The sequence below is a fragment of the Argopecten irradians genome, chromosome 11, assembly GCF_041381155.1.
Source record: "Argopecten irradians isolate NY chromosome 11, Ai_NY, whole genome shotgun sequence".
NCBI classification, from domain to species: Eukaryota; Metazoa; Mollusca; class Bivalvia; order Pectinida; family Pectinidae; genus Argopecten; species Argopecten irradians.
The window spans coordinates 9,144,457-9,216,545 of record NC_091144.1 but is presented as its reverse complement, the minus strand read 5'-3'; positions in this window follow the sequence as shown (position 1 = coordinate 9,216,545).

Below are 72,089 nucleotides of genomic sequence, written 5' to 3'. Positions count from 1 at the left end.
CTGTTAATGGACGCGACACGCAGTATGGAGAAGAGGCCGTCCTTAGCTGTTAATGGACGCGACACGCAGTATGGAGAAGAGGCCGTCCTTAGCTGTTAATGGACGCGACACGCAGTATGGAGAAGAGGCCGTCCTTAGCTGTTAATGGACGCGACACGCAGTATGGAGAAGAGGCCGTCCTTAGCTGTTAATGGACGCGACACGCAGTATGGAGAAGAGGCCGTCCTTAGCTGTTAATGGACGCGACACGCAGTATGGAGAAGAGGCCGTCCTTAGCTGTTAATGGACGCGACACGCAGTATGGAGAAGAGGCCGTCCTTAGCTGTTAATGGACGCGACACGCAGTATGGAGAAGAGGCCGTCCTTAGCTGTTAATGGACGCGACACGCAGTATGGAGAAGAGGCCGTCCTTAGCTGTTAATGGACGCGACACGCAGTATGGAGAAGAGGCCGTCCTTAGCTGTCAATGGACGCGCCACGCAGTATGGAGAAGAGGCCGTCCTTAGCTGTTAATGGACGCGACACGCAGTATGGAGAAGAGGCCGTCCTTAGCTGTTAATGGACGCGACACGCAGTATGGAGAAGAGGCCGTCCTTAGCTGTTAATGGACGCGACACGCAGTATGGAGAAGAGGCCGTCCTTAGCTGTTAATGGACGCGACACGCAGTATGGAGAAGAGGCCGTCCTTAGCTGTTAATGGACGCGACACGCAGTATGGAGAAGAGGCCGTCCTTAGCTGTTAATGGACGCGACACGCAGTATGGAGAAGAGGCCGTCCTTAGCTGTTAATGGACGCGACACGCAGTATGGAGAAGAGGCCGTCCTTAGCTGTTAATGGACGCGACACGCAGTATGGAGAAGAGGCCGTCCTTAGCTGTTAATGGACGCGACACGCAGTATGGAGAAGAGGCCGTCCTTAGCTGTTAATGGACGCGACACGCAGTATGGAGAAGAGGCCGTCCTTAGCTGTTAATGGACGCGACACGCAGTATGGAGAAGAGGCCGTCCTTAGCTGTTAATGGACGCGACACGCAGTATGGAGAAGAGGCCGTCCTTAGCTGTGAATGGTACATTAAGCCAAACACACTAACCAACCAAATACGAATCACCGTACTCGTCCAACCTTACTTCAGCATCATTTGAATGTATTTGCTATGTATTAGCCAGAACACCTATAAACAAAAACAAAACTAAGCGCTGAAAGCGTTATTTATGCCAGCAAAGAAAGATCTTAAAGCAAAGTCAAAGTGATTTTCTCTTTTAAGCAGAAAACTACTTATTTTATATATATGTACACATATGTTTTTTCCCGTTTTGTTCCATTTTCACTAAATTCTCGTTTTGTTGCAGAAATCCTTATGTTATTTGTTTTGTAGTAATATTAGCAAGCCAATGTACGATGACAAATCAAAATGATTAAGCCGTTATAAAGAAATGTTCTGGTTGTTACGAACGTCGATGAATCATTATAATTTTCCACTTTAGATGATAATTGCTATACTGAAGTCAGTGAACACATCTCAATGACAAATCGATTTTTTTTCATACAAGAACTATTACGATAATGATGAATTGATGAAGACAATTATTCTTTTAAACGTTGCAGTCAGTATTATAACGAGTCTGTTGACTTTTTCGAGTATTTTGATCTCGAAGATGACAAAACACACATTGGTGATCTATCAACTGTTGTAAGTATAAACAGATTCGTAATGGAAACATTAATGATAATTGTTTTTGTGTCTTTTCCTTATTAATAATGCCAGAAAATAAAACGAGAAATCGGGAGGGGCCACGGCGTCTACTAGTTAACGATACTTTATTTCCACTTCTTTCACAGCATATGGAAGCCTAGGAGGAGAAACCAAAATTGTAGGAATACACTATACTGAATGACAAAAACTATGCACGTGTAAAATTTGTTCTTCTGAAAATTGTGTACAGATAAGCATGGGTAAAACATATTGGTGCTATTCGACGGGATAGCTAAATCGCAAATGAATCTCGCGTGTCACTGCGTTAACGACATAGTCAAACTAGAACTTTCTCGAGAGTGTTGTTGAATAATCTTTCACCAATGAAAACTTTGCTTATGCGACATCAAACCGAAAAAAGTAATATCTTTGAAAACAACCATTATTTTGCTTGCCACTGCTAACGGAAAGTCTGCATGTTGTTTATATATGTTTCATGGCTATTTGGGCTTTATAACACCACACAGTGACTCATTGTGGGCCAGATATACATTGTATTTACCATAGAATCAATCGCAATCTTGATGGCCTCGTGTGACGTCACCGAAACATCTGTTTCAACCTCACGTTTGACTGATCGATGTACCCCTGGAATTCGTCGAGTTTTCAGTGCAAGAACCATGCAAATTCGTTTGCGCGAATATGGTATAAATAGCATTCGGCCACGGTGACATTGCTACATTATTATACAACTGCTTGATTTACCCTTCATTAAAGCTCAACAGCAACGCGTTACGCTCCATCAAGACAACGCTTGACCGCACATTGCTTACTTACTTTCTGCAATAAAACAACGTCGATATACTTCCCGGGTCCTCTTACACCATTTGATAATAACCTACAGAACATGTTTGGGAAGAAATAGAACAATGACGTAACCTGTAACCTGAAATCGAGCTTCTTTTTATCCGTTTTCACCGCTTTGACCCATCACAGATCTAGACGTGTATGACTTTTGCCTTATAACCACAAAACTTACAAGAACTCAGGCATGAGTTTCAGAGAGTATGGAATAATAATCACTCCACAGGCATTTTTCACAAATCTGTTGTTGAGATTTATGCGATGCCGATGCCAAGCCTGGTGTATCATAGCTGTAAACGGTGGCCATACACGTTATTGATATTATAAAGTAACTTTTGATTTCTGTCCTTTCCGATTGGCTCCACTGTTGAAATCAATGATAACCTCACGATTTGTTTTAAATCCTGATTTTATTATATACACGAATAATATATACATATATCAGTTTTTCAAACATTTAGATCAAAATTAAAAACCTACAGATGGATAGGTTGAATAGGAAAGGTTTGTTATGCCACAGGTTTGGGTCTTTTTTGTTTTTGTTTGCAATGGTAACCTGGTGACTAAAACCAAGGGCCAAAAAGTCATTTATAACTTATGGATACATTTTGTTCAAACTTGGTCAATTGGTGTAATATATGTATGCATATTATATATGTTCTAAAACCCATTTCCGTGGAAACATAAATGTGGCTCCTGTTTGATCAAATATAGACATCCGATGTAGCTGGAAATTGCCATCAAGGCGGGGTTTAATTTGAAGGATTACCAGGCTGTATTGTTTTAATCATTAGATGTTTTCGTTACCACGGTTTCAAATGACGAAATGTTATAAAGGAACTTGTGTATGGATCCTTGGTGAGTGTGTTTTTATTGATGCTTGACAAATACAATGGTTCGATTTTCAAGATGATATCATCATAATTTTGTTACCATCTCGACTACGGAGTGTCGAACCTATAAGTAAGGCATTGGCTTACAAATCTAGATTCAATCCGTCTTAAAATCGATCAACTTTCAGTTGGAAATTTAGGAAGATCTTTTCAGATGTATGAATTCACGATTGCAAAAATGCGAAATACTCAAATAAGGATTAATAAAAGTATAAAAATAAAAAGTTAAATACAAGTATTAAAATGTAATGATGTCATGCTATTATATTCAAAGCCTTAGAAGCAATCCCTACATCAGTTCCCAAAGGTAGAACAAGCTTCAGGTACATTTTTTGTAAGTAAAGCACTGTTGAAAATGAAACTAATCTTCAATTTGAAGCAAAAAGTTGCTAGCTACGAGGAGGATGATTATGGCGGTAGACCTGTTAGACGTAATGGGACCAGGCAGACGTCGATGTGACAGCCGGCTGGGACCTTTAAGACGTCGATGGGACAGCCGGCCGGGACCTGTTAAACGTCGATGGGACAGCCGGCCGGGACCTCTTAGACGTCGATTAGACAGCCGGCTTGGAACTATTAGACGTCGATGGGACAGCCGGCCGGGACCTGTTAGACGTCGATGGGACAGCCGGCTGGGACTTTTTAGACGTCGATTGACAGCGCTGGACTTTAGACGTCGATGGACAGCCGGCTGGGACCTGTTAGACGTCGATGGACAGCCGGCTGGGACCTGTTGACGTCGTCGATGTGACAGCCGGCTGGGACCTGTTAGACGTCGATTAGACAGCCGGCTTGGAACTATTAGACGTCGATGTGACAGCCGACTGGGACCTGTTAAACGTCGATGGGACAGCCGGTGGGACGTACGACCTGTTAGTCGTCGATGGGACAACCGGCTGGGACCTGTTAGACGTCGATGTGACCGATGGGACTTTTTTTTTTTTTTTAGATAATTCTAGATCCCACGATTTCCCTCATTAACGACTGTAGTCGCAAATGTAAGCTAGTATTCGCTATATATGGTATCTGCTACTCTGTGTCTGGTTTTGTTTAGAAAGGTTGTTCCAGATTCGTGAGTTGATTAAGAGCAATATTTTCAAACCGATAGGAGGTAACAGTTTAGAGGATATATGTTGTTATTGGTTTTGTATATTTCCAAGAATTGGTTTGGAATTTGTCATCATTATTATTATCATCATTATTATCTTCCTACTAACATATACGGCCGAGTGCTGGTGTTGATGAAAATCAGTACAGCTGAACAAAAAAGTTACAAATATTGATCTTGATGAATATCAACAGGGTTGTAATGTTCCCAAACTAGATTAATTTGAATCTAATGGGATACTAGTAGGTCTTCTATCACTAACAGAAGTAGATTATGTACTAGAAATGATTCGAGGTGATTTCAATGTGATATTTATATAGTAGAGAACGATGACGTACATTATAGTGCTATTTGACCGAAGTACACTCCCGACACAACCAGCAGGACACCATACATCAGGTCATATCTTATTCTGGAGGGTGATGAACCAATCAAATCAATATCCCGTCTTTGTATATGACAGAGTTACCTCACTCGCGGGGAAGTATCCATGGTAATGTAATTGTTTTGTGAGTGACTCACGTCGATTTCACTGAATACTCTGACGTCACGCTCGCAAACACATGGCGTCACAATCAATACCTACCTACAAGGTCTGATAACTCTGTAATTTACAAATACAGAATTGTTTCTGGGTAGATTCTGGTGTCCTTTATCTCTGTTACCCAAGAGTAATGGTCCGCCTACTTGTGGATTATAGTTTGATTATGAAAGAGAAGAGCAATGGTACGAACTGTTCAAAGTTGATGGTAGCTCTGATTTCATCTACATCTTTTGCTCTTCTCCTGTGTATGTTGATTTTTTAATGAAATTTTTTAGACGTATGATTCCTGATCTTACATAATTGGACATCGATTTTCACTCCCTAAGTAACTGTTTTGATTAATAAGGAAGACTGATTTGTTAAGACCGTACACGATTTATTACAGGGAGGCACACTCGCTCACATAATAAACCTCAGGAACTGAAAATAAAAACATAGCGTATCATGGTGAAAACCAAAAGAAAGCACATTAGACAATAATGTGAGATAAGTATTCCAAATACGATTCTGGTACGAAACTTTTAATCTAAAAGAAATCTGTTCACCTCATTATTTTTACAACAGTGTTTATTTCCACGAGTGGATGACCGTTGATGCCATGTAGGCGAAACTTTGGACGAAAAAAACATCCACTCCACCGTCGTTCTTGGTTACGGGGATCAGCATTGACGAGCGACACGACAGAGGCATTACACGGAGGATGTGGCGACAAATGATCTCGCTCACAATAATCTCTGGAAATTGGGCTTTAAGCTCCTACCAACGGACGTCTACTGGTCACGCGCCAATCTAGATCAAAACAATCTCTGATGGTGGCTTCCAGCATCTCCAAAACGTGTTTATGTTTGGTGAGCGTAAAATCGTATCGGAATAGGTGTTGTAAACGATGGCATTTATTAGGGCGAATGACCAAATAAACAACCCTGTTTATTTTTTCACGGAATGTTTTAGTCAAACACAGTGGAAACTTCCACGAATAACTTTACATTAAGAGCGGTATCAATTTTAGTTCTTCCCACAAGATAGTGGAAACGCGATGGATTGTACCAAGGATTTATGTGGCTAAAGGCAAAAATAGTTACAATACAGTAATACATTCGTATTTGATAAGATAGAAAAATGGTTGAAAAACAATCTAGTAAACTCCTCTATGATGCTTGTATTGGAGCGTAATGTAGAGTATCGTAGTGGAATGAAATTACCGGTACAAGTCTTAATTTTAATTAGATTGGGATGTAAAAATACAGGTACATGTACTTCATTTGGGTAATAATTTAGGTAGATTGCGTTTCGAATTATGCGTATGAAAAATTATGGCGTTAATGTAAATGGTTATGTTTTGTAGATTATATATGGACATATGTGATACACGTCTGCGTCCATTAACTATTACGTTAAATAATTTAATTTTGCTTGTTACGAGAATTTTTATCGCCTAAAAAATTTACTTTATCAGTCCATAAAGGCAAAAATAGCGTCGCCGTTTGTAACGCCGCTTCTGCTTGGATGAGATGACGGCGTAGTGATTTCATAGACAAAAGAGTCGCAAAATAAATTTTGAATATTGAATAGATCATCTTCAGTAAATTGAATTATAGGGAATAATTTAAATAGATTTTTTTATGTTATGGAGACTCTCATCATAAACCGCTCAGCGGTTTATTTAGAGTACACGCATATTTTTGCGTTATATCTCCATAACATAAAAAATCTATTAAAGTTAATCCTTAATTAAATGTTAAAATTGTTACAAAGTATCCTTTGTAGATGGATGTTTGAACTTTTTTTTTCGATTTCCAAATTCAAACAATACATTTTGTACATCAGTTTTCCTCGCATACACCGTAGATTTCTCAAAGAGCCACTACCTTTCCGAAACGGCTTTCGATTTTCAAAATGGAAATGAAAAACGAGATTGATTATTTTGTAGAGTTGCAAAAGTTATTAACTTACCGTTAATAGTACATTTATGATCAATTCCTAAACAATTTGATGAAAGTAAATTAAAAGTTAATTTTCATAACGCGGGTCGTATTATGTTTCTCGCCGTCGTCCTAAATACCGCTCGTTAGCTGATTATCACTGCGCCAGACGGCAAAATAGCGAAATAAATCTTCACTGTAAATATCAATTATGCAGGAATATTTGCATTTGTATGGTGTTGTAAACTCGTACATGTATCTTAGGCCATCGATATAATTTTCTTTTGTTGATTTTGTTTTTAAGAAACGTTTATAATTTGTTTCGGAAAAGTAGTGGGCCTTTAACTTTTAAGTAAGTAACTAATATATTTTAAAAGTAATTTGCAGTATTAAATAATTTGTATTTAGTATGGGTTTGAAATTATTTTTAGAAAGAAGTGTATCTTAAATAACTAATACCTAGTTACGATTTTACTTTGATAGATTTGGTAAAAACCCAAAGCTTATTACTAAAACAATAGAAAACATCGTCGTAAACATTGTACATTTTACACTTGGATTCAACGTTGGACCTCAGACATCCTTGAAAATAAAGCCCAATCGAATAAAGTAATTTCAAACACAACTTTATAGACAAAACGACAATAGTTGTGACTTTGTTCAGTGCTCCTTGTTATGATGAATGTTCAGTTTGAGGATTAGGTGTGGAAATGGATACCTACACTGCTGTTCAGGTACATATATGTATAACAAGGAGTTTCTTCTGGTTGTCGTAATTGATTGAAATCACCATTGAAACTGTCAGCTACCATTAACCTTACTTACAAGTAAAAGTTTATAAAATATTGCCAATTTATTTTCTAGATATATGAAATAGCAGAGCTTTGTTTTTCTGATATCTATGGATAATTAAACAAATGACGTTGAACAATGTGTGATAAAATTGTGTTCTGTGATCAAACCAAGTGTTGGAGAAAAAGATCAGAATTGGTGCCTTTATGACAGAAATTGAACATCGATACAAAAACTAATTACGATACAAAAACTAAAACATATTTATTACATTGTTTACTTTATTGACATAAATGTTGTAAAAAATTTCCAAAAAAAATTAAAATAGTGAAATAAAACTATTTGAGATCTAAGAAAAAACATCAATATAAACATATATTTGTAATATAACTAAGATGGGGCTTAACGTATATAGTACATAATAATGTACAAATAAACATGTACACAATTAAAACCATGTACACAGTACATCATTATTAAAGCCATGTACACGAAGTCTGTTCACTCATACCTGTACAGCTGCTAATAAGGTTACCAGATTAACTCATTTACCCCTGATATTTCATAATGAACTGATCTAACTTTTACATCAGATGAACTCAAATGTGCCTTGAGGGGTGAACAAGTTCATTGGAGGCCAAATATTACATGGACACATCTATATCAATAATATCATGCTATATTATCTCTCACAATATCATTTGTTTTTGTCAAGTCAGATTTAAGGTTTAGCATTCCTATAGCCACTCTTCTTATAAACAGTGATACGAGATCTAGAGCTATAGGATAACCAACAGACAAGAACAGAGCCCCATGTAGGTCTAAGGGAGGTAACCAGCAAAGTGACTGTTGATAAGAGGGGAGGTCATGGTGGAAGCACCATTGACAAAACCAATATCAATAGGCCGGGTTTAATATATAATTACAGACATTTGTGACTTCAGTAAATGCTGGTATTAGCGTTATGTGAGTATGGACCATAACACAAGACTGACACACAAGCCTGAGGATCATACACAAAAGTATTCTAGGGAGCTGTCAAACTTCTTTTTGATTTTGATGACAAAATGTTTTCATTAAGCTTAATTTTCATGTCAGTAAAACAACATTAACTACTAAAAATGTTTATTGGACCCCCCCCCCCCCCCCCCCTTTCAAAAAAAAAAAACCCTGAATGTTCTTGCTGATAATATTTGAATCTGTATCAGTGAGTGTAAAGAGAGTTATTAAGATAAATTTACAGTTTTTTTGTAGAAAGAAATCGCAGAACTGTATGTTGTTGGTACATCGACAATGACAGGGGACATAACCATATATCTTATATCAAGAACAAATACATATCCAAAAGAATTATTCAAGTATAGCAAAATGATTTGGAGTTACTTATCAGTCTTATCAGTTTGAGTTAACAAGGTTCAGGTGTATCAATTATATATTTCTACCATTCCTTACTTATCTTATTTCACATCATGATTTTAAAATGTAGTTTATATCCTCTGTGCATACAGGCTATTTTTAATTGATTTACATATGAGCTCATGATCAGTTAACTTGAGACTATTGCAGTAATAAATGCATATAAAAAATTAATGAAAATGTCCATTGAAATATTGCATAGACATGAATTAAAACAGTATTGTTTTCTTCAAATAGTACAATTCATTAAACAAAATCTTTAACACTTTGAAGAAACTTTAAAAATAGACAGGAAATTCTGAATAACCTAAAAACTCATAGGACAAATATACCAAGGCAAAAATATCAGATTTATCCTGGTGTATGGAGACCTTCTTCTTCTTATCTTATTCTTTAAATGTTAATAGAGCTACCATATGGTACACAAATTGGTTTGTGAAAACTACTTCTATTGGTGGCCTAGATACAAAAGAATTTTATCTACTCTTCATCAGCAAATGTTTTCCTCTAGAATGTGGTTGAATGGTCAGCAAATGTCAGTGGAATATGTGTTGAAAATGGCCCTGAAACAAATTTATACATTGAACTGTTAAGAATCTTGATATGATGAAGCACTGATTGCTTGAATTGTTTGAATAATTGATTTAGTTTTCATGTAATTAACACTGTGCAACATAAATTACTTGCAATACACCCTAAAGAGAAAATTTACTTCATGAATGATCAAATTTTATTTATTCATTTTTTTTTCATTGAAGTGTATGAAATATTGTTTTATATGTTATTGTACACATATTATAGCACTGAACATTATCACATGATTTCCAAACAACAAAAAATTCAACGAAATAATTCCAGATCTATTGAAATGACACACTTTACAGTATTCCAAACTTACCCCCTGACCTGCCTCACAGCGTGTACACCGAGTCGATTTTTGTCTGTTGCTCTCACAAATACTATTGTTGTTAAGATTGTTATTTACATATGGCTGCTCTTCAGAACTTATCTGTAATTCAGAAAAATACAGAATAGATTTATATTATTGTTGGACTAATACAGATCTACAATGTAGAGTAAATACCAGTAATCTGTTTTTCAATTACTAAAACATAATCAATATAGAAGAGACTTGTTAATTTTTTTTATTATTTGGCAAATGAAAAGCTATACTCTATGTCCTAGGTCAGTAAGAACAAATTATAATTCAACCTAATTTATAACATTCATGAAGGAAATTGCAAACATAGGACGCTTTACTTGACTAACTCTAGTATCAAACTATTATGGCGAATGATAATTTCTATATAGCCTGTGGTTAGTAATGAAGTGGAGTGGAATCACTCTGATTGAATTGATCATAGTTCACTGTAATTCAATCGGCAACATTTACCCTGTAATGTAGAACACACAGGAATTTGCAAGGATCTTTTAGATCTTTACAAAAAATCTTTTTATAATATTGCAATCTTTATTATCAAGATATTTCAATTGGATGAAATCCATCCAAGGAAATTCCTGTCACAGAGATATAAAATATGATTGTCCGTCCCCAATGATGTTTTCACATCAAATATGGATGAAATCCATCCAAGGATGAAGGAGGAGTAGGATTTTAAAGCTAAAATTAAGAAAATTTGCCCATTTGGGGCCCCACCCCTCAGCCCCTAGGGGTTGGACCACACTCATTTACATCAAATATGATTATCCTTCCCCAATAATGTTTTACACTAAATATAGATGAAATCCATCCAAGGATGAAGGAGGAGTAGGATTTTAAAGCTAAAATTAAGAAAATTTGCCCTTTGGGGGCCCCACCCCTCAGCCCCTAGGGGTTGGACCACGCTCATTTATATAAAATATGATTGTCCATCCCAAAAAATGTTTCACACCAAATATGGATGAAATCCATCCAAGGATGAAGGAGAAGTAGGATTTTAAAGCTAAAATTAAGAAAATTTGCCTTTTTGGGGCCCTACCCCTCAGCCCCTAGGGGTCGGACCAGGCTCATTTATATAAAATAAGATTGTCCATACCAAATGATGTTTCAAACCAAATATGGATGAAATCCATCCAAGGATGAAGTAGGAGTAGGTTTTTAAAGCTAAAATTAAGAAAATTTGTCCTTTTGAGGCCCCACCATTCAGCCCCTAGGGGTCGGACCAAGCTCATTTATATAAAATATGATTGTCCTTCATCAATAATGTTTCACACCAAATATGGATGAAATCCATCCAAAGATGAAGGAGGAGTAGGATTTTAAAGCTTAAAATAAGAAAATTCGCCCTTTTGGGGCCCCACCCCTCAGCCCCTAGGGGTCACACCTATCTCAAATATATAAAATATGAATGTCCTTACCTAATGATGTTTCACACTAAATATGGATGAAATCCATCCAAGGATGAAGGAGGAGTAGGATTTTAAAGCTAAAATAAGAAAATTTGCCCTTTTGGGGCCCCATCCCTCAGCCCCTAGGGGTCGGACCAGGCTCATTTATATAAAATATGATTGTCCTTCCCCAATGATGTTTCAAACCAAATATGGATGAAATCCATCAAAGGATGAAGGAGGAGTAGGATTTTAAAGCTAAAATTTAGAAAATTTGCCCTTTTGTGGCCCCGCCCCTCTGACCCTAGGGGTCGGACCAGGCTCATTTATATAAAATATGATTGTCCTTCATCAATAATGTTTCACACCAAATATGGATGAAATCCATCCAAGGATGAAGGAGGAGTAGGATTTTAAAGCTAAAATTAAGAAAATTTGCCCTTTGGGGGCCCCACCCCTCAGCCCCTAGGGGTTGGACCACGCTCATTTATATAAAATATGATTGTCCGTCCCAAATAATGTTTCACACCAAATATGGATGAAATCCATCCTAGGATGAAGGAGGAGTAGGATTTATAAAGCTAAAATAAGAAAATTTGCCCTTTTGGGGCCCTACCCCTCAGCCCCTAGGGGTCGGACCAGGCTCATTTATATAAAAATATGATTGTCCTTCCCCAATGATGTTTCAAACCAAATATGGATGAAATCCATCCAAGGTTGAAGGAGGAGTAGGATTTTAAAGCTAAAAATTAAGAAAATTTGCCCTTTTGTGGCCCCGTCCCTCTGACCCTAGGGGTCGGACCAGGCTCATTTATATAAAATATGATTGTCCTTCCCTAATGAAGTTTCACACCAAATATGGATGAAATCCATCCAAGGATGAAGGAGGAGTAGGATTTTAAAGCTAAAATTAAGAAAAATTTGCCCTTTTGAGGCCCTGCCCCTCTGACCCTAGGGGTCGGACCAAGCTCATTTATATAAAATATGATTGTCCTTCCCCAATGAAGTTTCACACCAAATATGGATGAAATCCATCCAAGGATGAAGGAGGAGTAGGATTTTAAAGCTTAAAATAAGAAAATTTGCCCTTTTGGTGCCCCACCCCTCAGCCCCTAGGGGTCGGACCAGGCTCATTTATATAAAATATGATTGTCCTTCCCTAATGATGCTTCAAACCAAATATGGATGAAATCCATCAAAGGATGAAGGAGGAGTAGGCTTTTGTATAAATAGTCTTACGCACGACGCACGGCGGACGGCGGACGGCGGACGACGACGGACGAAACACGATGACAATAGGTCATCCTGACCTTCGGTCAGATGACCTAAAAAACCCAATCTCCAAAATTCAATCCTACACACTGACAGCTTCAGTTTGGCGGCCGCCATTTTTTTTCCCACTGTAAAAAATCCCATCAGTGTGAATGTGATGCTTTGAAGTCAGCTCATTATTTAATCAAGTGGTTCAAATGCTTTTATGATCCGACCAACGTAATCTTCATCCGGCAGAAGCTTAGTGCTATTGCTCTTTATTAGCAAGCGTTCAAGTGATAGACCACCTTCCAATATAATCAGCTGACCAAATAACGGAATATCTGTTATGGAAATAAGAATTCTTCTTTCTCTTATGTGGATTTCCTTCTCAAATGTAGGTTTTGGGACAATAGTAGAGTGTGAATAATGAATAAAAAATAAACAGAAAATTTGGCTGTATTATTTCCACAAATTTAAATTTCAATAATGCATAGTTAATTGTTACTGAAATTTGCGCTGTTTAAGGCCTTGCCTACAGTCATATTATTCTTAAGTATTTCCCGTTTAGTGCCAGTGCACTGCATCAATTATTGAGGAGAAGTTGATTAGAGGTACAGTAGATCATTCGGATTGAGAGTGTTTAAGAGTCCCAGAGATACAGATTTCAAAACCCTGGTCTAACTGTTCATAGTTATATTCATTGGCACCCAAATTAATCAACAACAGGATAGCAGACTGGAAGCAACCCTAATTATATTAGAACTTAAAGTGAACAGTCGGGCAAGGATGGCTAAAGTCGGTAAAAATGGTGTGAATGTATCCAGTATAATTTCTTATGAAATGGAAAAATAAAATCTCTCGTCAAAATCTGTCTGCGTACGAAGGAATTAATTTAAAGTATGGAAATTCTAAAATGTCCTCCCGGCTCACTATGTCCGTGGTTACATTTCCACGCAGCCTCGCTTTCAAATTTTCTTTACTTTAATGGTCAGAACTGGGAAACTAAGCAGAACTTGACCGTCGTATTAATATGTGAGAACTTTTGAAAGGCCAATGAACGCATTTAGACTGGTTTTCTTTGGCCGACTATTCACTTTAATTAATATCATTACTAATGTACATAAATATCTAATGTCAAAATATACCAACTACTTAAAGTTGACTCTACGAAACACTCCATTCTACAAATTTCTTAACTGACATAATCAACACTCAAAAGTGTGTATTGCATAAAAATAAGGTGTAAAATTAAATTTATAATGCATTTTACAATAGCTTAAATAGGGGGGCTTGTATAGGGCCAAACTTCATTATGAAAGAGCAAATTTGCTCTTGCATCAGAAAAGAATAAACTTCATTCCAGCAGCTTCCGCCATCAAAATTGATCTAAAAACGATAGTAATACCCAAAAGGGGTATTTGAATATTGAATGCATCACTATATCGTCATATTACAAGAAATCACAACTTATGTAAATGATCAACTCGAGTGTAGCTAACCATTACAAAACCACATGGCCAACATGATTGACCTTAGCACTGGCTGCAACTGATACGGCTTATATACAAACCTTTCGTGAAAAACTTGTGAAACTTCTTGAACTGCAAAGATCTTTGGCAGTCTTTAAACATTTGTGTGAAACTCTTGAAGTCGAAAGCATCTTGCTATATTGACTTTTTCGCAAACTCAAAAGAAACTACGCCGGTGCCCTTGCTTCTCCGCACGTGTGATGTCAGAATGGTCTAGAATTGCGCATGCTCCAATGTGTACTTCCTGTCTATTATCACTAAAGGTTCTCGCTCCTCGACTCAAATTATGTAACTCAGGTTACCTCCCTTCCTCTATTTGTACATGGCATTTATGTAACTCCAAATCAACTGACAAATGACTTTGTGACGGTCAAAGCGGTCTATAAAAGAACATGCATAGAACAAAGAGACTATATAGCCAAGTGGTCTTAATACTATTATACATTAAGTTAAATCAAGTTATGTTGAAATATTGACCATTTGGTATCTTAATTAATTTATGGCGAGCCAACATGATATTTATTCAAACTATTACTTATTATACATTATATAAACGTATCAATCATTTCTTGCAGAGATTTGGGCGACTCAGCGAGTAGAACTGTATCATCTGCATACATAATCAAAAACAAGTTAATCAAACCAATTTCTACTGATGGATAGTTCTCTCTCTAATAAAACACATTTCACAATCATTGACATATAAACTGTACAAAATCGGTGACAATATTTCGCTTTGATACAAGATTTCACATTTTGATAAAGTGATTGAATGATTTTTAGCATTTTATAATGTTTTATGGTAGCTTTTATAATCGGTCGTTTTGCTTGCCATGTTCAGGTCGACTGAATTACCATTTATGGAACAGACACAATTCCTGTGCGAGTTATTCCCCTTGTAGTCATGCACGTGATTTGTACGTAAATTTGTCAATGGAAAGTGTGATTTATGAATGGAATTCGTTTACTATGCATAGCAACGCGTAGTATTTTCAGGGGGCACTGTCTTTAATTTCCCCTGCGAGCCACAGTTTTGATGATATCATTTCTAAATGAGATCCATCGTGCGTATTAATAAATTATAAACATTTTCACCGCACGCCGATTTCGGGAAATGCAATAGTGATTTTAAATCAACATATATCTGTAATACAGCTAACAAAAACAATCACCAAGTGTTTAATTATTCAATTTTAACCGTGAATAAAGATCATTAATCTATTATACTTCACGTATTATTGTTCGACTACAACATGTACTTTAATATACATTACATCGAAATGCCCAAATATCTAGTAATACACATAATAGATAACAAAATCTCTTAAATCCTTTAAAATTTCTCTTTTTCTTTTCTTGCATTTTTTAAGTTCCACATCGCATATTTTACATCGCAAGAGAAAGTTATTCTCTTTCTAAAAAACCACATCCTACCATGTGACGTTCTGAATACATGAAGAATTGCAGTAATTTAAATCCTCGTGTGTTATATATTTTTTAAAATATGTCGTCAAAAGATAAATATATAGATCTAGAGCGCATCTTAGATCGATCTGTTCGACTACTATCGTCTTATGCACATGTCGTACACGACGTACGGATGTTCCCGGTTGTCGAGACCTCTTCATAAGCCTCTTCATCCATGAAGAGGGTATTTTAGAGAGTAATAAATTCTGCTCATTGGAACCTTTCTGCGTATAGTCTTATATTCACCTATATACATAGAACCCTGAAGTAGACCCTACACTACAACTACGTGTAACAGTCGACTTGATCCGTAAAGTGTCGTAGATAAATTTTCATCAAAATCTAATGAACAATTTTTTTTACGATTTAATATCTTGTAAGTATATAGGTTATTTATATGTAGAGATAATGATAACCAGAAGTGCATTTTCTTTTATTAATACAAATAAAATGTAGCTAAAATATTATTTTTTTTCTTTCCAAAATCGCACTGAAACCATCTGAAAATTACTGTAACTTTTGTAACGTATGATCAAAGTTTTTCTCCTGTATAATTTACCGATAACTTTCTCGTGCTATGTAAAATATGCTATGTGAAACTTTAAAAATGCAAGAAAAGAAAACTTGGAGAGAAATTTTAAAGGATATGAGATATTTTGTTATCTATTATGTGTATTTACTAGATATTTGGGCATTTCGATGTAATGTATATTAAAGTACATGTAGTAGTCGAACATTAATACGTGAAGTATAATAGATTAATGATCTTTATTCACGGTTAAAATTGAATAATTAAACACTTGGTGATTGTTTTGTTAGCTGTATTACAGATATACAGTAAAAACCCCGTTATATCGCCACCTTCTGTTTTCCTTGATTTTGGCGATATATCGAGTTTGGCGGTATATCGGATTTGTCGTTGAAATCTTGATTAGGCCTAAATATAGGTAGTCCCCCGGTGCCGTACTGAAACAGACTTTCTAGTCAGTCTGTGTACTGTACGGCCACTTCGTATTTTGTAATATGAATAGTTCCAAAATTAAAGTAATTTCGATAGTAGTCTTTCACTAAATATGTCAGCTTTATGTGTGTAAAATACGAAAACCGAACTCGTTTGTGCTACCACGTATCGTGCCGTAATTGCCTCCTAGCTGGTATTTTCTCGGTTACATGATATTTTTAACACGGGAAATCCCGCCCGGAAACAAAGAATAGAAGTTCTGAACAAGCGCAGTGCGGCCGTGACCTCATTTCCGCGCACATGTCTGCAAATTTTAAAACAGGTACTCCGGTAATAAACGTCACTCAGACGACGATTTGATCTTACTAATAAACGGCGGACTCTTCTGCACGTACGTAATATTTCTATCGCTCTTGAAATTGCTAGTTGCATTTTATGGTCCAATATAAACGAACGGCGATATCGAGAAACTAAATAACTAAGCTTAACGTTAAAACACATGTACAGAAGTGAGTTTTATTCACCACAACTTGCGACACCTACCTGTTTAACAATAACAAAGGTGTATACATAATATTAATTGATTTCACTGTGTAGACGCGGTCGTACACGCGGCCATAGTGTGTGTAGCTGATTACCTGTCAGTCGGCAGTTGATCATGAGCACCTTACGAAAACATGTGTCCCTATCAACAGAATTTGGCGATATTAACGAGGTCATTATAGTGTTGTTTTAATCATTTGTTCCGCAAATGTGATGGCGGATGGCGGTAGGCGGGTTTGGCGGTAAAAACGGGTGTATTTGTATGGAAGGAAAGCCGTTCTGAATAAATTCATGGCGATAAGCGAGTTTGGCGGTAAAAACGGGTGGCAATATAACGGGGTTTTACTGTATGTTGATTTAAAATCACTATTGCATTTCCCGAAATCGGCGTGCGGTGAAGATATTTATAATTTATTAATACGCACGATGGATCTCATTTAGAAATGATATCATCAAAACTGTGGCTCGCAGGGGAAATTAAAGACAGTGCCCCCTGAAAATACTACGCGTTGCTATGCATAGTAAACGAATTCCATTCATAAATCACACTTTCCATTGACAAATTTACGTACAAATCACGTGCATGACTACAAGGGGAATAACTCGCCCAGGAATTGTGTCTGTTCCATATTGTAGTATCAAGCGTATGAACTCGGCGGTCGGGGAAAACGGACCTATTTGTTTAAAACTGTGATTATTTTAATAAATTGGTTCTATACAACATTGACGGATATCCACGGCATGTTTAGTTAAAAAAATAACAACAACAAATCGAAGTGCAAGGGACTGTTTATACATTTCATATAATCTAAAACACTTCATGTTACTTACATACGCTCGCTAACTTTGTACACCAAATATACATGTAGTTAGTCTGTGGCTGTTTGTGCGCTGGCATATGTGTTGAAATTTAACTCACCACGTGCAATGCCGTTACACGAGTACCAACAGATCCCGGCGAGTTCCGCTTGAGATGTGGCTTCTGTTTCTTCTATTGCTACATGCCATCTCTGAATTTAATTCCCTATATATATCTTAGGGTGCTACCGAATCCATTATTATTATGCAACGGATTCGACGAAATCTATTGGTATCTGACAAAGCAATGAACTTTATCCAATATAGCTTTATTAATGTTAATATCGTGTCTTTCAGAGTCATGTAAAAATGTTTATGTTGTCAGTGGTATATCATTGTCAAGTTCTAAGATAGAGTTAAAAAGGAGCCGTCTATGGTTGACGTATAAAGGACAGTATAGAAAGTAGTGTTCACAATCTTCGTTTTGAAATCCACACAGGCAGGCTGGACTGTCACTGAGATGAGAATTAAAGAGATCCGTATTAAGGTTATTTGCAAAATTTCTCAACTGACATTATAAAATATTTGACATACGATCACCATTATATTTGAAAATATCGGAACATTGAGCTCTATTATCAAAGATATATGTATTTACTGTCAAACTTTTGATGGATCTAACAGATGACATTGTAGGAAATGGACAGGACGGTTCGTTCCACTCGGTCATAATAGATGAGAAGAAGTTGTTTTTATATAACTGGGTTCTAGCAGCAGGAACATTAAATAATCTGTTATGTCGGAAATTGTAATTATCACTAATATTTAAAGAGGGTTGTAATAATTCATAAATATGAGAAGGGCAATTTTTATTAAATATATTGAAAACAGTTATATTTCGATGTAGATGTCTTCGTTTAATAAGTGGTACTAGGCCAGATTCTTTATAAATTATAGCGTGACTTGTTCCCCTCCTTAAACCAGTTATAATGCGTGCTGCTTCAAGCTGAATTGACTCCAAAATATCACACTCAGATTGGTTGCAATTAGACCATACTATATTAGAATACTCGAGAATTGATCGAATAAAGGAAGTATAAATAGTTTGAAGTGATTTTCTATCAAGTTTGAATTTCAGTAATCTGAGTATGTTTATTCTTTTGCATGCTTTCTCATATTTTTAATTTATATGGGTAGACCAATTTGCCATTGAATTGAAACATACTCCTAAGTGCTTAAGATTGGTAACATTATTAATTTTTTGTATTGTTGAAAAATAAATCAGGAATTAATATTTGCGAGTCAACTCGCCTTGAGAAAAGAAGAAATACAGTTTTTCAGGATTAAAAAGTACGCCCCATTTTTCAGCCCACAAAGATATTTTTCTCATATCATTATTAAGAATTTCGGCAGATTCCTGTCTATTTCCTTCAATGAGACTTATGAAGGAAGTATCGTCAGCAAACAATTTAACAATAGAAGAAATATCATCACCAATATCATTAATATACAATAGAAAGAGATATGGTCCCAGGACAGATCCCTGTGGTACCTCCGCCTGTATGGATTTAAAAGTAGATTTGAATCCATCAAAGACCATCTCTCTGTCTCCTATTCTTCAAATAAGATGAAAACCATGTCAACATATTACCTTCGATTCCATATTTTTTAAGCTTATATATTGAACCATCATGCCAGACACGATCAAAAGCTTTGCTTATACATGTATCACAAAATATATATCATTCTCGCTTCTTTGCCATTATCCAAATGTTTTACAATTGTGTCATATATAGCTAATAGTTGATAGGCTGTTGAATCTTTAGGTAAAAATCCTGATTGGTGTTTGGAGATAATGTTATGTCAGGAAAGATAGTTAAAAAGATTTTTAAACACATTTTCCAAAATTTTGCTAAAAATAGGAGTCACAGAAATAGGTCTATAATTAGAAGGATCATTTCGTAAACCTTTACCTTTATATATGGGTGTAACATTGGCATTTTTCCACACATCAGGAAGCATACCAGATGATATAGAAATATTAAATATTACATGAAGAGGTTTTATAATTGACTGAGAGACACCCTTTATGAATTGAGGAGGAATAGTACCAGGGTCTGAAGGTTTTTGGTTTTGAGAAGATGAAGTTGATCAATTATGTCTTGTTCTGTAATGTCAAAAGTGGAAAACGTATGTTGTGGCGGAGTACTGTCAGGAGGTAAATCGTCAAAATTCTGATTAGAAACAGATATAGATGTAAAATATTCATTGAATGATTCAGCTTTGTCAATAGGATGTAGGTTTAGATCACCATTAATAATCAGAGGAGAGTCAGTTTCATTTTTTGTTATTAAGATTCATAAACTGACTTCGCTATTCGCCACCATTTAACAGGCGGTATAGATTTTATCAATTAAATAGGACTGAAGTTTAGATAGATATTTTTCTTTTGCATCACGGATTGGAGAAATAACCTGATTCCGAATGGTTCTAAATTTGTTCCATGAGGCAGGAGTGTTATATAAATTTGGCTTTAGAATGTTGACGATTTCTTCTACGTATCATTACTCGTATATCATTTGTAATCCAAATTTCATCATTGGGTCTGATAGATTCTGTTTTATGAGGTACAAATAGGTCAATAGCTGCTAGGATTTTGTCAGTTAAAATAGAATCCATATTATCAATACTTCCTTGAAGTTCGACAGCCCAATCAATAGAACGAAGATATTTATTTGCCCCGTCATAGTCTGCATTATTAAAGTATAAGAGATTCTTTTTGTATGCATGCTTTTTAAATGATTAAAAATTTTTTATCGGAACCTATAGGGATGGAGTGATCGCTGCAGGCATGGAGTTAGTATGTTACAGTTGGTATTAGTCGTTAACATTAGTATTTTCTAGTGATAATTTACTTGTCAAATGATTTTGGTAGAAGAGAAAGTAATCCTTAGTAGGTTCAGAAAACAGTATTTTTCTAATCCGGATATTAGTAAAAGGTCTGTGAAGATGTGAAATTAGCGTGTAAGATTTAAACATATTCCTGAATTATAACACAAAGTCTACATTGAATTAACGTCTTTTTGTTGTGTCTAATAATTTATTAATATTATCATCAAAGTTATGTCCCCAGTAATTAACTAAGGAATTAGGGTTGGTCGATATAGAACAGCCAAAGTAGAATATAGTTTTATTATTGCGTTGTGATTTCAAAACCATATCAGTTCAAGATTATGACATTCAAGATCTAACCTACGTCTAATGTTGATGTTAGTTTTAGCGTATATAAGTACACCACCACCGTTGTTATCTCTATCCCTCCTTAATACATGACCATAGTGCTCTAATGCAATATCAATATCGGATTATAGTAGTACCGAGGTGCGTCTCGGATGTGCATAATATGTCAAAATCAGAATATTCGACTTTAAGGATGTAGAGCTTGTTACGCAATGAAACATATATTTATGTGACATAACGATATATTTTCTAGCTGAAAGTTTTGGTTCGGGTCTGGATTTGGATGGAAATCACCACATAATAGAAGGATGCAAAATCTTAAAAGAATTACACTTTATATGCGCGAAAGATGTGTTCAGGAAGGGGTGTCAGAGATACCAATGTTTTGAGAATTGCCATCACCACCACCGCTCCCATACCAATTCATTTTAACCATTATCAAATATCAAAGCAGTGAGTGGGGGATAGGTCCTGGTACTGCAGCAGTGGTGAATGACAATCGTAGCGAAAGTATGACAAGGAGACATATATTTTAGAATTTATAAGTAAATCATTTGTATTACTGTAACACTCTGAACAAAAAAGTTGATCGAGGTGACTTGAATATTTCATTAACAAAACAGTGCGTATAAAAACACACAGAAATACAAAGAAAAAAAAAAAAACATTATTTACAACGCAAAAAGGATCCAACATGTAATATATATTTTTGGATTTTTTAGATAACGTCCAGCAGATAATAAAGACTATATAGGGGTTTAAAACTTTAAAACTGAATCTTTAAGTTTTGAAATTACACTAAGTCCTGTTCAAAAGGGCCGAACTGCTGCTGGTGAGTATTAGAAAACTTATAAAAATAAAAGAATCGGTAAATATCGGACACACATATATATGTACAAAGAGACTGATAGACAAAATGACGGACACACATATACATGTACAAACATACATATACCAATTTTCTTTAACACCAGGGGGTCCGTTATGGCATTCAATTCAATTGATAACAAGCATGCTGTAATCGCCTCTGTACCTGTATAACCTGATTTTGTAAAGTCTACTTGACCCCATGTGTGATTTTGTTTCAAATAATAATAATAATAATAAACTTATAGCCACTTTTTATCAAATTGCGTTTATTCTTTCAATTGAGAATAATTGATATAATACTCATTTTTTTCTCAAAATGAAGATAATGTACACATTTTTTTGTATCTTTTTTTTTGTATTTTATTCATCTTTTTGCCAGGAAAGGGAGAGGATTTATTGATAGTTAAGTATACTACATATATACATATATGTGTATTTCAAACATGCTTCGAGACAATAACCATTTGGCTCCCTTTATACCCAGCGCCACCCCAAACCTACCTACATGTACAGTATATATACATTGTACATACATGTATTCGTCTATATAGCTAGCTGGTTTCTGCCCTCTGGTCATGAATTGTTTTACCTTCAATTTAACTTGTATCCAGGCTCAGATATACATACTTGTCTAACAGATCTGGTATAGAGAGTATATGAATACCTTAATGAACGTACGTAAAACAAGATATTTAGATAATATACTATATAAATTTCTGGTAAAAAACCTATATTACTAATAAAGCTGTCCCGCTTTAAAAGATTTATATGATTTGTTTTTTGATATTAATATACAATTTAATTTCAAAACTGAAACATTGTTCAAGTTAACAATACAAAAAAGAGTTTGAAGATGTTAATTTAATAAGTAGTATATCAACCTTGTAAAGGCCTAATTCGCCGGTACAGTAGACTGTTTAGCAGCCTCAAAAACGTAAATTGTCAAGGAAACAAAACAAAACAAATTATATATTTGTAATATTATGGATATCCTTTATACATATGTGTATATCACATTTGGATTTACCGTGTCTTCAATACAGTAGCAATAAAACCTCATCATCGTTCCGCATGTTTACTCAATAAAAATTGAATTCCTATATTTATATCGACCACGATAATTATCGCCCAGACACCGTTCCTACCGCCCAGACCGCACATCGTGCATACATCGTGCGCACATCGTGCATACATCGTGCGCATAGCGCACATCGTGTAACGTTGTGCGGTCACACAACTGTAACTGATAAGGTGTCCTGTTTTAAATAAAAAATGAATGTTTTAGAATATCATATGCAAGATTTATTTTGCTTTGACAGTTAAAATCATAGAACTATTGATAATTGAACTGGTAAATAACCCATGTTAGTTTAATAAAAAAAACCAAAGAAAGTTTAAAGATGCTCCACCGCCGACAGAGCATAAATAATATTCATCATTTGAACAAAAATTGGTGTTTAATGGTGTATATATATGCATAAATTAACCCAAAAAATAACATAAAATAATTTATTTCGCCTTTGGTGCATGCGCAATCATTAAAAAGCTAGTTCAAGCGTAGTGTTACGTGGTTAATGGCTTCTATAGCACACACAATGCAGCAGCTAGACAACAACCATGCATATCGAACAGCCATGTTTTATTCAACAAGTTACTCAACACAAGCATATCAGTTATACAGTAAGTAGTGCTACTAGTACTTTACACAAGTAAGCGAACCTAACTGATAGATACGTTACATCCCCCTCCTTAAGCATATAGCATAAAATATACTAAATTATTATCTTCTAGATAATCTTTACCATACCAAAGAATATGATATCTAAGAACACAATAGTATATTTATAAATCATAACTGCAAGTTATTAGAAATATACTTCAGCATATAAGTTTAAATTACCAGATAAATGTCTTTGTATTTTACTGTCTCTAGAACACAATTACAGTTCGTAAATTGTAGAATCACTTAAGCTTAAATGTTCATTTGTTTTATCTGTAGCTGATTGAACACAAACTCAAAACTGAATAGTTAGAAATAAATTTGTTTCACTGCACTAGATTGTCCGTTGTCTTTCTAACTTAGCATGAAGATGTTTGACTAGAAAACACGAATTATAAGTCTTTTAAACGCGAACACAAAACTTGAATATTTACAAATATACACAGTCTGTCTATAAGAACATCACACATCTAGGCGGGTTGGTGCCTTCACAATCCTTCCAGATCTGGTCACTCTAGGTGCTGGAATAGGAGGTGGTACCACTGGTGATGGTGCTGATGTCACATCCGGTTCCTTGGTGGTCACCACATGTGGTTCCATAGTATGCTCTTTAAACAAACTAGTCTTAGGATTGTCTGAAGCAGAGCGAGACGTAGTTACAGACTTACGCAAGAATTGTTCTGGTTCTGTAGTATGGTGTACTACCATATCATCCTGTGATAGTTCATACCTAGCAGTAGGTGGTGGTTCTCTAGTTTTACGTAAGTGTTTCCTGTTTCGTCTGTACTCTCGACCATCCTCCGTACGCACATTATATGAGCGAATATCACACTGATTCTCAACAACTGCCTTCTCCCATTGCTTATGATGTCCATGTGGCTTAATGCGGACTGTGTCACCACATTTCAAAGATGGAAGTTCCTTTGAACCTCTGTCAAAGTAGTAAGCTTGTTTAGCCTTATTACGCACTAGCTGATCTCGTACGTTATGTGGAACTTGAGGCTCCAATAGCTGGGAGGCTGTTGGTAGCTGTGTTTTTTGTTCTCCTGCTGAACAATCGTTGAACTGGAGAGCTGTTTGTACCTTCTGAAGGTGTGTTTCTCCAGTTTAATAAAGCCAAATATGGATCTCCTTCATCCGCGATGGTTTTAGTCATTATACGTTTTGCCGTATGGACTGCCTTCTCCACTTTTCCATTTGACTGAGGATAAAGCGGGGAGCTGGTTAGGTGCTCAAAACCATATTTCTCTGCGAACATGCTGAATTCAGCTGATCCAAATGGTTGTCCATTATCAGTCATGACAGAATCTGGTATGCCATGTCTTGCCAGGTGAGGTTTTAACTTTCCAATGACTTCTCTCGCAGTTTTATCATGAAGACGATCAACCTCAAAATAGTTGGAAAAATAGTCAACAGTGATAAGAAAATCTCGTTGATTAAGCGTGAAGATATCTATTCCTATCTTTTGCCATGGTCTGTTTGTGATTTCGTGACTAATCAAAGGTTCCTTTTGCTGAGAAGCTCCATGAGAATTACAAATATCACATTTGTTTACAAACTGTTCAATATCATTGTACATTCCTGGCCAGTACAAACATTCGCGTATCCGACGAATACAACCTTGGATACCGATATGGGAATGCGAGGTTTCAATGAGATCCATCCTCTCAGATTCAGGAACGACAACTCTATCGCCCTTGTAGATAAGCCCATTTTGAACAGTTAATTCATCTCGAAACGTGAAGTATGTATGCAAGTACTTTGGTACTTGGTCTCGCTGATCTGGCCATCCCTCTCAGAATCACTGTCTTAAGTTCTCGTAGAAATCATCCTGTTCAGTGTAAGCTCTTAGCGCTTGTACCTGAGTTTCTGTGAGTAGGGTACGCTGTCTCTGCTGCCACCCCGGAAGTGCCCGAGTGGGTGGATAGCCTCTCCCCACCACTCCTTCAGAATGTTCCAGATTGTCTCCGCATAGTTACGTATATGACTATCTGGATATTTTCAATGTGTTAAAACAATTATAATAAAAAAAATCTCGCAAAACAATAAAACTGAGGATCAGTGCAACTGTATCATGAAAATCGACACTAGCTTAGTCTAGAAGCTACAGTGAGATCTAAACCTGCTTTCCAGACTAATGCGTACTGAAACAGTAGAGAGGCAACTTTGACTCTAGTGAAATTTCACTCCCCAAACCTACCCCCTCCGCTCCACCTGTTACTCCCTCTGGCCCTGTGCACGTCATCTCCTCAGTCGAGCCCCGTCCTACACATATACATAGACGCAGCCTCGCATCATAGCAACTTCGACAAACTCATGCCCCTCCATACTCAAACTTCTGAAGTCTCCCCCCGCAGAAGCCACATACCGTTGCGCACATCAACGTTTTAGGAGAGAGAGAGAAGAAGATTTCTTGCGACAATTATCTCTAAAGGTTTTGTGATCAGATTCTACAACAACTTTCCTACCATATGTGATAGGTTTCAAAAACTTTTCCATTCCAAACACAACAGCTAATAGTTCTTTTTCTATTTGTGCATATCTTTTTTTCTGTCTGTGTAAGTGCACGCGATTCATAGCATACAGGGGTGTCCTTCCTGTAACAAACACGTTCCCAATCCAGTTTGTGAAGCATCACAATTGCAAGAACAGTGTCTTTAAGTAGGGTCAAAATAGCTAAGTTACAGGTGCGTTGGTTAGAAGATGTTTTACCTCCTCAAATGCCCTGATCATGTTTCCTCATTCCATATGAACTCTACATCCTGTTTGATGAGCTGAAGTAGTGGGTTTGTAGTAATACTCGGTACATCACGTGCTAATTTCATGGCTTACGAAATTGACCATACTAAACAGTCGTTTATTAACTTCCAGATGTTTGATGTTAGGTGTTTTCATTTCTGTGATAAGCTCTGGTTCGTTCCGGATTCCAATTTGTCCCAATACCATTTTCTGGTATAATGATTAATGGTCACCATATATGTCACATCTGGTCCTTTCTCAACTTTTAGTTTCTCCTTGTTGATTTTATTGTTCTTTTTCCACACTCTCCCCCTGTAGAAATGCAACGTAGGTTTTGCCTCGTGTATCCGGACCACCAAAGCTTCTTCATCTGTATCTCCAAGAACCCTATATCAAAATCGTCATCATGTATTAGCTTTAACACCTTGTCACAAGCATTCTAAGCTACTCTATCAATACGACGTTGAAACTCTTCCGGAGCAGGTGAGATCCGAATGGCATTCGTTTCCATTTAAAACGCCCCCCAAGGTGTACCAAATGTTGTGAGTACGCTACTCTCCTCATCCAAAAGGGACTACGTGCCAAAATCCATTTTTTAGCATCCGCTACAGTAAATATTTTTGCTCTTACTAAGGTCTGGCAATACGTCATCAAGGGTTGGCATAGTGTAGTTGTTTCTCTTCAAAGCCTTATTCAGGGTTTAGGATCTATACAAGCCTGATCTTCCCAGATGGCTTAGTCACAACAACCATAGAAGAGATCCAGTCCGTTGGAGTTTTCACCGCTTCTATCACATCCTTACTAATAAGACGTTCCAACTCTTCCTTTACTTTAGGTTTCACAGAAATAGGAAGTTTCCTGACTGGTAACTTCACTGGAGTTACGGAATTATCTGTTTCCAAATGTAGTTTCCCTTCTAGTGAACCTTCTCCTTTGAAAACACCCATTTCTCCATGTCTGTTAGAGTTATTTCCCTTGTTTCAACAATGTTAATTGTTTCAGTCTCTGTTTTCTCCTGTATGTTTTCAGTTTGTACTCTGATCAAGTCCCATTTCTTTGAATGTCTGAAGATCCATAAGATAGGTTTTACATCTCCCTTTACAATGACAAACTCCACATCATAAGCCTGGTTTGTCCTAGGATTTTTCACTGTTAGAGTTCTCTTCCCTATGGGTTTACTTTCACTCTTGTCGAACATAATTAGTCTCTTGTTGGTGTGTTGTAACTTCAAGAACTTTCTGTCATAGCATGCACGAGCATACACACTAGCTGGTAATACATTTACAGAAAAGACCCACAATCTAATTGAAAGTCAATGTTTTTTCTTGTGGACTTTCATAACTGCGTTTATACGTTTTTGAACCTAAGGAATTTACCTCTTCAACAGAAAACATGAATTCTTCATCTTCAGATGTATCACTGATGTTGTGAACATTTTGTTTTCTGTTTTCCTTTACTAGCTATAGGTTTCCCTTTGGTGGTTTTCCTTTCTTTTATGTCTGATGTCTGTTCTGCATTTTTTTTTTCAAAATGTCCCAGTCTTTCCACACTTGTGACATCTTTTACCAACAGCTGGGCATACTTGTTTTGTTTCTCTCATGTCTGAGGCCACAAAAGTTACAGTCTATCTCATGATCAGTTTTCCTATCTGAGGGTTTGAACTTCTTCTTAACAAAATGCACTTCCTCTGTGCCTTGTATTTCCTTCATCTGTACAGTTGTTTTCTCATACGTACGACAGATGTCTATACATTTCTTCAAATCAAGTTTTCTTTCCTGTAGAAGTTTCTTTCTTGTATTGTTGTCTACTAGTCCCATAACAATTCTGTCTCTGATAAGTTCGTTTTTCCAACGCTCCGTATTTACATGATTTTGCTAATGATCTTAAGGCAGCAACATACTCATCAATGGTTTCTCCTTTAGCCTGATCTCTTTTGTTGAACATGAAACGCTCATAAATTTCGTTGGTTTGGCCCAATGCAGAATACTTTGAATTTCTCCAGGACTTTGTCTATATCCTTTTTATCAACATCTGTATCGAAGGTGAGGCCGTCATATATTTCTAACGCTTCGGAACCGATACATGTTAACAACGTTGCTGTTCTGAGTTTTTTTGGCTTACTCTGTAGCCACTTCATAATTTTCCCAAACACGTTCGAACTTTTTCCAATTGACAGACAGGTTTCCCTTCATATCTAACTTTGTAGGGAACGGCAAATTGGAAGGAACATGTACCAACATGGGTTGAACTTGTACTTGGGGTGGAGTACTCATGATGATTAAATGTGATAAACAGTTAGTTATCCTCACGTAAATCACTCATCACATAAATTGGCTACACTGGTAAAATGGCGGGAACCGCATGGTCAAAGCATGTTTACACCTCGTCTGGGAAAAAAGTTCATTTTCTTGCCCGTTTGCGTAAATTTTCATAATTTCAATGAATGTTTGTGAATTTCAATCTTCTTACCACTCATTGAACCGCTTCTGACACCATGTTACGTGGGTTAATGGGCTTCTATAGCACACACAATGCAGCAGCTAGACAACAACCATGTATATCGAACAGCCATGTTTTATTCAACAAGTTACTCAACACAAGCTGATATCAGTTATACAGTAAGTAGTGCTACTAAGTACTTTACACAAGTAAGCGAACCTAACTGATAGATACGTTACACGTAGGCCTACTTCTGGCAAAAGCGTTGACAAATAGTCCCTGAAGCTTGCAAGACGTAAGGACTAAAACCTGTCCGTACATGGGAGATGCTGAAACAAAGTTGGGCTTTTCGTAGGGGATATTTCAATTTGTACAACTGTAAAAGTACAGTTTTAACCGAAATGTTATGCTTGTTACGATGCGTATATGTATTACACCAACTTGTCCAAGTACATGTACTTGTATATCAGTACAGTATATATTAGCGGAAAACTTGTTACTTCAGCATTAGGAAAAGGCCCACTGCACCTTTTTGAACAACTTTATTAAAATAAACAAAGCGTTCATTTTCATAACGCAGGTCGGTTATTTTTTTGTTTCCCGGATCTTCGTCATTAATCTACAACGCGGTTAAGTTGTCCAGCTTTTTTGACGCCTATGGCAGGCAGCTGTAATGAATAACTTGTTACAGTTGTTGTATACCGACTTCCTTGGGTAATTTTTTTTGTGTATATTTGTTTTTAAAGAATAACTTATTTATGTTTTTTGTTTCGTGTGATTAGGTAGCCTCAGTGGCCTTTGTGTCAATTAAATTTCATGTAGTTCGAGTATATTTTTTACAGTGTGGTGCGTAAGCATTTTAAAAATAGCTTTCCTGGAAATATATATTAATTGTTCATATGTAACATATGGCAGCTGCTCCAGTTCGTGGAACAGAACAATGCGTCAAGCTTTCTATAAATCGCGCTTTTCACTCAATATATAATTGCTTTTATGGATAGCATTCATGAGCACTTTTTGGGTAAGCGGAAAACTTGGTTTTTATTTAAAGATGCTCCACCTCCACGACGACGAGCATAAAAAACGACATTCATATATTTGGAACAATTAATTGGTGTTTTAATCGTGTTTATGTTTATCTATGTTAATTAACACACAAAAAAGCATCTTTAACAGATAGGGTAAGATTGGTCTAATTTTGTGATTGTTTTCATGAAAATATTAAATTTGAAAAATCGGGGGATATTTACTATAAAATAATTTTTCAAATTTCATATTTTCTGAAAAAAAAAATCACATGACTGTTATATTTATATACTCATCATGATCAGTTCATCACACAAATATGCAAAAAAAAAAATGTATGACAACATCCCTATTTTCATAGCACGTTGGTCTTCTGTGTCCATGCCCCGTTATATCAACCACATGGTTTGGATTGAATTGGTACCACCCAGTAAGCACATAACTTCCGGAAAACGTTTTGGCAACGTCTTGTTTAGGTTGCGACGTCGGGGACATTCTGAATGTTGCGAGAACGTTTTCCTCCAAACGTCCTCACGACATTAGCATTTGACTTCCTGAGAAATTTTTTATATGGTTAGGAAAAAAACCTATGACAATTGTTTGATATATTTCAAAAAAGTATTATTAATGGAAACAACTTTTAAAGGAATCGAATGAATCTATTCAAATAGTGATATATAAAGTAGGCCTTACATTTTTTCAATAATAATTAATAAATTAAAAAATAATTTAATATTTTTTTTGTACTCGTAATCAGTTTTTTTTATTTACAGATATTATGGATATTAATTGAATAAATGAAAACATCAAACAAAAAGTACGATTGTAAATACCAAGTTTACATACCGATTGTTACGTTCGAATATATAAACTACCAAGTTGTGTTACCTCCCTTTATTTTAAAGTTTATCCGTAAGGGTATGTCAGTATTAACTATTTTAAAACAAAAACTTAAAATCATTAGAATAAATCGTCTTTTTTATACGATTATATTGTAATTTTATTTATATGACATATATATATATTTTCCCGCACACTACAAGACTAGGGGCGAACATGTCATAAAAATGTGTTTGGTGTTTGCGCGGTTAATTTTCCCGAGGGTGCCGTTTTATTACCTGAACCGCAATCATAAACTTATCAATGAGCTTATGGTGAGAAAACTTTCACCGAAAGAATATCGGTATTTTGGTCGATCCGGCGAGCCGGTGTTTATGACGTCAAAAATAAAGCGCATGCGATCGTTCCGCACCGGTCAACAGTCAAACTACTGACCGGGAAAAAGTCGAAATTATACTTAATATATATATTAAGTCAGGTAACAGAATAGAGTTTTTGACTGGGGTTGAGGACAATCCAGATGATTTTTTAGACCCGAAGACAAACTGCAACAGTCTGTGTGAGGGTCCAACAAATCATCTGTTGCCCGAAATCCCAGTCGATAACTGTTTTTTTTATATCCATTGACTCAAAACAGCACAACAGCATATTTTAACAGTCGATGTTTACAGTTCTTTTGACCGCTCGACGGAACAGTGCATTTAGTGGCATTTTTGTCAATAGAGTTTATATAGGAACTATTTTATAGGGATATCACAATAATATTTATGGTTAGGACGGATGAATAACCACTTTATATCAACTACGTTATGGTAAGAAGTGATATTTATCAATTTACAGTAGGCATACAAAAATCACTAGTTTAAATATGGTCTTCTTGGTACAGGGCCGTCAATATTGATGATTTGTGGTTTATGGGAGCATACATTTTACTGTAATTGAAGTGAACGATTTTTTGCTAATTTTAATTTGTGCAGCATGAAGATAAATATGGGATAAAAGGAGTTGATTTTAGTTGATTTTGTAGGCTTCAAGGACTGTACATGGGATATGTGACTTGAAGAGAGCAACCAACTAAATAATTTTTACATAGACCACAGTGTTAAACTTTGTTAAAGTTTTGTACTGTATTATTAAAACAAAGGAATAATAGTTTAGCTATTGTGTTCTATAATTGAAGTCTAGGTTCTCATATAACACTAAATAGAAAAAATAGTTTGGGTCCTTCTGCTCAAACTCCAACCAGGGTAGCTTTATTGCAATCAGGCGCATTTTGCACTAAAAAATCCTGAAATTCTAATGCTTTTACCTATTCATTATCAAAGTTGATATTTTGAACCTATAAATTGCAATATGAATTTCCAAAATTCATATCATGGTTATCTAGGAATAATTACCTGTCAGAAAAACATTTTTTCTTTTGAAATTCATAATTAGCCAGCCAATCAGCGGCCGGGTTTAAAATTCTATCCTGGGCTCAATCATTGTACACACAGGGGCCATTTCGAAGGTCTTTTTTATTATTTAGTTGGTTGATCCAACGACGACGTGTTTTGTTCTGCTGTTGCCTGTATATGTGGAATAAAGGAGTATTCGTATGTGTCATTGGTAGCAATTATGTAACTATATGTGTATGGGTGTGAGTATCTAGTTCTACAATCTGTCTTAACCTTAATAAATGGTAAAAATCAGAAAGTAATCCAGAAGATCCCCTACCTACGTTTTGTAGCTAGTTTTACCGAAAAATATCTAAATAAGTTATGTTTTAGTTTAAACATTATTTTATTTGAACAAAGTCAAAAGGAATTAGGCACAAGTTATACAACTTAGAATTGCCCTCTCCCATACAAATGTATATGATGTTACATAATAAAACATACAATAGCAGCATTAATGATTGTATATCAAATTATATGTAAAAGAAAGAAAGAAAAGAGAATCAAACATAAACAATTATTGATAGTCACATTTGATTTGTTTAGCCATACCAGCACCCACGTTTTTATAACTACATGTAAAATTGTTTTAACATTTGACATTCATGACGTGACTAATTCCGTACAATTGAACATTAATTTTGCAAACAATCTAAAATAATATGTAATAATAATGATTTTGCAATAAATATCTTATAAATACATTTTGGCATTAACGTTCTTCAGAAAAAAATCTATCATGAAACAAGTTTTGACAATGAAATACCAGCAATTATCATTAAGCAATCAGTCAATGTTGTTAGATCAAACAAAACGATTAGCATTTTTTTTTTATATATTCTTGGATTGTCAGGCGTATGCTTTCATTATCTTTTGGACTGAGTGTATTAGAACCATTAAGTATCAACTTCAAATTAATATTCGTATTATACAATTTTCTCATAAGTATGTCACGGTGGTCATTGAATTGGTCACATTGGAAAAAATAATGAAATGCATTTTCTATAGGAAATAAACAACGACAAGATGGCGATAAAACTAAATCAACTTTGAATAAATCAGCAGTTAACGCACTGCAACCATGACGAAGTTGTGACGTCATGTGTTTGCGAACGTAAACGTCATACTTTTCGGTGAAAACGACATGAATTGCCCTCACAAAATAATGACTTCACAATGTATACCTACCTACAAGGGAGCTTACTCTGTAATATTCAAAGACAAAAAGAAATATGATAAAATCAACACATAATATGTTACACTGAAGAATGGAAACGACATTTAAATCCCAACATTGAAGTAAAGAAAAATGGAAGAAAATAAACACATATCTTCAAAATAACGCAAAACACTACAATACTATTATGGTTCCAATCCCCGAAATATGTACCAAAAAACTTTTTTTTTTAGTTCAACGTCCTATTAACAGCTAGGGTCATTCAAGGACAATCCAAGGTCTGTTGGTGGAGGAAAGCCGGAGTAACCGGAGAAAACCACCGACCAGAGATCAGTACCTGGCAACTGCCCCACATCGGATTTGAACTCGCGACCAAGAGATGGAGGGCCTGTGGTAATATGTCGGGACATCTTAACCACTCGGCCACCGCAGCCCCACTTAAAACATTGGCCTAAGGAATTTCAACAATATTAATGTAATTTATGTAGAATGGAAATAAAAAACGTATCATACATATATTTTGGGAATGTGATGAAATTAAAAGTCTTTGGCAACATTTAATCCGATGGATTAAAATACAATTTACCAAAACGTAGAACTAGATCTAATGCAAATGTTATTAGGGAAAAAAACAATAATTACCTAACTTACTTTTCCCTATTTTCCCTAAATATACGACAACATTTAAGAGTATGTACTTTGTGTAATATAGATGATGTTGAAGATGGATTTCATTTTGTTTTGAAATGTCCATGTTACTCTGATATCTATCAAAAATTCATGAGAAACTATTATTTAAAAAAAAACAAGTATGTGTAGCATGGGTCACATATGACAGCAACACATCAGTTGTTACAAAATATTTATTTGGGAGAAGATCTAAAAACAAGAGGCCCATAGGCCTTACCGGTCATCTGACTACAGGTACAATACAACATAGTCGTTAAAAGATTTTAGTCATTTTGAGCCCTGTGATCCTGAATGAAGATCAAGGTCATCTTTTAAAACAAATATGATATAGTCCTTCATCCCAGCATGTCACAACCCCAATATCAGGTCTCTAGGCCTTTTATTTATTCACGAACAATTATTTCAAGATTTTAGCCTAATTGACCCCTGTGATCTTGGATTGAAGGTCAAGGTCATTCAATTGAACAAACTTGATAGCTTTTAATCCCAACGTGTCACAGGCCCAATATCAGGTCTCTGGGCCTCCTAGTTATTCTCAAGAAGTGGTTTAAAGATATTAACCTATTTAACCCCTGTGACCTTGAAGACAGCCAAGGTCATAATTTAAACAAACTTGGTAGCCCTTCATCAAAGCATGCTGCAGGCCAGATATGAGTATAATGGGCCTTTCAGTTCTTGAAAAGAAGTTGTTAAACAAACTTGTATTTCTTTTATCCCAGCATGCTGCAAATCCAAATTAATGGGTATACATCCTGGGCATTGCTTTCAGTTCTTGAGAAGAAGAGTTCCGTTTGTAAATATTTTATCTATTTGACCCCTATGAACCTTGAAATAAAGGTCAAGGTCATTCAAATTTGAACAAAATTACTTGGTAGTCTTCATCCCAGCACGCTAAGCAGGCCCATATCAGTATTCTACAGCTCTGGCCTTTTGGGTTTTTGAGAAGAAGTCATTTGAAGATTTTAGGCTAATTAAAACCCTGTGATTACCTTAATATGAAGGTCAAGGTCATTCATTTGAACAAAACTTGATAGCCCTTTATCGTAAGCATGCATTTTACTGACCCAATATCAGTAGTCTCTGGGGCCTTCTGTGACTTTTGATTTAAAAAGTCAAGGTCACATTCATTCATTTGCACAAACTTTGGTGTAGACATTCATACACAGTTACGCTACAGGCCACTCATTAACAGTACTCTGGGCCTTTTGGTTTTTGAAAGAAGTCATTTGAAGATTTTAGGTAATTAAACCTTGATCTTAAATGAAGGTCAAGGTCACATTCATTTGAACAAACTTGATAGCCCTAAATCTAAGCATGTCTACGTGACCCAATTGATCAGTACCCTGGGCCTTCTGTGACCTTGAATAAAAGTCAAGGTCTATTCATTTTTGAACAAACTTGGTAGCCTCTTTCAATCACAGCACGCTTACAGGCCACATATCAGTACTATGGGCCTTTTGGTTCTTGAGAAGAAGTCATTTGAAAGGTTTTAGGCTAATTTGTAACCCCTGTGACCTTAAATGAAGGTCAAGGTCATTCATTTTCAAACTTATTAACCCTTTATCATAAGCATGTACTGACCCAATATCAGTAACCTGGGCCTTCTGGTTCTGGAATGAAGTTTGTTTAAAGATTTTAGCCTTTTTTTGCATCCCTGTGACCTTGAATGAAGGTCAAGGTCATTTATCATTGAACAAACTTGGTAGCCCTTCATCCCAGCAACCAACAGGCCAAATATGAGTATACCTCTGCCTTCTCCGTTGTTGAGAAGAAGTCAATAAAAGTTTGAATTGAGAAGTTTACGGACGGCGCACGGCGCACAGCGCACGGCGCACGACGACGGACGGATGCATGATGACAAAGTAGGTCATCCTGATTTTTCATTCTCCAGATTGACCTAAAAAGTTAGAAGTATAATATATACTCCCCACACGTCCTATTCACACAATGTTATTAGATGGACAAATATACAACGCGGACATACACGAGTACATATCAATGAAAAGATGATTTTTCATTACTATACGAATACTTACCAGAGGCATTGTACCATGGCATCTATAGAAAGGGAATGGTGTCGTTAAGGTTGAGTCCGACTGGTCATGGTCCGTAACTGTCGATAGGTAAAGTGAGCATTGTGGTAAGAGAGAGGCCGGTTGATATCGTGTGGGGGACGGGTGGTCCGTGCGACACGTGCACTACACATACATTTCTACAAGTTAATGGCGCGATATTGAAAATGATGTAAATAATCAAGAATACTAGGCTGTACATACTCCCCCGCCCCTCACTTTGTTTAACTATGACACCTGGCATTTCTCGAAGGGAAATATTTTCTAAAGTTTATTTTTCACAATTACAAATACCTCGCGAGACTACCGCTCTAGAAACGATAGTGCCCTACAAATAAGAACTAATTTTCATCTTGACATTTTCAGATACTATATGTAGATACCTTATCAAGGACCAATAGCATAGGGGTAGATAGGGGCCATAATTGCAGAAGGAACCTTGAGAGGAACATGCTTAGTTCACTTTTACCCTGACATACAAACTGACGTAGTCGATGCACAAAAGGACAAAGTTTTGGATGGCGCCCTGTATTACATTAAACAATCAAAGCTAGCACTTTATATAAGCTTCAATCCAAAGATATTACAATTGCATGTAGGGATGGAAATGACGCAGATTACATCCCCCATCGTATTATAGACGCAAGGGGTGTACAATTCTAAAAATTTTGCACTAGCCCAAGGGCTAGTAGCATCGGATTTTTTCACTAGCCATGATCAGAAGTTCTACTAGCCCTATTTTTCGTTTGTTTTTATATGTTCATTTTATTCTCGATCTGGATTTTTTTACAAACCTGTACAGAACAAACGTACATGTCTAACAGTGTGTTAAGGATAATAGTACCATTCCGCTAATAAAGATATTGCACCGATTGTTTTCATAGGTACCAGGTATTCATTTAGTTAGTAAAAACATTCTTGAGTCAATATTGATAATACAAGGCAATGCCATCGCATGCAAAATGCTTTAAACGATTTGGAATTTATGGTTCTTCATTTCACTGAGATATTTCCTTTAAAACTATCATTATATATAGAAAGATAAGAGACAAATAATAAGTATATTCTATTAAGTTTAACTTTGATATTAAAAGCTTAGCAGGAAAATGTAAATGAACAATCAGTATGTTATTATCTGCTGTTTTCATTTTATAGGTTATGATGAATTTAGTAAATAGTACTGTTCATGAAAATTCTGTAAAAAATAGTTTTAATTGAAATAACTGTTTTACTGAACACTTACTTATTTTCCCTAATTTTTTTATGAGCATTGAATTTTTTTTTTTTATCTAGTAATACATTTGCATGATACATTTAGTATTTGAATAAAAATGATGTCAATTTGTTATTGAATTTCATATAGATTTATTTCCAAGAACTACACAAAATCAATTTTTACATTTTACTACATTAAAATATTTTGTAAATGATTAGTAGTATCTACAATGTTTTCAATATATCATAAAAATATGCGAAAGATAAGATGAAAAATATGCAAAAATATTGTACCTATATTACTATGAAACCTCTATTAAATTTATTTTGAAAAACATTCAGTGGGTTTATTTGTGTCAAACCGCTGTGTTAACTAAGCATCACCTATGTATCTGCAAGTGTACATGACAACATTTTTACTGGAATGTATTTTAATTTAGACTTCAAAATGATCCGCTATCCATCGCACAGCAGTAGTTTGCTTTTTGGAATCCAACCCCCATATACTCAAATTTATAACACTAAAATGATAATGATGCTAGATAATAAAAATGTCACTTCATAATTGATTCTTGTCTAGAGTCAAGAAATCTAGATTTTCCCGTTCCCTGTCTGTCAGCAACCTCGGCAAACACATGGCCATCTGGGTCACTCAAGCGCTTAACTTTCATCAATTACATAACAAAACGTTTGATGCATCTAGTTGAAGAATGTTATTTACGTTTGGGAACCACCTGTGGTAATGCAACGATATCGTTTTGCTTCAGTTTTGACGACACATTTACTGCTAGTCGAATTCTGAACGGCAATAAAAGGCTAAACTGCTGATTTACAACTAAAATTTCAATGTGAATATAGATTTTAACAGAAATTTTCACTAGCCCACGGGCTAGTAATGATCGTGAAGCCACTAGCTCTGACCTGAAAATCACTAGCCCCGGACGTCGGGCTAGTGGAATTGTACACCCCTGTGACGCAACACTGTTGACGGTTTGGGGACCCCATACATGGCGACAGGTGGCGGTCACATAAACATGGAAGGATAATGATATATTAAAAGTTACATAGGATTGTTTAAAAAATGAGGTATCAGCACAGTGAAATAAGGCAAAATACATTAAAATATTGTGTTACGATCCGTAACGGCGAATATTATACACAGGAATGTAAATTCATGACATCGTCATATTTCCTATCAGAACAATGGAGGCCTAGCCCCGATCTGAGAATGGTAAAACTCAACTTCACCCAATGTGATATACGTGATTAAAAGACAGAGAGTCGTAATTATATTCATTACTGATATTGACATAATTAATGGAATGTATATTGTATCATTATAATTACTTGTGCGACGAATAACTGTCGAACTAACCGACGATTTGAATCTGTAGCGTTAACGTTAGAGTCAAGTATTGAGATTCGACAGATAACGAAAATGACACAAAGTACATATATTTTTTTTTATCAGGAAACATGTATAAAATATGTTCTGTTATGTTCATGGAAGTCACCTGAACCATGCTGCAAGATTGGTATGTCATAAAACGTCGTATTCTAGCCAAATCACGTCTCTGTAAACGACAGCCTGCTTTCCGTGTATTTCCTTAACCCTTTCACTGCCGAATTTTTGAATTTGCCAGAAATGACGTAATAATTGATGACGCCAAAAATTGATGACGCGACGTAAATAGACTCGTCGAGAGTGATCACGTCAAAGATATTGAGGCGCGATTTGCCGATGGAAGTGACATCGAACGTGTGTAATTTATGGGTTTTCACCGAATTCTTCGGATCCAAAAGAAAAACAGATATCTACAAACACTAATAAATAATCGTAAACTTATTTTATTCCATAACATTAAGCGGTCGGATATATGCAAATTCCAATACATTTATGAAATGAAAAAAAAGTACTGATCCAATTCCTCGCACATCTATATTGATCATGTACACGCACATGTACCCGTACAACCACATAATCATTGTTCAATACGTTGCATGTCTCACTCTGTTAGGCACTTAGATAGAGTCGATGCATACTGGGCAATATACCGTGCCAAAAGTATTCGACCACGTCTTTTTTTATATATTTCATGCATGGGACAAATTTTAATCAATTTTCATGGTTTCATTTCCCATTTTCGAGCGACAGTAGCAAAATTACAGACTGATTGCTTATAGTTATAATAAGAATAATTTTCGATTGGTAATTTCAGGACATACATGTATAGGTGTTTAGCACGCTGATCCAAACCCCGATTTAGGACTTTCTGTGTCATGTCATCCTCGATACTCCAGGGGATCAGATCCATGCCCGAGCCATGTAACGGTACACTGTGGGGTGACCGCCTTATATCCCTACGGCCCAATAGTCCGAAGGCCCGTCAGTCCGAAGGCCCATTAGTCCTAAGGCCCGTTAGCACGAAGGCCCAATAGTCCGAAGGCCCGATAGTCCGAAAACAGGTAATACAATTGGGATTTATATGCGAATAGTACTTGAAATGAAACAAACGTTTATTACAGTTTTCAATGCAAAAGATTTGTTGTAAACTTGCTAAGGTATACTTACATGTATGTGACTATAGAATTGATACGGAAAATGATATGAAACAACGAAATGTAGCGTATTTTCAAAAAGAGCATAATCTTGAAATACATAAACGTATCTGATATTAAAGAGTATTATTTTGTATATGTACAATGTGATCCTGTTTAATATTTCCCCGAAAAAATATCATTATGCGGACCATTTCCATCATTATGGGTAGAATAAACAATTCAAAGAATGGGGAAGCAAAAATAAGTCCTTAAATTCATGTATATATTGTACAATATAACGACGTTTACAGGTATAATAAAAGTCATTTTTCGATAAGATTTGATTATATTATAATACATCATTTATTCATGAAGCAATGTTAATCCTAATGCAATACAGTGTACAAAAGGCTAACAATCGGACATTTTAAAGCTTGCATGTTTGTAAGATAATCCATAGAATGTATGCTTGTGAGATATCCTATAAAATGTAAGATGTTATTTTATTATTTTTTTTATCTATTTTTTTTATTTTGATGTAATTTTGACCTGGCATTGCTCATGAAGAAATGACAACTTGCTGTCCATAGAAATTGTCAGATCATCAGTGCCGAAAAATGTTTTCGTCAAAATACGTTAATTATAACAACTCTCTAACTTGCAATATTTACTAATTTTCGGACTAACGGGCCTTCGGACTAACTGGCCTTCGGCCTTTGGGCCGTAGGGATATAAGGGTGTCACCCACTGTGGTTGGCTGTGTGGCGTTGATGTTTGGCGTCGCTCTCTCTGTAGTCTTCAAAGGAAATGCCTGTGATTGGTTCAGCTCTTTTCCGATGAGCTGCCTCCAATTTTACTATGAAAGGGTCCAGGGGTGTAGAGATCGTAAGTGATTGGAACCCCTGGAATATCGAGGATGGTGTCATCTTAGTGACGCACTTTATATATTAGTTATGAAGGATGATATTGAATGGAAAATTATCACTCCTCTTTCCAACAGTAGTACCATTTTGGCACTTATTGTATGTTTATTGTGTTCATGTTGTTGTTATTTGTTTAGCTATAGAATTACATGTGTAATAGTAAAAGTGTTAATAAAATTGAATTAAATTGAATTGTAATAATACCCACTCGAAAAATGACTATTTAACCGCTAAAACCACACGGACCTGGCACGATTTTTTTAACAGTATACATATATATATTATAGTATCTATAATATATATATATATATATATATATGTAAACTGTTGGTTAAAAAAATCGTGCCAGGTCTCTGTTTCTAAAACTTGGTGTGGTGGATGTTTTTGTCTCGGGGAGTTTTTCTCCCTTCTCGTGTACAGATAGAATATGAACTTCACTGTTTTAATCTAGAACCCTAAGACCTCTAGAAATGGTCTATGGACACTCGGGTGGGTCCAAGTTGATATAAACTTTAACTTATTCTCGGACCCCTGTGCTCCCGGCCTCAGACCAAACACGTGTTTAACTTGTCATGGACATCGGTTTCTCGGTAATATTCAGCAGATTGATAAAGCAACAAGAGGTCCCACTAAAACATGCTGGATCATTTAAAGAATCTAGATGTTACAGGTCTGTCTATATTATTAATGTACATTATGTACGCGCTGATCATTATTCAGTAAGGATTTTCAGTGATCTTTTTCCCACACATGTTTTGTTTTCTCTTTGTGCCCACTAAGGTTGGAACATTATGCCGATTTATATTTTAATTTTAGATGAAATATGCTTGAAATAGTCGGAATGATACATCTCCTAGTATTAGCACGACGGTCTGCAAATAGGCCATCTTCATGAGACGGGACTGCCTGTCTGTTGCAATAAGTATACATTGTATATATGTGGCTAACGACGGATGATATTGGAAAGGCGGTCACTAGTTTCTGTGCTGTTTTTAACGGATATATTTTACTTTAGATATTGGCAGTGGAAATATTCCGTTATGTATATGTAATTATGTATATGCAGTGACCATATACTGTAGTGATATATGTTTGTAGGGGATAGTACCATTGGAAACCCAGTGTCTATACTTATACGCTCTGTAGGCTGATTAACGTGGATAACCGACGATAGGGGGGGGGGGGGGGAGAAGGGGGAATAACCGACGATGGGGGGATAGCCTAGCTATATGTACGATTTTATATGCAGTTTCACTCGCATCTCTTGGACCCACTCTTTGCAGTGCTCTTTGACATTCTGATCCTCGACCTAACATTCTGGACAAGACAGACTTCAGAAAAGTGCTCCTATATTCCGCGAATGGCATCTTCTTACGAAGAATCTCGAGGATATATTCTTTATTCCTAGAAGTTTCTGTATTTTTTTACCGTAAATGCGTTGTTAAAGTATTTCCATTTGTTGCCAAATGATTTTGGGCGCAATTAATAGTTGTATGATTAGGTTTTATATCATATTAATTCATAGTTTTTATTCATGCTATGTCTCTTTGCTATAGTGGAATCTCTTGTCCATTTATAGTGCTATCTCACTGAAACATGCCGGCAGAGACACACACCCTCGGTCATTATACTGACAACGGGCAAACTCACACACTCCCTTTTATGCTAAAGTGTTTACACCCCAAGTACGAGTAGTGTAAGGGAATGAAGTCGTAAGCTGAACGCCAGGTTTGTCCCAGCAAAACTAAATGGAACACGCTGCAGATCTTACACTTGATACCTCTACTTGACAGTGTGAACTTAATATGCATACCATATTTCATATGACGCCGGTACCGTTGGGTAGTTTCACATTTATATGTCAAAATCTCTTTGGTCTGTAGTCAGATATCATATTCTGTGGACAGTCAATTAAACTTGCGATTTCTTATTGATATATACAATTGTAGTATATATAAACCTCAAGCTTCATAAAACATAATTATGTACAAAAATGACATGGACATGCAGTAATGTAATATTTTTTTTATGAGTTCTAAAACGTGAGGTTATATTTATTTACCGAAATATTGACTGGTTTATATAGGAATGTATGCCGTTAACGCTATGGAATCCATATAATACATGTACAATAGAATATGTGTGTTAAGGCCGCGAATTAGTTAGTTGTGGTACTGTGACCAAATAAAGCTGAGAATAGCTTTTTGCTAGACGCATGTTTCGGTACGACCCCGGTCATCCTGTAAACATGTTCTCCTATGTCGTTTTTATTGAAGAGATGACGAGGAGAATAAAAATATAACACTATGCATATACAAGATAAATGAGCAGCATAGTGTATTGATAAGAATATAGTGATATAACATTAATAAAATTGTCTCTCTATTCTGTGTAATGCGCATGAAACTGAATGAAAAACAAGTAATAGGCCTAAAAAAGGGTGGAAATGTCTGGATCAAGATGACGTCTATCCTTTGTAAATGACGTCATGCTACGTCATATTTGACGTCATAAAATGACGTCGGTTGAAATTTCGGAAGATATTTATTTACGGTCATTTACGTTAATTCAGTCATATATACGCAAATATCAAAATAAAGCAAAATGGGGTCTGGTATTTTTGAGATCGGCCCAATCGGCCCTCTGGCACTCTGGAAACCCGAAGATCGGCCCAATCGGCCCTCTGGCACTTCTAGAAACCCGAAGATCGGCCCAAATCGGCCCTACGGCACTATAAGGGTTAAAACTGTACCCTACAATAAAATAATAACATATAAGATAACTTCATATGGACAATACATATAGAATCTACCAAACGTTACATAGACACTTTTAGACTTTTACCCTGACAACTACTCACAATAGCGTTATACATCATTTTATAATAATACGGTCTCTATGAGATACTTCATATACACTGTATCTCACTACAAACTATAATAAATACAATTTGCTTTACATTTACAAGATAATGGTTCTTCATGTACAAGATATACGTATTAAAACAGATTCATGGTAATTATGTAATTACGCATATAAGTCAAACATTTACAACTGTACCTACCCTAACAATGGGTTAAGGGCACTACATGCTTTCAGCCTTGCATTACAGGTGTAGCAATATAGATATATACTCTGTAAAATGAAGATACATATCGATTAAACAGGTAAGAATGTGATCTTACAAGTAGAAAGAGAATCACGATAGAGACAAAAACGCGTCTATACCGACTAAAGTAAATATAGATATAACGATAGGAATTGTTATTCTTACAGTAGTAAATAAATAATAATAGTACAATAATACATACCAAATAGGCAGTCTCTGGACGATTCGTTATATGCACGGAGTGGACAGAGTACGTCCGTCGCCGTCAATGTCAAAAGTCTAGTGGCTATATATTAAAAAGGCGGTAAAACGTCAAAGACAAAGCACACAACCCAAAACGAGGCATCCATACATATCCCATACTTACTTACTTGTATATCACGTGACATATCAATATACATAACGAACACGTGACAGACGACGTGACTATACAGGTAAACTCTCTCTCACGGACATAGTACAAACGTATATACGACAAGCTAACAATACTTATAGACGAACACACAATAAGAACATCGCATGCGCGGCGCGCTATATCACACGCATACAAAGTTAAAATAAAACAACATTTAATTAAAACTCTGCTACATTAAAACTCTAGGTATTTATTTCTCCATATTCGGAGCATTATACCAGTATAGATGGAAGCACCTCCATCTATGGAAATGTTCCATATTCCAATAATGTATTCAAGGATATAGATCAGTGTTTAGTGTAGAATGTTTGTATAGCCTTTGTAAATCTCCATGTATCCAGTACCTGTACTTTGATGATTAGTGATCTTAATAAATCATAAGTTGATTTTTATTCCTGACTTTGTTCTTTTATGGAGTAGTGCTAGGCTGGAACCGAATCCCTTATATATTACTTTTACTTGGTGATTGCTGAAATACGCAACCCGACTCGAAAAGTTACAATTGTCATCCCGGAATTTCTCAGCGGTTGGGGGACCCCCTACCAGCCGGTACTTACTTTCCAAGGAATAATTATAAGTATAATAAAAGTTAAAATGGAAATTGTGTATTCAACTCACACGAAGATTTCTCTCTACTCTTTTTTTCAGCAGTTGCCAAAGAGGAAACCGTATAAGCCCCAACGTTCCGGAGGTTTAGATGGCCGAGTCGATCTCCTCAAAACCGGTTGGGCAACCATGCCCTCATCACCCTCGATCTCCTCCTCAACACTCATGGTGTCATCGGTAGGATTTTCTGTGGGCAGACCGATTGAGTGAAGACTTTTTGAGGGATCGTAATCGAGTTCCTGCAACGGAACATGTTCGCTACACCCAACCGTACTAGAGTAAATAGTAGATTGACTAGGTCTGGGTATTGGGCTGAGGCCTACCTCACTGGGCTTCCGGTTTCTCGATTGTCTAGTACGTCTTCTCATAACAGGATAGAGCTCGCTCTCTGATTCCGAACCGGATTCAGATAAAGAGGTTGATTCTGGACCTAATTGTCGTATAGGGATTGGCTGTTTTGGTCTGTTGCCCTTGCGGTTATCTACCTAAGGGGGATCATCCACTGCAAGAGTGGAAAGGCAGCAACAAATTTCTTTGAAGGGTTCGTTTGGATCCCTTACCAGATTCAGGTGCAACCTTATAGACAGGAATATCACTATTTGGAATGGAAGTCACCAAATAGGGTTCCTGTTCCCACCTATAAGCCTATTAATTTTTTCCCTTGAGACTAGTTTAGCGTACCAAAACACGGTCACCAACCTCCAACTTGATTCACGAACTGACCTGTCATATCGGTCTTTGTTCTGAGCAGCTCTTTTGTATGCAGTGTGATGAGCATTCTCGTACGCAAATTCCATGCGGCCCTGTAATTTACCCACATAGGATGACGGGTCAACAGCTTCCTGTTGTTCAGCAGGGTTGAAGCCTAGAAACGCACCTACTGACAATCGGTTAGGTAATGAGGTGGGTACCCGGGGGCGTCGCTCTTTGTTGCATTGTAGGCTTAAAACCAGGGGCGCTATGTAAGATGTCCAGTCGTGTTTATTGTGCTCATCAAGGGTTGCTAGTCCTCTGCTGAGCCGTTTGCCTTAGGGTGATAGGGAATGGTTCTGGTCTTTTGAACCCCTGCGATTTTACACAGCTTCTTTATAATTTTGTTCTCAAAGTTACGTCCTTGATCACTGTGAAGCTGCTCAGGGAAGCTATAATTGGCAATGAACTTCTCGTACAGAGCCTTAGCTGTTGTATGTGCTGTCTGGTTACGACAAGGCACCCGCCTGAGCATATCTGGTAAAGTGATCAGTTATAACCAAAATGTTCTCATAGCCACTTGAGGATTTCTCCAGAGTATCTGAAGTGGTCTAGAGGATTCTATTGGCACCCAACTCAGCAACAAGTTTGACTGGAGTCTTACGTCTTATACAGCGGCCACAAGTGTCAACTTTTGTGTTCACATTCTTCTCCATACCAGGCCAGTAAAAGCGCTGACGAGCCAACCAAAGAGTTATTTCCCTTTCCTGGTGTCCAACATCATCATGAACACCTTTAAATGCTAGGGAATGGTAATGCTTTGGAAGGACGAGCTGGTTTACTTTCTGACCATCAAGAGAAGCGGTTCTATAGAGAACACCATCTCGCAAACACACAATTTTGCTCCAAGCTCGTAGGAGTTTTTGAACATATGGGGACTCATTCTGTAATGGTTTTCCCCTAGGATGAAAACCGGTTCTTACCAGGTCAGAAACTCTAGTGATGTCTTGATCTACCTGTTGTTTCTGTTTCCAGTCTACTGTGCTAATAGTATCAGATTCCACCGCACACTTACCTGCCACATGAGCTACGGCAACGTCAGATACACTTCCACTAATGGAGGCACATTAGACACCAAGACTGGCATATAGCATGAACAGATTCAGGTTGTACCAAAGACATTTTTGAGAGACCGTCGGCATCTAGGTTATTTTTCCCAGCTCGGTATCTCAGAGTAAAATTATAGTTGGCAAGTGCTGCCACCCACCTCTGACCGGTGGCATCTAGCTTATATAGTTTAGCCTTACCCAACACATAAGTTAGTTGGTTATTGTTTATCACAACTTCAAACTTATTACCATAGAGGTAATCAAAGGCCTAAGGCCTCGACTCGCATACGCAATAACCTTCTCCTTTCCATCTTGTACCTGGTACAAAACCGCACCCAAGCCTGAAGAACTTCAGTATGTACAAGGAAATCCTTCAGGAAATCAGCATATGAGAGAACAGGGGGCTGAATCAGTTACTTTTTAACCAAATCAAAGGCATCCTTTCTGGAGCGTACCCCAAACCCATTGGGCTAATCAATTAGTTATACTCTTCCGAATGTAGTACCGTCTAACTGTATCTTTGTACAATATGTATTATATGATCCATTTGAATGCCATGTATTAATTAGGATGGCCGTGACATTAATCCGGTTACGTAATAGAATGGAACATAAAATCTTTCAGGAAAGGTGTCGAATTAAATTGCCAGAGGATATACACAGTTTTCACTACGGGGTTTTATCTCAAATGTCACAAACGATATATGTAGATATGATCAAGAATATAATCAAGCCTTAGGAATGACAAAGTATACACAATAGTAAACTGATAATTGATGTCCACTGTTTGGTTTGAAGTTATAGGTTAGATGTTGACTAGAAATGGGTGGTCGTTGACGTCGTGAATTTTGTGGTCCGGGAAAAGTATTCGGTCTGGTAGTATTTGGAGCGCTGTGGTAACTAAGTTGTTTTTGAAGACTTGTGATTATGTTTTGTTTCTGTTTTAATTCCTCGTCCTTCTCCGAAATTCTGTTCTTTTTGTTTCGCGGTTGTTTGTAATGTACTGATTGTTTCGTCTTTGCTTTTCATAATTTTCTTTCTGTTGTCCAATGCTTTTTCTAGTTCCGTAATTTGTGACACATACTTGGTTACATTCACATTTCTGGCGCGCGCACATTCCTCTTGTAGAATTTTGTTTGTTCTTTGTAATTTTGCACACTTTTCTGATATTTTGGAGATGGTAATTTTGGTACGAACAAGTTTTGACTGTAATGAAATTATCTGGTTGCTGTAGTAGAGTCTTTCTGGAAATCGTTTTGAAGTTCACTATTTTCAATGTCACTGAATGGAAAAATACACAATGCCTTTTTCGTTTCTCGGACTTTCATGAGACGTTCAGAATCTCGCCGCCGTTTGGATGTTTACTTGGTCTTTTTCTTTGGTGCTGTTCGAATCACGGACTTACTGTCCGAAGATTGTTTCGGGACAGGAACATGATGGATAGGCAGTTTCGGACGCTGACTGGTCCCGTGGTAATATCCTGTTGTACCAACGTTTGTAGTACAATGTCCGGATCGATTAAAACACATTCTCGAAAAGTGGCCAATGTTTCCATATCTGAAACAGTAACATCCGTTTGCTGGACAACACATCGGATGGTTTGGAGCAAAGAGGCTCCCACATCTGTAACATGATGCCATCCCAAAAATAGTTACCGTCAAAACGTTACCCTGGTTAATTCCAAAATATGGCGAACACAGTCTTGGTTAAAATCCAGTCTGTGTGATTCCGAATAGAGTTGGTCCTTCTTTGAGTCACTCGCGGGAAATACTTGCTAGGCAGTTGAGGTTTCGGGAAAGCGTACCCAGCGTAAAAGTGGGTACTACCAGGATTATCTCCACCAATTAATATACGGTAACTTCCGCACGTTTTGTCAAGAAGTAAAGATGACGTAGGAAAATGTTGAAGTTGAACTTTGGAATTTAATGATGATAACTTTGACTTGACGGGGGGGCTATTCTGGTGTGTTCCAGAATGTCTCCGTTGTGTTCCATACAAAGTCGGAGACCAAAACTGATTTACAAATAAAATATATCACGATTAAAAATGTACAGACAATAAAATCACAGAATCATGATTGACATATAACGCTCATTGGGAGATTAATCAGTCGTGGTCAGTGTCCTTTAGGCAATTAGGATGGCCGTGACATTAATCCGGTTACGTAATAGAGTGGAACATAACATCTTTAAGAAAAGGTATCGAAGTAAATTGCCAGAGGATATACACAGTTTTCACTACGGGGTTTTATCTCCAATGTCACAAACGATATATGTAGAGTAAATATGATCAAGAATGTAATCAAGCCTTAGGAATGACAAATTATACACAATAGTAAACTGGTAATTGATGTTAACATTTAGCAACTATTAACACAAAATTAAAGCACTTTAAAATTTATCACAAATTTCTTTGTTCAAATTTATCTCTTGCTTCACTAATCAATATTACTTCTGCTAATATAACTACATGTATATTGTTTCTATTCATAAAACTGCTTTGCTTTGTATGTATTTTATGTATTGTGTAAGAAACAGTATTTTCGTATACATGACTGTTAAGAAAAATCACTCTTGGTTACTTCCCCTTATTATTAGTATTATTATTATTTGTTCATTATACCATTATATACAATTATTTACAGTCATAGAAAACTCTTCTTTTTTCTTCGTTTTTTTCCCCAAAAATTTCAAAACGTTTTGCAAAACTAATTTATCATATATAGTAATTCATCAAAATATATCAAACTATAGTTGGTTTTTTTCATACTGGCTCAGCATGCTATCTCATATATGTGATGGTTTTTTTTCTTTTCGTTTTCTTGTGTGAACGAAATGTTATCTATATTTCCTGTCATACTTTTTATGTCTCATGTATGTGTAAATATGTTATATGAAATAGAAATGAAATAAATCGAAATAGATATATGAATATATGTAGGAATATATAACCTTACTTACTTTTGTATAGTTTTTATATACATATCCTAAGAGTACATGTTATATATATTCGTCGGAGTTACCGAATTTCATCATTTTCATTTCTGTATATAAAATGTGATGGTTACATATCCATTGGAATTCTTTAAGTCATGTCAGTAGAATAAAACAATTCTACCAGATATATTTCCATTGAAATCAATTTTGGTAAAGGTTTTCCAATTTTATTTGAACATCGTGTCTAGTATTCCCGTTGAGTTCATTAATTACATTTTTATTCCAGTTTGAATTTTATTCAGTAAGTATAGTGAATTGTTTTAATCACAATTATTCAATTCAGAACCCACGAAAACGTTTTCCTCATATATCTTTCTCACATACTATTCGCTTACATGTCATTGGATTACTTTGATAGGCAGTTTGTATCATCTCATAGATTTCTACATAAATATCTTGATCGGTAATGAACTTTTAGTTCTGTGTCGAAATCACCTATCGTATGTAGTCCACTACTTGAGAAAGACTTAATGAAAAGCTTTTTTTCTGTTAAAGACAATCATGATTGTCAAATGATTCTTGATTCAAATGTTCATGCATGTTTTTTTGTTTCATTCGCTCTTAAATAGTTTGGACCATGCTGTTCAAACAGAGAAATACAAGTAGGTATAACGATTTAATATCCGAGCATTTACACAAGCAGTAATATCATATGTAGTGTCTAATGAGTGCAGCCAATATTGTCCATTTGCATTCCATGAAGTTATGGTAGTTTGTGGTTTTATATAACAAATTGTTTATTCAATGTGAAAATCCAACATCTATAAAGCACATTCCCCCATTACATTTTGGTCCCGCCTTGCAGATCTTTATATGACCAAATATTTTGAGATAAAACCATTTTTTTATACTTCTTCGCATTCTCTTTTGTACCAAACCCAGCAGATTTATTCCAAATATAAATCGTTTGAGACATTTGTATCTCCATCCCCATCCAACTTTATTGAAAGCTTTCTGTTGATCTAGAAAGATAACAGACCCCTCTTCATTCTCTAAATAAGTTTATTCAAATCCTGTATCAACCTATTCGTATCAGCAATGTTTCTTTCAGGGACGAAACGTTTTTGACCCTGATGAATAGTATCTGAACTTTCTGTAGTCTGGTGACCAAGGTTTTTTCAGCTATTGTATAATATACTTTTAACATTGTTAGAGGTCGCACATTCTGAACAATTATTGATATCTCCACCATATGTCTTTTGCACAATTATGATATAAACTTGATCATTGTTCCCAAATTTAATACTGGAATTGACTATGCAATCCAGATATGTTTGTAACCTTTTGCGTTAATCGGATCCAAACTGGGTGCTGAAAGGCCACCCTGAAATAAAGTTTTGTTGATTTTACAAATTTAAATGTCAAAGTCAAATAGAACATATTTTCACATTGACATTTATTAAAGACAAGGCCTCAGGAAGACTTATGTAAAACCTCAGTTGATCTTACGTCAGTGGCAATAGTTCAAAGGTCAGTATAATGTTTCATTGGTCAAGAGCACTCGATTATCATCTTGGTTTTAGTCTGATAAAATGCACAATGTTGTTGTTCTACGGTTGTTTTATGATATATTATGCATTCATGGCCCCGATGACAGTGTGATATGTAGGTTTCTTTTCCCGGAAGTGTAATATTTCCCGACGGTTTGCCCGAAAATTCACGAATTGCTATTCTGGGTTAAATTTTTCCTTAAATTTGCGATGAATGAAAAATGACGTTTTACTCTTCGTCCGTCACCTATGTACAATTGGAAGGGGAGATATCTCTGTGTGAAAGACGGGTAATCACCATAGGGGCACGTGCCCCAGGGAAATACGATGTTTTATATACCGCGGGAAATACGACGTTTTATTTCCTTGTCATGTGATGTGTTTCAACTAATCACAGACACTCTTATAAATATGAGGTATTAGGGATATACGACGTTTTATTTCCCTGTCATGTGATGTGTTTCAACTAATCACAGACACTGTTATAAATATGAGGTATTAGGGATATACGACGTTTTATTTCCTTGTCATGTGATGTGTTTCAACTAATCACAGACACTGTTATAAATATGAGGTATTGGGGAAATACGACGTTTTATTTCCCTGTCGTGTGATGTGTTTCAACTAATCACAGACAGTCGTATAAATATGAGGTATTTGGTAAATACGACGTTTTATTTCCCTGTCATGTGATGTGTTTCAACTAATCACAGACACTGTTATAAATATGAGGTATTGCGGAAATACGACGTTTCAACTAATCACAGACACCGTTATAAATACGAGGTATTTGGGAGATAAGACGTTTTATTTCCCTTCAGTGATGTCATCGAGTGAGTATTGGGAGATAGTGTCATGTGATGTGTTTCAACTAATCACAGACACTGTTATAAATATGAGGTATTAGGGATATACGACGTTTTATTTCCTTGTCATGTGATGTGTTTCAACTAATCACAGACACTGTTATAAATATGAGGTATTGGGGAAATACGACGTTTTATTTCCCTGTCGTGTGATGTGTTTCAACTAATCACAGACAGTCGTATAAATATGAGGTATTTGGTAAATACGACGTTTTATTTCCCTGTCATGTGATGTGTTTCAACTAATCACAGACACTGTTATAAATATGAGGGAAAATATATAACGTCGTATTTCCCTCGGATGAAATACTTTGAGAAGTCATTCATAAATAACATTCACAACAAATATTGTCTCCATTATTATTCCTTTGAATAAGGTAAACATTACTTCAGTTACTTTTCGATCGTACAACAATGACGAACGAAGAGTAAAATATCGCTTTTCATTCATATCAAGTTTAAGGAATATTTAGTAGCGTTTCGCGAATTTTTGGTATTATAAACAAGCCCTCGGTAACAAGCATTCGGGTAAATAAACCATCATATCACACTGCTACCGAGGCCATTAATGCATAACAAAATTAATGTAGCTGTTCAGAATTAAACAAGGCGTCCATTGTCAGGGGGTCATAGTAACACGGTGATTAGCGGGGCGAAAAGACGATGATCATCGCTTTTGTAAGGCGAAATAACGAAATAACGAAATGGCACATATCAGCCACCATAGAATTATGAGCCAATTATCCTAACCAAGCTGTTGGATGACCAATAAGTACAGATTAATCATGCGTATAGAAGGACAGTTACACACATAGGCCTATAAATGTTTAGTATACACATAACCACGTGGCGTACATCTTAAAACTTCATGGGACATAACATCATACTAGACACTTGTATATGAAAAACTTAAATTGAGTATAATAATTATCGAGAAATTCATAGATCAAGTAAAGCCCAAAATACGAGCAAACTACGAAAATTTATACCAAAAAAGCGTACATGGATTGGTGTGTGACAGATTTCGTTTTACATATTGGCTAGTCTAAAAATTAAAGAATTTCCATGCAGTGTGTACATACACATCAAATTCTTTAGACATAATTTCAGAAATTCTGATGGCAAATGGCACTTGAAGAGCGAAAAGGAAGACATCTTATCATTTTGTTTCAATGTGACCATACAACATGTATTGTAAATGACAGTGCCCTCCAAAAGTTGTGTTTTTTACAAATGTACCTAAGTACAGAAATATGTAAATCTTGTTAATACAGGCATCAATATATATTATTTATTAACTTACTTATCTTCGTTAATACAATAATTGCTTTCCTAGGAGTTTTCTTGGAGATCAAGATTCACTCAGACCTGACAGTAACTGTGTGACAAGAGAGGTCCAATGTATAATACAGTTTTAGTGCATGACAGGCACGTGTATATAGAGATATAAACATACAAAATGTAGTACATGAGATACACATGTATACGATATAGAACATGACAGGCACGTGTATACACGTGTAGACATACAAAATGTAGTACATGAGATACACACATATACGTTATAGAACATGGTATTTTTTGCAATTATTATACATGCATAGTATTAGAGATAAAAAAGTACAATGTAACAAGCGTTTTATCAAAGTAATGACCATTTTCTAATAAATTAACTAATATTAATATTAAAAACTTCTTATTTAAATATTCTGAACATTCCTTCCATTTTAACTTTGCTTTGACTTTTGTGATAAAAGGGTGGAATACATAATCTTAGTTGTTTAACATTAGTACCTTCTTTACCCATATTACACAATGTACATATTCTATCATTCTTTTGCAACCCTCTCAATCTTCCGGTTTCTACCCTTAAAATTGGAAGTTCTAAATTTACATAACATTTTTTAATCTTTATTTTTCAGTCGTATCAAATAATCTTCTTTGTTTGTTTGATTAATTAACGTCCTATTAACAACTATGGTCATGTAAGGACGGCCTCCCATGTATGCGGTGTGTTGCGTGTATGTTGTGCGAGGTGCCTGTTTTGGGAGACTGCGGTATATTCATGTTGTGTCTTCTTGTATAGTGGAACTATTGCCCTTTAAGTAATTTTCTAAACCAAAGTTGTGTTGAAAAGTAATTTAATCATTTCCTCTAGATGATTTTTCTATATCACTTAACCAGTGCTGTATAAACTGGTCTTTCAATTTTTGTTTAACTTCGTTCTATAAAAAGTTTATATTTGGCATACAATTTTTCTGATATAACCAGACTTGACTTTAACCGATATTATTAAAAGTATTTTAGATAAACGTGATCCATTTAAAATGCATTTGTCCTGTTTCGTGAATTAAATACTTCAAACTATATATACGGCTTGATCATTTTTTTTCATTACAAATCAACATATACCAAATTTTGGCCATTCTAAATCTAACATCAATATCTAGTGAGTATCTTCCAGATTCTCCATATACCATGAAATTTGCCGTGCTTTTTCTTTTACAGAATTGTAAATGTTTCTTTTCAAGAAGTTGTGTGTTCTCATAACCCCATATTTCGAATAATCAGTAAATTGCCCTAACCCAGCTGTTGAAGGATAATGAGTACCAGTTAATGATGCGTATAGAAGGACAGTTACACACATATAAACATTGCTACGTGGCATATATCTTAAAACTTTATGGGCCATGTCAAATACATGTTATATTAAATACAATTGGGAGAAGGCAAGAATCAATAATTGTTTGAAGAAATACAGAGAATGTCTCAACGAATATCTAGATTCAGTTACTATACCCGCTTCAGGAACAATTGAAAATATTGAAACTTTCTATATGAGTATTATAAGCCCTATTAAGTGTGCAGCAAATAATACAATGCCAATAAGTAAATTAAAAAAAATCTGAAACCATATTGGAGTAAGGAGTTATCAGAACGGCACAATATCATGACTTTTAAAAGGAAACTTCTGAGAAGTCAAAAATTTTCTTGTATTAAACTTTTTTTCTCATATAGATTTTTGGAAATAGGAGTTCATGTTATAAACGAAAATGGAAGAAAAAACATATGTCCGTGTGCTCGTTTTTGAGATATTGTCACTCAAAGATACCTAGTTGACAAAATATTGGATTTTATGGGAATTTTGCGGTTTTGACCATATACACATGAGATTAAAGTCATAATTTCCTATCGAGGTGTTTGATATGTATGGATGTTTGTAGAATTTATTTTCCAGTAGTCTTCTTTAAAAACATACCAGTTTTGATTAATAAGACTAATATTTTTTCTCAGAATAACAACATATGCTACCCCTACCCCTTAATTTTGAGCTAAAAAATGCACCATTTTCAGCCATTTTTGCCAAATTTAACCCTTTATAGAAAAAGTTCTGGTATTAAACTTTTGTTCATATTTTGCATATCAACAGGGAAAGGGTTGTTCTTTCTAAATCAGGCAGAAAAATAAGGGGTCCGTGTGCTTACTTTTTTGCCCCATTTGAATATTTGTTATTTTTCAGTATTTTGGAGTAAAAAATAAAAGTGCCCAAATTACCATTAAATGTCAAAATAAAGTGACAAAAGTGTATCATTTCACACATTAATGCTCAATATTTTAATTACCACGAACCCAGTAACGATTTACAGCAAAAATTAGTTCGATACAGCTAAAAATACTGGCGCAGTGATGATTTAAGTAAAAACAATTTCAGTAAAAAATGGTAAAACTGTGGCGCTATTCAAAGCGAAAAAAGACACAATTTCAAAATGGCCGCCAAATGGACCATTTCTTAAAGTCCCCGTATAAAAAAATCTACTAAAAATAGAAATGTAATTTTTTGACAGAATTTGCAACTGGCAACTTGCTAAAGATATTGATAGATTTTATCTTAAAATCTCATAACTTCTTTGATCTATGTCGAAACGAGACTTCAACGGGACTGAAACCTCAGAAGAATACACTTTTAAAAGGAAACTTTGGATTGCAAATGGTAGGCCAAGGTCAAATGACGTTAGTTTCTTAAGCTATAAAAAACAAATGTACATTCGATAAGAATATGTCAACACAGTGTGTGTTCTGAACTTGATAAATGTGGAGAGTTAAATCAAACTTTATTTTGGCAACTTTACAATAGAAAAGCACGGAAAACAACACATACTATAACAGAATTGAAATATAATGAAAAAATTCTTAGAGAACTTTCGGATATATTTGATGCGTTGCATTCAAATTTAAGCACAATATTTAAAGATAAACATAGTGATCTATTTAATGTTGAATTTGCAAAATACAAAAATTGAAAATATAAAGGCTAATGTCAAAGCTGGGAAGGATTGGTTTTTTTTTTCAATACCGCTGTTACAAGAGTTGAAATATCTAATCTGTGTAAAAAAAAATAAACACCAACAGTGCCGGAGGGCATGATGGCAGAGTTTACGAACACTTTGGCAAAAAAAAGTTTGATTATATTGTATGTTTATTTAATATGGTCACAGTTAACGAGTATGCACCTAACCATTGGGAAAAAGGTTTGATTATTACATAACATTTTACAAAGGGGGTTGCTCTCTTCCAAAATGTATCCGATTTTCATCAATGAATTATTAAACAAAATAAAAAAAATGTGGTAAAGGCACATTGATTGTAGAAAGTTAATATACCCACTCAAGCAGACGATCTGTGTCTTTTAAGTACAAATTATCAAAGTTTGCAGGACATGGTTTACATATGTGAAAATTATAGTCAGAAGTGGCTGCTTGCGTTCTCCTCAACTAAAAATAATATTATGGTGTCATCCAATAAACGCACAAAGTGCAATATATATCTAATATTTTACTTTATAATTGTGTTCTATCAGTAGTTACTGAAATCTAACACGTTTGTATATTGTTAAATCACTATAAAATAGTGTCGAAAGAACTAAAAGGGCATGTTGTAAGTTAAAAACTGTTATTATATCACTTCTAAAGTCAGGTGCTCATCCTAATGCTTTTAACCCTGCAACTATTGCCAACTTGGCCAAAATTAAGATCATTCGGATGTGAGTTGTGGCTTCTTATTTATGTAATAGATCAGAGATACATATGCTAGAACGAGCGCAGAATTTTATTGTCAAATCTGTTCAAGGCTTTAGAATGAGGACCAGGACTGACATGTATGTGTCTTTGTTTGTTTGTTTGATTAATTAACGTCCTATTAACATCTTTGATCATGTTAGGACGGCCTCTCATGTATACGTTGTGTTGCGTGTATGTTGTGCGAGGTGCGTGTTTTGGGAGACTGCGGTATATAGTGGAACTGTTGCCCTTTATATAGCGCTGTATCACTGAATCATGCCGCCGAAGACACCAAGCAACACACCCCATCCAGTCACATTATACAATGTACTGACAACGGGCGAACCAGTCGTCCCACTACCTGCATGCTGAGCGCTAAGCAGAAGCAGAAACTACCACTTTTATAGACTTTGGTGTGTCTCGGTCAGGGGACAGAAGCCAGAGCCTTCCTCACAGGGGCAAACGCTCTACTTAAGGCCAAAAGTGAGGCGGTGCCAAGGGAGGCTTTAGGAAAGAAAATAAGATCCTAAATTTAGTCGCTTTTTATGATTGCGATTGCCCTACTTACAGGGCAGCATGCATGTATCATTGCTCGGTTGGGTTACCATAGAATCATATATTGACATCAGAAAATTGCCATGGATAGTGGATTTGCAAAATTTTTGTCACCAGATTTTTTATGTATTTTTTGAAAGCAGAAAAACAAGGTTTCATACCAGACATCATAAGTAAATTAGGAAAATACTCATTGTATGATTCTTTTTCTAATTACATTAAAGCTATCTGCCTACAACTACCACCAATGTTTAGCATTTATTAAGACAACTGTAGAGGGACTGTGGGGAACCCAGAACCTATCTAAAACGAAATTTCTGAAAGATTCCTTCATATATGTAATTTCTTAGAATAACGATAATAAGCATTAAAGACCAAAACCCAATATGGCCGTATTCCATCAGTTTAAAAAAATGTTTTTAGATCGATTGAAAAATGCAATAGGTACTATTTAAATAGAGCTCTATACATTGAGGAAACCTACGTATGCTAGAACGAGCGCAGAATTTTATTGTAAAATGTGTTCAAGGCTTTAGGATGAGGAGCAGGACTGACATGTGTGTTTCATTGCTCGGATGGGTTACCATAGAATCATATACAGCTGTATTGACATCAGAACATCATTGTTTATAAGAATTATTGCCATGGATAGTAGATTCTTGATTCACAAAATTTTTGTCATCAGATTTTTTTACGTATTTTTTGAATGCAGAAAAACAACAAGGTTTCATACCAGACATCATAAGTATATTTCGAAAATACTCATTGTGTGATTATTTTACTCATTATATTAAATCTGGTACTTCTCCTAGTAAAAATACGTGTATTTCAAATGGTAAAGATTTTATTATATTCAAATGAATCCATCCAAAAATAGGTTGCACGTTCGTTTGGAACTCGCTGTGAAGTTCCCACAGTAATAATAGTCATGTACATGTATTTTGAATGTTTGTGTAAACTCACGAATATCAAATTGTATAGAATTATGTCAATATTGTAGAATGCTTTTAAATGACCATGTTACCCATGTTATTTTGCATTGTGATAAAAATAGTGAAATTCGTGACGAGTACTGGTGTTTTTTGGTGAATAATTTTGGATTAGAATTCATGTCATCGCTTCACAATTTAACAGATTTTGATTTATGTAACACCTTGTTTGGTATAGAATTTGCCTATGATTTCTCAAACAGTGCTTTAGAGGAGTTTAGATAAGGAAATGTATCTTTTTGTATAGACTCCTGAAAACATGTGATCTTCATTGCCTTGATTAATCTCAACTAATTATTAATTATTAGACTTGAACTTGTACATATTTTGTAAATACAGTAAAACCCCTATAACTCGAACAGCAGGGGACTATGTCAATAGTTCGAGGAATACGGGGTATTCGACTCATCCGAGGTTGTTCACGATCAACAGTCAAAATGTCCGGTCTCAAACTATGACAAACAATGCACGACAATGACATTTTAATTACCCTATCTTTCAACATTTTGGATTTCTTTATTTAAGTGTTAAGTGTATCTATTTGCTTTTTTTGTTTATTGTTTTCATGTTAAATGTCATTCTTTATGTATTCTTTAATTTTGGAGGAAATAAAGATAATAATAATAATAATGATGATTTACACTTTCATGTGTGTCATTTGGTTGTTTTGTCCCCAGTGAGACAAAGTACTGTAATACTAATAGATAGAGGTCAATGGATCATAGTTTTACCTCAAAATGTTGGTAAACGAATTCATGTTCAATAAACAAGCACAGTATGCTTTGTCTTATAATAGTGAAAAAACATCCATTACCAACCAAAATGTGATTTAATGCGTGACTAATTTTGAAGACCAATATCAACGTGATTTTCTCTCTAAAACTAGTATGTAAAAACTAAACGTAAAGGCAAAGCACAATTTGTGTTCAATTCAAACATTAAAGGGAAAATCGAATAAGTGTTAAACTCGTATAATCATCATACATTTTCATATCGGAATTTAAACCGTTTGCTCGAAATCTATCTAATCACTCTGTTACATAAATAAAAAAAGTGGAATTTAGTACAACACAAATTTTATAAATAACGGCTTTCGAACTATGATTTGTATCGTGTGTCAGCTTAGAAATTCTGCAAGCAATTATAATTCTGTACTTAAACGTGATCATTAAAGAAAATTTCCAGTATGTCTCTGTAACGTTAAAGTTGTATGGTCTATCAGTTTCGCTCTTTTTGTCATAGTGAAAACTGTTTAAGTGTTATACACATTTTTCTCCCTCTGTCCGAGGTTTAAACTTTCTAATTTTACCACTTTTTATAAAGTTGCAGCACTGAAAGTATTTTTAATTAAAAAGTAAAAAAAAAAAAAAAAAAAAAAAATTAACGTGTACACGTAAAAAAAAAGGCTCGAAAGATGCCGAATCATTCCGAACTCTTCCGAACATCGTCGCGACAATCTCGAAGTAATACGAGAGCTGTGAAACCAAGAGAAAATGTCAACAATATTTCGCAAACAAAACATGTGGTCGACCTCAGCAGAATGGTTCTGCAATGGATATAACAGTCGCACATTACAATGTTTGATACACACAATATTGAATTATGGCAATGTGTGAATAAGATGTTTCAAATACTCGCGCTGTCGACATATACCAGCACGATTTGCTCATATAAGCCAGAAAGAAAACGTAAACAAGCACATGTGCGCTTACGCTAGTTACCTGGCTCACCACGTGCAGGCCATGTGGACGTCAGTCCCGTGATACGATTCGGAATTCCGACAAAACCCGAAGGTACTGAACATAGCGGTGATTGAAGGCGCTTTACTCAAAACCAGGAATATACGATTCCCAGATTTCGACTCTCTGATAGGCCGGCATATAATTTTCGGGAGCTAAATCATCAAGTTACATATCCATGTTCAAATATCAAATGTTTAAGCGACATATAGTTTCAGTGAACTTAACATGAAATATAACTTTAACGTAGGTGGTGTAACAACTGAGCATCATTTACTTGTATGTCCATTATTATTTTGATGTCTATTAAAATGTTTCAGGAAGATTTGTATAGAGCTATATTTGATGGAATGTTGAATGACAATGAGTACCAGTTAATTATGCGTATAGAAGGACAGTTACACACATATAATTTTTAGTATACACATAACCACGTGGCAAACTTCATGTGCCATATCATCATACACTATACACTTGTAAGTGTGTCATTTGGTTGTTTCGTCCCCAGTAAGACAAAGTGCTGTAACATTAAAAGATAGTGTATTACTTTAAATAGTCTGTTTCGTGATGATTTGAATTGAGATTTTTTTTCGAATCGGGTCGAAACGATTTGTGTACACATTACCGATTGTTCAATAAACCTTTACCAGGATCTTGTTAATATTGCTTAAGATACAATAAAAATATAATATTAACAAATTCAAAGCGGGTTTAATTCAAAATAGCTATGGTTACTTTGAGCATTCCTAGCTCCAGTTGCTACATCATACTTACATATATGTAAGAACGATATATGCAATACATATATATATATCGTGTAGTTGCACTTACTATGCTTTTGACTTTGATCAATTGGCGTCAGTATTTATCATTAACACGAATCTCTTATCTTTGGAGAGTTAACTTCGCACCATGTATATTGTATATTTCATATTCCAAAGATACATACTCTATATATCTGGTGATTAATAAATACATTTATATTATTGCAGATATTTTCTGGACGCGTAGAAGTACATTTTTGTTTATGTATATCATGGATATATCGTATTTTTATATATTTGTATATCTATTGTGTATAGGAATATAAGCTACGAATATGTGAGCAAGTTTCCAGCTGGAGAAAAGACAACTCATTGATACCGAACTTTATTCAAGTGATTTACATGTAGTTATTATGGCAATGTTCAATAAAATACCCTGATTTGGAGCCACGTGTATACATTTCACGCGGGGTGTCCAACATATACGTGTGCACGAGGTATTTTTATGTATGGGAATCAAACCCGTTCTATTATAAGAATTCTTTTCTAATCATGAATGCACGTATCTAATAATCCTCATTGGAAATAAACCAAATGAAGTACGTTTCATCAGGAAACACAAATAAAACAAGATACCCAGAGGGCCTGTATCGCTCACCTGGTTATTGTAATGTCAAGTAAGGTTCTGAATACAGGATCATTGTTTCTTTTCTGAAGGAATTTAACGATTTACCTCTAATTTACCTATTGGGACCCATTCTTTCTGCTCCAGGGGGTCAGAGCCAAAGGATGTATAAAATTTATGTTCCACTTCCCCAAAGGATGTTTCTGGAGAACTTTGGTTACATTCCATGCAGCACTCTATGACTAGTAGCGATTTAAAGGATTTACCTCTATTTCCCCCAATAGGCCCCGCCCCTCCTGTCACCAAGGGGTCAGAGCCAAAATTTACTATGTTCTCCTTCCCCAAGGGATAATTCTGGCCAAATTTGATTACATTCCATGCAGAACTCTATGACACGTACGGATTTAAAGGATTTACCTCGATTTCCCCTATTGGGCCCCGCCCCTCCTGCCTCCGAGGGGTCAGTGCCAAAATGTACACAAACTCTGTTCCCCTCCCTCCAAGGATGTTTCTGGCCAATTTTGGTTACATTCCATGCATAACACAATGACTAGTAGCGATTAAAAAGGATTTACCTCTATTTCCCCTATTGAGCCAGGTCCCTCCTGCCCCAAGGGGTCAGAGCCAAAATTTATACAAACTCTGTGCCCCTTACTCCAAGGATGTTTCTAGCCAAATTTGGTTACAGTCCATGCAGAACTCTCTAATAGCAATAAAGAATTGCCGAGTGGAAGAAAATAATGATTAATACATGGTATTATACAGGATTCCTAGTGATGATTTTTTGCTTTAGTTCTTTTTGTTTTTCAACAACGGTCAACTAGCTAGGAGAAAGGCGAGTGACTTAACCACTTCACTACCCGATCACTCATTAGCCGTAAAGGAACAAAAAATATATGTCCGTTTGCCGAATGAAAAATAATGACAGGAGACATATAGAATACATCATTCTTCGGATATGGTGCAATGTGTTGTAACACCAAAATAATTTTATGACAAACCAATAACTACCCAACGGTATCTAACTATATAATTTTATCAGGCAATAAATGCATGCCATCTTGTCTCACCTGGTGACAGGTTGTTGATCTCTTTTCTATAAATTGGTCGCTTTCTTCACTCCTCATCCGAAGAGCTATTCAACATTGACTCCATACAACGTCAGCGGTGTAGCGTTTACTTCAAAAAGATGAATAGGTGTATTCTTGTGTTGCTGTTTGTTGCCATTTCAATGGTAGCGTCCAAAGACCTCGGAGGTAAGTAAACATATCACAATCCGTTGTCCACTGCCATCATGCGCTTTCATTTCGATGAGTCACAAACTACTGTAAATCTCCTAAATTTTATTTCTAGCGATTTCTGCCTGGCCATGAAATACACAATAGCACGCAAAAAAAGTTGTTCTGCAGTACTTTTGTAAAATATATATTCAAGCTGTAGAATATCACAAGGAATGTTTGTGATAAAAAAGTTTACTCATAAGACAATTGTATTATTAAGTCGTATTTTTGTGAGCATAACGTCATATTTCTATACAAAAATACGACGTCGTCTTCGCGCAAACTATTGACGTAAAAATTAATTTACTTAATCGACGGGATTTCGCGATCAAATCAATGAATTGACTGATACGAGGATTGTCATAAGAACTTACATATATTATGTGCTTCATATTTTATTTTCGTCATCGTCAGTGACCCACGGTTGATTGCAATACACTACGCGAACGCTACACTTGTGATAAGTACTAGTGTAGCGAAGTCTAGTGCAATCAACCGTGGGTCAAGGACGATGTGTTTTCGTATGCTGTGAAATAATGGATGTAAAAACAACTAAAGAGTACCATTTCGGTTGAATGGTAGTAAACATTGCAAGAAATATATCTGTTTATATCTCATTAGATTCGCCAACGGCACTCATAGCATTTATTTTTATAGTCAATGATGATACTGTGTGTAATTACTCTTGAGTGTATTTTTTCAGGAGACATTACAGGGGTTAACTCTGGAGCTCGAGGGTGAGTTATGTTTGAAAGTGTCTCGTTCTACATTTAAGAGGAGGAAGGTTGTATAAAGATAATAGATCACTTGACTGGAAAATTAAAACCAATCGGACATAATCCTGAAATCGACACATGTAAAATATCTATCAGGATATGTACGATATCTTATTCTATTGTCAATAATAAAATAATGCCAATTCAAGACTCCGGCTTCAGTTCACAATACAATTCTAAATTATTCTGGAACTGAATGATGTAATTTATCAAAATGGCATTTATTATCATAATAATTGACGGATATAAAACATTATCCACTTTATCATCAAGACTTCGTAAAGAAAATCCCAAAGATGGAGATCAATTAACGCAACAATATAGCTGGACAGACTGGACAACTGACCACACTGCGTGGTTGTATCCATGTAAACCAGTGTATTTCGAGTGCAAAATATATTCATGAGATTTAGTGGCTGCAAAATAAAGATTTACAGAAGATATAAAGAAGCCAGTTTGAAAGAAAAAAGGGTCCTCATGCACATTTTTGTACTTCATTTTAGAAAATTTTCCGCTGTGCGGCGCGTTTCCTAAAACGTTCAAGAACACCATGTTCAAACCTTAGATAATGAAAATTCAATACACACGAACTAGACTAAAAATGTCCATCAAGGGATTATACTATTTCAAAAAATGCTTCTTAAAAGGTTAATTTGTTTATGTCTTCAATTCATTATTATTTTGCATTACACAACAATGTGCCGATGGTTTGAATCCGGTACGATCAGATCGAGTAGGGTTGCATAATGGTATGACGAACTCACAATTATCATTTCTAAATGCAGGTAACTTTAAATCGAACAATTACCGTGTAAGGAACGCTTTAAAATCACCAAAATACATTATAAAACTCATCTCAGCCATTTCAAATCGTAATATTTTTTCTCGGGAAGACCCCCGTAGCCCCCTAACAACAAAATCTTGCGCATCAAAATACATTTTTCCCGGGGACAACTTAGGACCCCCAAAACAACAAAATCTCACGCCTTCGGTACTCGCAAATTCATCAAATGCGTCGTAAAACTCATGTCAGCCATTCTAAATCTTATTTTTTCCCCGAGGGAGACCCCCTAACACAAAAAATCTATCGCCTTCGGCGCGCGCAAATTCAAGGAAAGCATCGTAAAACTCATGTCAGCCATTCTAAATCATAATATTTGTTTTCGGGGGGAGACCACCGGACCCCCCCCCCCCCCCCCGCCCAAACACCAAACACCAAAATCCCGCGCCTTCGGCGCTGGCAAATTCAACAAAATGCGTCGTAAAACTCATCTCTGCCATTTTAATTCGTAAAATTTTGTTATCAGGGGAGTCCCCCGGAACCCCTAACACCAAAATCTCGCGCCTTCGGCGCTCGTAAAATCTTTACCATAATATTTTTCCAGGGGATACCCTTTATTTGCGTATTCATTTATTTCCTGTTAGCGACGCCACTGCCTATAGAAGTGTACAAGGTACAAGGATTATGTGTGATGATATGATGATATATGAAACAAGTACATGTATATCAATTACCTCCTGTGGGTACGGGGGTTATGAAATATAGAGGACCTTTTGCTTCGGCGATCGCTACATTAAATTTCACGCAGTACACTTCAATACATGTGAAAATTTAATCTCCGAGACCACATGAGGAAAACATGAAGAAATATTTAACATCATTTTAATTGCTTATCTTTATCATTGGATTACGCATATTATTTCACTTGAGATACATGCAGTATGTTTTCAGGTAACGAATCTTTGTCGCAACGAATATTTGAAGGTTGATGATCACCTACGGTTAATGTATATATTCCTCTTATAAATGTCAAACAGTGGTATGAAGTCTCCCTATAAATGTTAAGTTATTAAAATGTCGCGAATTATTGTTTTATATTAATTGTTGTAAGATTCCATAACAAGAACACCTTTTCATTTTATAGGTACATATCTTACAATTATGTAGAATGGTGTTGGAACCGATGTTTTCAAATGAAGCTGGAACCACCGTGTTTCCCGAAATGTATGAGGTAAATCTGCAGTTAAATTATCATTGATCAGGCATAGCTTGTTTGAAATGGCGCTGAACTGATTTCAATAATCTTGAAACTGGCAAATGTTGAATGGCTCCAGTATATAATCATTAATTTCTAAGAACAAGAATAAGATACAATTATGAGATATATGTTTTGCATATTTATATATATATTTTCATTTCTAAATCAACGTAAGCTTCACGGTTCGATAATAACAAGTAAAAAATAATACATATAATCTATATTGAAAAACAAATATAATAACATTTTATAGTACCAGTATATAGTATTACATTTGCGAGCGCCAGAAGCAGAAAACATATGTACAAAAGCAGTAAAAGAGTGTATACATTTTATTAAAGTTCGTGACTTTTTGTCCGGAACATATTCGCGAAGGTTTATTTCGCAAATCAATTTTGCAACCTTTAAATATACATGCAAAACCAGGATTTTTGAGGTTGTTCGCAATGTATTAAATTTCGCGAAGTTTGGAGAATCCTCACATTTAGTGAAATTGAAACACCAAGAATATTAGCACATATACAGTAAAAAATCAAAAAGATGTGTCATCATGCAAATATTACATTATTAAGCGGACTAGATATTGAAAAAAAACATTCCTTTTTTCATTGACAGGTATAAAATGAAAATGAGAGAGTGTATACGAAGATATGGTGGAAATATCGAGCATTTGACTGCTTGTCAATTAAAGTAAATATACTGTCAAATAAGCATTTATCAAGCAATATATTGTGTAAAATGACATCGAGTTCACTTTAATTTATTAAAACCGACAAACGATGAATGGCTCTAGAATATGATAATTAATTTCCAATTTAAAAAATAAGATCCCATTAAGAGGGATGTGTTGTTCGTCACTTTTTAAATTTTCTTTTCATAAGTAAATTATGGTAATGCGAAGCCATTAATTGTCCGATAATTACAAGTGACATATATACATGTATTATGTATATAGTAAAACCAATAGTATTCTATCTTTGTAGTACATATATTTATAAATATGTAAATTATATTTTACAGGGAAATAAGAAAACGAGATGCACAAGAGCAGTAAAAGTATTGTGTGGCAGTAGCCAGATAATAAAATTCTATCATAAGGCTACCGTTTTTGTGTGTTTTTTGGCATTGTTAGTGTGAAACTCTCAGCACGAAGCGACCATATAAAGCTCAAGTATTTAATGCCTGAAAAGAGCACAACATATCCTCAGAAATTTGACTTCAATTTCAGATTTGTTTCAAGGCATCATTAATTGACCTCAATTTCAGGACATTTTTGGGGTGAAAATGACTTGAAGATACATGTAGTTTGCCTGTGTACGCCAGAGAAAAATAATAATATATGATAACAGCTTAATATGCTATAGGACAAATGATTATTATCAGCATATAATGACCTACATATCTATATTAATGTAATTAAACAGGTTAGAACATTGTAACCAATATACTGTACATACAATTACCATGATAATTTAAAGTTTACATACACCAGCTGCATCATATCAATGCAATTAGGGAAGCCTATGTGGACTGAGCATGATATCCCATAACTGTGTATGTTTCACAATGACACAATCATGTGATAAACTCCATAAAAATAGATTATTGTTTATATGTTTACATACACCAATGTTTTAAACACCTAAAATGCCTCTCATTGGTCATTTCAAATCTATCTTGATTCTGATTGGCTTTTAACTTTGGACAACATTGTATAATGCTTTTCTACAATGCATTCACAATTATTATTATTATTCAAAGAATTAACAGCAGAATATTTCCTCTCTATTAGGGCACTAAATGTTATAGAGCAAAGATAGATTTAAATTTATGGGATAAACAAGTTCCCCAACGTGTGATTGTTATTTATCATGATTATCTGAATTCTCGTTAGAAGTTAAAACTTGTGACTTTTCAAAAACTATTTCAAGGCTGACAAACATGGTAAACAACAGCCACTTGTTGGTAAACTTCTATATCACTAGTATGTAATAATTCCAAAATTCTCCAGAAACGTTCAGGAAGAGAACTTTTAAAAATTACATTGATTTTAGCAAGCTGTATATTAATATACCTCTCAAATCTTAAATATCTAATAAATGCTTCCAATTTCGCACTTGGTAACCCATAAAAAATATTATTGCCACAACATACAAGTTCTAATATTCATATATAGAAAACAAGGGTCTTATGGGCCTGAATCGCTCACCTACTACCTGGTAATCTTGGTGCATGATTTTTATAAAGACGGAAGAGTCAATTACATAGTCTACGTAAACATCGTCTGCAGTTATTGTTTTAAAGAAGGAACCACTTGGTAGTCCTTCATCACAGCAAGCTACAGAACCAATAACAGGTCTCTAGGCCCCTTAGTTACATGTATTAATAAGAAGTCATTTAAAAAGTACGTATTAAGCCTATAAGACCCCTGTGTGACCTGAAATTTAGCCCATAGTCATTCATTAAAACAAACTTTAATTTGTAGCCCTTTATCCGAACATGTCACAAAGCCTTATAAATATCAGGGTCTAGGTTTTCAGTTATTGACAAGAAAATTTGAGCCTATTTGACCTGTGACCTTGAATGTTCATTTTATATTGGTAAAGGTCATTCATTTAAACAAACATGGTAGCCCTTTATCTCAGCATGCTATAAGCCCAATATCTGATTCCAATTTCTTAATACAAACTTGAATCTTACTGTTTCTAGGCTTTCAATTTTTGGAGAAAAAGTTGTTTAAAGGGAATTGACGACAAATAGACGTCACACTACAGCATAAGCTCACGTGCTGTTTGAGCTAAAGATTTGGAATGCTTGTGTAGTGCATGTAAAGGAAGTTTGAAAATCCTGATATGATTGAATTATGACTGTAAAATACAAAATGGTCAAGTAAATTGCTTTTCAAAAGACAAATTAACACATACTTTCATATGAACACAATCAATCGTTTATACCTTGAACCTTACAATTTAAACCATACACAAGAACAGTTAATATATAAATATCTCTATAAACTGACTGAGGACAAACTTCATATTCATCTATAAATATTCACTATTCACTACATATTGACAGGGTAGATATTCGTTATCCAACATCAATTAAAAAAAAAAATACAGAGGACTAATGTATGCAGGCACTCCCTGTTGCTCAATCCATTTTCTACATGTACTTTGAAGCAAAATTTGATGACATTGAACTTAAAACGAAAAAGAACCTCACATTATTGATCTAAACAAACTATACAGTTTCTATTTATTACTATTTTCCTTATCTGTTAGTCTGATTCTAGAGCAGGTCATTCAAAACATGAAGTGAGTGAATACTGTACAATATCAGTACACTGTTAATAATCTTTGGTTAAAAGTTTCAAACTTGAGAATTGCTCCATTTCAGTTTCCCTAGATTCGTTATTCAGATTTATGTTGCCAATCCTGTATTTCAAAGTACATTCATCTCCACTTTTTTATCCTGCATCTCTAAAGAATAATTATACTACCCATACCCACGAGACATGGCTAAGAAATAATCTTGACCCAAGCAAAACAAAAATAGAAAGATTTTATGTTTGTTGGAGGTGCTGGGCTATTAAATACATTAGTGAGACAAATATGAAGGAATCCTCAGTCAAGTTTATGTCATAAAAGTTGGAGGAGCTTATCCCCGCGGTATATCTCATGAGGCCATGTCAGGCCGTCCCCTGAAGGTGGATGGCTGGAGGGAAACAGTATGTGTCTAATGAAGGACCTGTCAAGGAGATATGAGCAAAATATTAAATTGATAACCACGTACTGTCTAGACAATCAAATAGTTCTTTCTCTTTGGACAACAATATTGTATTCATACCTCTAGAGTAAAATTTATCACTATTAACAACATAACTACCACAAAGGTCTCCATGTAACTTTGTAGGATGTTCAGTGTCAGTTCTATATATGACGGCAGGCTATATGTAATAATTAAGACTTTGTATGATGTTCAGTATCAGTCCTATATATGATGACAGGCTATATGTAATAATTAAGCCTTTGTATGATGTTCAGTGTCAGTTCTATATACGATGGCAGGCTATATGTAATAATTCAGACTTTGTAGAATGTTCAGTGTCAGTTCTATATATGACGGCAGGCTATATGTTATAATTAAGACTTTGTAGATGTTCAGTGTCAGTTCCTATATGTGATGGCAGGCTATATGTAATAATTAAGACTTTGTATGATGTTCAGTGTCAGTCCTATATATGATGACAGGCTATATGTAATAATTAAGACTTTGTATGATGTTCAGTGTCAGTCCTATATACGATGGCAGGCTATATGTAATAATTAAGACTTTGTATGATGTTCAGTGTCAGTCCTATATGTGATGACAGGCTATATGTAATAATTAAGACTTTGTATGATGTTCAGTGTCAGTCCTATATATGATGGCAGGCTATATGTAATAATTAAGACTTTGTATGATGTTCAGTATCAGTCCTATATACGATGGCAGCTATATGTTATAATTAAGACTTTGTATGATGTTCAGTGTCAGTCCTATATATGTTGACAGGCTATATGTAATAATTTAGACTTTGTAGGATGTTCAGTGTCAGTCCTATATATGACGGCAGGCTATATGTAATAATTAAAGACTTTGTATGATGTTCAGTGTCAGTCCTATATACGATGGCAGGCTATATGTAATAATTAAGACTTTGTATGATGTTCAGTGTCAGTCCTATATATGTGATGACAGGCTATATGTAATAATTAAGACTTTGTATGATGTTCAGTGTCAGTCCTATATATGATGGCAGGCTATATGTAATAATTAAGACTTTGTATGATGTTCAGTGTCAGTCCTATATGTGATGGCAGGCTATATGTAATAATTAAGACTTTGTATGATGTTCAGTATCAGTCCTATATGTGATGGCAGGCTATATGTAATAATTAAGACTTTGTATGATGTTCAGTGTCAGTCCTATATACGATGGCAGGCTATATGTAATAATTCAGACTTTGTATGATGTTCAGTGTCAGTCCTATATACGATGGCAGGCTATATGTAATAATTAAGACTTTGTATGATGTTCAGTGTCAGTCCTATATATGATGACAGGCTATATGTAATAATTAAGACTTTGTATGATGTTCAGTGTCAGTCCTATATACGATGGCAGGCTATATGTAATAATTAAGTCTTTGTATGATGTTCAGTGTCAGTCCTATATGTGATGGCAGGCTATATGTATGATAATTAAAGACTTTGTATGATGTTCAGTGTCAGTGATGGCAGGCTATATGTAATAATTAAGACTTTGTATGATGTTCAGTGTCAGTCCTATATACGATGGCAGGCTATATGTAATAATTAAGACTTTGTATGATGTTCAGTGTCAGTCCTATATATTGATGGCAGGCTATATGTAATAATAAGATGTATGAGTCAGTGTCAGTCCTATATGTGGCAGGTATATGCATAATTAAGACTTTGTATGATGTTCAGTATCAGTCCTATATACGATGGCAGGCTATATGTAATAATTAAGACTTTGTATGATGTTCAGTATCAGTCCTATATATGATGGCAGGCTATATGTAATAATTAAGACTTTGTATGATGTTCAGTGTCAGTCCTATATATGATGGCAGGCTATATGTAATAATTAAGACTTTGTATGATGTTCAGTATCAGTCCTATATATGATGGCAGGCTATATGTAATAATTAAGACTTTGTATGATGTTCAGTGTCAGTCCTATATATGATGACAGGCTATATGTAATAATTAAGACTTTGTATGATGTTCAGTGTCAGTCCTATATATGATGACAGGCTATATGTAATAATTAAGACTTTGTATGATGTTCAGTGTCAGTCCTATATATGATGGCAGGCTATATGTAATAATTAAGACTTTGTATGATGTTCAGTGTCAGTCCTATATATGATGGCAG